The sequence below is a fragment of the Diadema antillarum genome, unplaced genomic scaffold (assembly GCF_040938485.1).
Source record: "Diadema antillarum isolate AM-2024a unplaced genomic scaffold, OU_Dant_1.0 scf00000008, whole genome shotgun sequence".
NCBI lineage: Eukaryota > Metazoa > Echinodermata > Echinoidea > Diadematoida > Diadematidae > Diadema > Diadema antillarum.
The window spans coordinates 2,427,655-2,499,743 of NW_027270897.1; the positions used below are offsets into that span (position 1 = coordinate 2,427,655).

At 36.9% G+C, this 72,089-nt stretch overlaps 2 protein-coding genes across 6 annotated transcripts in view; both read left to right on the forward strand.

The window, feature by feature from the left end:
* Window positions 1–11,660: 11,660 nt before the first annotated feature.
* On the forward strand, window positions 11,661–36,051 carry LOC139717929 (uncharacterized). Of its 2 annotated transcripts, XM_071629417.1 has the most exons (11): window positions 11,661–11,875; window positions 12,833–13,154; window positions 15,795–16,013; window positions 22,296–22,373; window positions 23,902–24,183; window positions 26,070–26,291; window positions 27,923–27,988; window positions 28,174–28,239; window positions 29,547–29,658; window positions 31,811–31,961; window positions 34,628–36,051. In XM_071629417.1, exons 2-11 carry the CDS (start codon window positions 13,133–13,135, stop codon window positions 35,441–35,443), a joined length of 2,034 nt encoding a protein of 677 aa, XP_071485518.1. In that variant the 5' UTR covers window positions 11,661–11,875; window positions 12,833–13,132; the 3' UTR covers window positions 35,444–36,051. The 2 variants fall into 2 exon arrangements, with proteins under 2 accessions (XP_071485518.1, XP_071485524.1); XM_071629423.1 differs by lacking the exon at window positions 27,923–27,988.
* A 15,919-nt stretch (window positions 36,052–51,970) lies between these two features.
* LOC139718835 (uncharacterized) overlaps window positions 51,971–72,089 on the forward strand; it is a 25,263-nt gene continuing 5,144 nt past the window's right edge. For 2 of the 4 annotated variants that reach the window (XM_071630302.1, XM_071630310.1), the window contains exons 1-8: window positions 51,971–52,190; window positions 53,148–53,469; window positions 56,144–56,362; window positions 62,985–63,062; window positions 64,588–64,869; window positions 66,725–66,946; window positions 68,683–68,748; window positions 68,935–69,000. In XM_071630302.1, coding sequence (XP_071486403.1) covers window positions 53,448–53,469; window positions 56,144–56,362; window positions 62,985–63,062; window positions 64,588–64,869; window positions 66,725–66,946; window positions 68,683–68,748; window positions 68,935–69,000 — 955 coding nt within the window. In that variant the 5' untranslated portion in view covers window positions 51,971–52,190; window positions 53,148–53,447. The remainder of the gene's footprint in view (window positions 52,191–53,147; window positions 53,470–56,143; window positions 56,363–62,984; window positions 63,063–64,587; window positions 64,870–66,724; window positions 66,947–68,682; window positions 68,749–68,934; window positions 69,001–72,089) is intronic. The other 2 variants (XM_071630315.1, XM_071630316.1) reach the window with 2 other exon arrangements.

A 72,089-nucleotide genomic window follows, 5' to 3' on the forward strand; every position in this document is an offset into this window, starting at 1 on the left:
GTTTTGTTTTGTTTTTGTTTTTAGCTGTCGAGTAGGCTACGACCGATGACCGATGGGGTACTTCTGATGTTACGGCAATCGGTCTCTTGCAGCTGAAGTTTTCACGTTGAGTTAAAATCAGCGGCGACCAACCAGTTGTGACCGTGCATCACAAAACCAACAAAAAGTCGCCAGACATGGATTTCTATTTAAGGGCAGATTCCGAAAGAGCAGACTCTAAGCTTTACAATGATGTGTAGCTCAACTGAATTGGACTCTCCTAACCTATCTTAATTTTGAAAAGAAAGCACACACTCACACACTCAGGAAAAGTGTGTTTCGAGAAAAGAGGCTCTGAAGTACAGGGTGAATCTGTCTACTCAGGCGCTTAATCTTTGCCAAACTGTACTATATAGCTATGCGATGAATTGGACAAAACATAGGATGTAGGCCACTGGAGCAACAACAATGAAGGGATTATCACATTAAGTTGAAATTTAGCATGCTCTATTAAGTCCTCCTGTACATGATCAATGCAAACTTTCAAAGCAGTACCAGGAGCACTATCTCTTCAAAAGTTATCAGACTTAAAAGTGAAGAGTATGCAAAGGATTATCAAGAAATGAGAAGGGGCCTCTAAGGTATACCATACTACTTTACAAAAAAGGGTTGAAGAAAATCTGCTCAAAATGCATTTTCCCATTGATTTTATGACCCTAAACTTAAAGGGGAAGGCTAGTAACTGATCAGTGGGAATCAGTGGAAATGCTGGGAGATGATTGTTCCGATCCTTATGGGATTCATTCAAGAGTACATTATATATCCATTGTTGTGTGAACATTATTTGCTTCAGAATGGTCTCATATTCAAGTAATGTGCAGTTTAATGTTTCCAGGTTAGCATGCCTGGTCAGTGACGGGGCATTAAGCTGCACATTACTTGAATATGAGACCGTTCTGAAGCAAATGATTTTCACACAATGATAGATATATAATGTACTCTTAAATGAATCCCACAAGAATTGGAACAATCATCCCCCAGCATTCGCACTGATTCCCACTGATCTGTTACTAGCCTTCCCCTTTAATGTAAAAGAAGGGTAGCTCTTTCAGGAAATATGAAAACCTGAATATTGACTTAGTTGTCCCGTTTCACCTGTTTTTGTGTCCTCACTTCGGGGTGCGACATTTTTTTTTTTTTGTTTTTTTGTGGTGCACGGTTACAGTTTTCACTTGCTGCCCCGAAAAATAGACCGGTGCCTATAAGCGGCAATTGCTCGGGCAACTACCTCATTAAGCGGAACAGAAATAGTAAAGATAGAACTGACAAAAGCACAGAGGAAAACCAAGTGACCAGATCAGAAAGAACAACAAAGTCAAACTAGAAGACGAAGAGGGACGGATAGAGTCAAGGAAACCCCCAATCTTCTCACCATGAAAGAAGAAACATGTAGCTGCAGCTTCTATCACGCAGAAGAGGACTCGGCTACCAATAAGTGGGACTGGGAGACAGGGACAACACTTAGGGAGGATGAGCTGAAAGTGCATGAATGACTACTTGTTTATTTTGTCTTTGAAGAGAGAAACAAAGGTGTTCACTTTAAATAATTAAACATTTTTTTGAGAAATATGAATTTTAAAAAAAAAGTTTACTCTCTCTCTCTCTCTCTTTGGTATATGTTCGCCATTAATCTCAAGTTTATGTAGACACGTCATGAAGAGTATATCAATGTAGTTGGCGCTTTTTGCTCATGAATTACAACATGGCTTTCTGGCAGTTCCTCCTTTTGGTCAGACCTGGACTCAGTAGACATTGTAAGTACCTTGCTGTCATTAAAGTAACAGTTTTCTGTAAAAGCAGGAAAAATATATTTATATATACTTTTATAACATTAATTATGTTAGAAGACTTTTATGATAATGACCTTCTGAATAACTTTTCCTTTGTACTTTCATCATCACGGTGATAATGCGGCAGAAGTGAACAATTCAAGTTGTGATATCAAGAATTGAATTTGTGATATCACAAATTCCGGGAAGTGTAACGCATGAACCTAATTTGTTATGTCAAGAAATCGAATTTGTGATACAATTATTTAATATCGTGATATCACAAATTTAAGTTTTTGATATGAAGAATTCAATTTCCACGTCTTTAAAATGAATTTGTGATATCAGAAATTCGATTTCTTGATTATATATATATATATATATATATATATATATATATATATGTTGATAAGGTAGTCCACGTGTTGGCAAGATAAAAAGATTAGTAACAAAACTGCAACAAAGTTCATGCTGTATTCACCAACGGTTTATTTCTTCACACAAATTTTCGAGCGTCTCGCCGCCCTTTCTCAAGTGTTGATACTATCTCTCTCTCTCTTTCTCTCTCTCTCTCTCTCTCTCTCTCTCTCTATATATATATATATATATATATAGAGAGAGAGAGAGAGAGCTATATAAGTTTTGCGTAATACGCAAATGGAAATTCGTGATGCTCTTATTTCATTAAGGTTTCTCATTGTAAACCATAATGCATACATGATATAGTTATCTACACATAAGATAAAAATAAACTCAAAAGTAGAAAATGTACTACACATAAAAAAACAATGAGATATAGCAATTTTACATAACATGAATACATAAACACCCCGTCTATACATCAACTATTCAACTGAAGGAAAATTGTAGAAATTACTTCACTCCATCAACTAAAAAAACAACAACACCGTAATTACATCATCCTAACCCATACATGTTTCCATTCTTAACCCAGAACTGAGTGTTTGAGAGTGTTTTGTTTGAAGAAAACATAAACCTATACATGCAATGAAGCTTTAGCAATGATCTACACTCAGCAAAAAAAAAGAAAAAAAAGAGGGCAGAAAGTAAACACTTTCTAAAGAAATATTTCTCATATAATATTTGGCTAAAAGTGAATGTATTTCTAGATAATTTGATTGGCTTTCGAGCTGGTACTTCAACAACAACAACAACAACAAAACCCTTAAAGGGATAGTACAGTATTGGTGGAGACGAGAATTTGGCTTTTAACTTTTTTGCGAGATACCAAGAAAACGCTTGTGTTATAGTACAGAGCATACCATTTTAAGAGGAATTCAAAGTTTATTTGATGAAAATCAGGCTTGGAATGACTGAAACATCCAAAAACAAAGTACAACAAAGCGGTCGTGATAAAGTGTGGGTCCCACACTTTATTAGAATCGCTCTTTTTTTTGGATATCTCAGCCATTTCAAAACCAACTTTCATCAAATAAACGTTGAATTCCTCATAGAATTACATGCTCTTTCATGTTTCATAAGAGGTTTCTCATTATCTCACCCAAAAATGTTAGAAACCTGAAATTAGGTCTCAACCAAAACTATACGATCCCTTTAAGCATGAGTGAACACCTTTGTTTTTCTATCCAAGGGCACAAAAGTAAAAGTCACAAAACTGAGAATCTGTCATCCACGCGTAGGTGCTCTTCCATGTAACGATAAGAACAACCAACAAATTTCACACAAAAAAGGAACATAAATTAAGTTGCTGAAATAAACATATATGATATCTTAAGAGGCCAAAATTTCAATTCAAATGAAATAAGAGAAGAAGCATTAATTAACCAAAAATGGTAGAAATTTTAGTTCTTTTTTTATTCAAATTTGGAAATTGTAAATAAATTTTGGTTTTTGACTTTATTTTGTATTTTCCTGAATTACTAATTTAAAAGAATAAAATAAAACATATTTTCATGTAATCATGTTTATGCATATTAATCATTGTCATTTGAAGTTTGACGTGTCAGAAAATTCTTATTTCCCCCCTTTAGTTACCAATTTTGTTTTTTTAGAGGTTATAGACAGATTAAGAGAATGCAAACTTATTTTTTTGCTATTTCACTATTTCATTCATGTCTCTCATTGTGTGAAACATGTTGTCATTGTTATCGTGAAGGGCAATTGCCCTGAAAGACAACAACTTTTACTTTTGTGCTTTGGAGGACAAAAACGATTGTGTTCACTCATGTTTCATTTTGTATTAACCTTCTAGCTTGATAGCAAATTTAATTATCTATAATACGGTATATAATGCATTGTTTTTTATCAAAGTCTTTCATAAAAAATGTGAACTTGAAAAAGTGTTTAGTTTTTTTAAAAGGTATTTCAATTTTGGGCAAAAAGCAAAATGCTAGCTTTGCATCAAATTTATCTCTTAAATCGAAATTGCACGTAGCTCTACTCTATATTACACCTTATAATGTAGATGAATGTCAATGATTAGAACCAAATCAAATGAAAAGCAATAAAACTAGCAATATCTAAACACGCTAAGCCAAAAATGCTCTTGAGTTTAAAATTGTCCGGTATCTTTGAAATCACTTTCCAAGGATGATCTGGATATCTCAATTAAGGGTGATGGTGTATACACACAGATACAATAACGATGACAGATAAATTAATGACAGTGATAATTTCAACAGAATTACCTATCGAATGCTGATTGAACCTGATGTGAGCTTTTTTTTTTTGGCGTAATGTGTCACCAACTAAAGTCTTGGGATATTTAATTTACCTCAGGACATTGAAGGTTCAGTATATTTTGGATAATAGTAGGAATGACATCACGATAACTTTATGATAACTATAAACTGATGACCAGTTAGTCGTCAGAACGTGTAAACCATCATTATTGGAAAGACGTTTGTTCTCAAGAAGACTGTTGTTACAACTAGGTTAGCAAGACTTGTGTGTCAAAATGCTTATAGGGATTGTACATTCCTAGGATGAAGGTAAGGGGCAGAAAAAAAAAAGTGACGCAACAGAGTGAAGACATTTCTTGGATATTAATGATATTGTTATCCAATTTTTACCGAAGTGTCTATATCTATTCTTTTCTATTGGTGTGTGTGTGTATGTGTGTGTGTGTGTGTGTCTGTGTCTGTGTTGGTAAAACAAGGGAAAGAGTCGCCTTAATGATGAAATTTTGTGCGATGACAGAGAGATACATCTTGGGACAAGAGATTAGAAGGCACTGAAATTGAGGTGTAGTATTTTCTTCTTCTTTTTTTTCTAAAAAAATGGTAAATTGAAAAAAATCATATAAGGGATTTCATACTATCATGGGGGTCAGCCAGAAAATGTATTGAAAACTTCAAGGAAGAAATCAAATGCACATGATTATGTCCCTATATTAAGACAAAATAAACGCTAATCAAGATCAGTCACATTTCAATCATACACTAATAATGCATCTATGCTTTATAATGATATCGCATGCCATAACCTGGGCTCTCTTAGCGCGGTAATGGGTTTGTGGGAAATTTTATACATTGTTTGAATGTATAAGTACCAATCTATAAATCAAAACCCGTCGTTCGATACAAAGGCCATAAGGGTGTTTATATTGCATAATCAAAACCGAGAGCCTTCCAGTGCCTTTAGAAATGATTATCAGCTCACTCGTATGAAAAGAAATATTCGTCGTTAATGTGTGAAACTTTTGCACTCGAAAATCTAAATCATTAAATTCTTCGAAACTCGGTCATTAACCATCACGGATGTGAAAGTCAGAAAAATGGCAAAATGAAATATTGAGTGCTTTCATTGACACTTCATCCATAAGTATCTTGCCAGTGAATGTAAATTAATTATATTCGTTATCACAGATCTCCCTGCAATGCCTACTTGGGAGCCTGGGGAATGTTTTGAGACATGACAATAAAATATTGAGAGAATAGCACGTACATTCACGCAGGGTGTGGCCGAGTATACTAAATCATCCTGCGAGCTCGATACCCACGAGTAATATAGCCCACGAAAAAAAAACAGTCTATGAGTCATACAGTTTACGAGTCACAAAGACCACGAGTCATACAGCCCTCGAGCTCGACACTATAGGCATAATATAATAACTACAAGCTACATCATTAATGATCATCGTTATAGTCCGTCTGTTAGAATTTGAACCCTTGGGCTCTTGTCTTTCCAATGACTCTAAAACAGAAGGTGAACGGACAAGACATACACGGTGAGAAATGAAGGATGTGTAATACAAGAAGTAATAACGATTCATCATTTATTCTATTCTGCTGAAGTGATATTGACTATAAGTAGCTCGATCCTGCACTCTTCGACTGAGTAATTTTTTTTTCGTCTTCTTCTCACTTCCCCTTTAATGGAGTGTGGCTTCTTCATGTCTTAAAAAATAGAAATAATACTGCATTCTAATTTGTTCTGGGAAGTCAATAAAACACGAAACATAGTGCGAACAAGAATGAGTCATCAACGGATATAATCGGGATATGAAATACAGCACCTCGTGGATGACAAATATCAGTCTGAAATAAAGTATCTCAACGACAGAATGCTTAAATATGGAATAAAGAATGAATTCACATCTAACAGGAAGTTAAACATGCTGAATCTTTAAGGCACTCTGGCACTCTCTTATTAAACATGTTTTATCTCTGACTCATTTGATAAACAAAGCCTCGGGGTATATAAGGATGTGTATTATACATATTCTTAAAGAAATTCAAATTAAGTGGCAAGTGATTTGATGAATGGCAATAATGGTGTGATATTGCATACAACAGTTCATAATTATATTATTACTTCTTCCCCCCTTTTGTTGTAAGTTTTTGAAACAATGCATCAATATTCAATTCTTAGCTTAATGCTTGCTATATAATTGCTGATGCTTTGAATTAAGATAGGGAAACACAAGTCGAGGGAATGACATGCATTCACCTTGGTTCATGCCCTTTAGTTTTTAACACCAACTTCTTCCTCATCCAATTTTCTTGACTCTTGCAGTGAACCTCATCTCCAGAGTCTCTTTTCCTTTTAAAGTATCATTCTTTCGTATTAGATCTTCAAGCTTGTATTATGTGAGGCTTGATCATGCAGTTTTGATGAATAATATGTCATTTTAAAGCTAAGATATCCTTCTTCAGAATGATTCATGGGGTTCCATGATATATCATATTCAGCTTTCCACTATCTTTAAACTAAAAGAAGTGGTTAGAGGAATATGACAAATTCAGCAGACATTATAAGATCCGTCCTCTTGACGTCATGCGGCAAATTGGTAACAATCTTTTTTAAAAATGAAAACACGGCATCTAAAGAAGAATTAACACATCAGACACTTGTCAGAAAGAAATGACTTTTACAATGTTGTCCTGTTAGATTGTTTTATCCTATTCCATCCGGGGATAAAATGCGCTTGATGAGGCAGAAAGGTCTTTTTTTTCCAAACATCCGTGTATACAATGTTAAAACAGCAGCGACAGCTGCAATAACAGCAACAACAACAACAACACAACAAAGAGCAAATCATTTACATCATGAGGTTTTCCAATATCTGAATTTTTATAGGAGTAATTTCTAAAGAAATTTGTTGAAACTTTTATCAATGTTATGATATTATTAGTCTATTATCTCAAATACTATTTGTGTCATGTCAAAACTAGTTTTTTTCGCAAATGAATTGCGGTATTAAATTGTATGATTTGAAAACAAAAACATGTCAGGTGCTGTGAGGACGGTAACCTGCATTCCTGTGTCATTTCTATGCAGGCAAGAGACCATAGAGGCTTGTAACATTGACAATGTCCTACCACGTGATAGCCAAACCAGCACATCATCGCCTACTCACTCCACAACAGTAGGTCACCCTGGGAATTCTGAAAACTTCTTCCACTCACCAATCTACCAAGAAACTCTCTCACAGTCCGCCCAATCTTGGCAACCCATTCTTGAACAGTACTTGTCCCAACTATACTGGAATATCGAAGGATAAGAAAAATCCAGCCTTTCCGCTCTGAACTATTAAAACAAACAATTGTCTTGGGTATTTCTCTATTCTTGCATATCAATGGAAACGTAGAAGGTAGATGGAAATGACTATCTCAGTTTATTCTTTTTTTACAAATATTGGAAAAAAAATCTGTGTGGCATCAAAAACGAATTGCTTTTCCCCCGAAAGAAAGAAAAACAATTTTGTACAATGAAAGTTGATTTTCAGCACCCCATAAAGTCTGAACAGTTCAGTAATGCAAGAGAACTGTGAACTGGAACCCTAAAGATATTGAAAAGTCATTGAATTGATTTTGTGTAAACTAGTGAAAATAATGAAAATGTAATGATAGCGTAGTCTCTAACATGACTAAATAGAAAAAAAAGTACGGTATATGCTTTTGATAAAGGTAAATACAATTAGGAGAAAGGGAACCACTAATGACCGTGTTAAAGTTCAATATGAAGATAAAATAGCCTTAATGACGAATAAGTTGAATGGTCAATTATTTACTTTTAGGAGAAAGAAACAGTGACAGAAAGAGAGAGAGAGAGAGAGAGGGAGAGAGAGAAAGATAAAGAGGGAGGGAGAGAGTAGAAATAAAGCATGTGAGAGAACGAAGGGGAGAGAAGCGCCATTACACTGACAAGCAACGATCTGAATATACATCACTAGTGTTGCTTGTGTGCATAATGTAAACTATCATGGTGGTAGCATGAGCCCATGTGCTTGATACCCCTTGTCACGAGTTATCTACTTCATCAGTACCTAAAAAGTTAAATTGAAACTGCCGCTTGCTTGTTCATTTCACTTTATTTTTTCATTAGCAACGCAGCAACGTAAGCGTGAATGTACGAGCTACTACAGTGAGAAAAATAACCCCAACGAAACTAAAAACCGAAATATAAAACACATGTGCACACAAACAGGCCCGAGATAAATTTGAAAATAAAGATATGACATATCATATTGAGATGACAATGTGTTTATGACAAAAATGACAAGCAAAACTCAACAAATTCGGTATCCGGCATGCACTTTATCTACCCATTCCATCACTGTCAGCATACAGTATCATAGTCGTTATTCCGTACGTCCAGACACTTTTTTTTTTTGGAAAAAGAATCAAACATTTATAGCATTCAAAAGAGAAGGTCTGTATTTTTTAATATATTTTGATTTCGTGTCGCTTGTATGAAGTTTCCCATTAAAATCGTTATCAAACTGAGAGAGATAATAATATGGACATCATAAGAATAATAGAACAATAATGGATTTTAATTCATTCCTTTAATAGTAGATTGGAAAATGCGAGAATGTGCGGGAGAATATTGTGCATGATGACAGTGAGTATGCTATTACAGAATCTCAGAAATCTCAGAAATTCATGCTGGAATTTGGTCTTTGTTGTGCACATTGTGTTATGAAAAATAGTGCATTGATGTTGTTTGGTAAAAATATACAATATTAAAGCAGTGGATAATTTTCGTCCACATGATCACCATCATCATCTTTGACGTTGTTGATTTAGTTAGTTTCACAACACATCCTTACACAGAGTATTCTGCTCAGCTGTTTGCTGATTTCTTATGGGTCAGGATAGCCAAAAATGGCTTCTCTTCAACCAATCAGGATACAGGATAGATGAAAATGTCATATAACCCCTTTTAAAAGAAAGAAGAACTTGAATTCCATGTCAATCACTAATAAGGTTCCTGAAACCTCTTGGAGTTGGACTGCAGTCAGTTGATGCACATGGTATTTGATAAAAGTATCAAATGATTAAACAATGGATTTAGGCATTTTTTGATAGTAAACTCTTAACATTAAAAAAATATATATGTATATATATATGTATATATATGTATATATATATATATATATATATATATATATATATATACACATATAGATATGGATTTCAAGAGTAGCTGCAGGAAAGATTTCATTTGACAGTATATTGTTGTTAATGTAGTGTATTATGAAAATCAAGAATATGATATATATGTATGTATCATACAATTTTAGAGACTTAGATAAAAAAAGGCGGGTTCCTGGAAGTGAGCTTTCTAGAGTTGATATTTCACATTCGATGTTTGTCTTTTATATTGTCAATATGGACATGAATCGCAGAATCAGCAAAGATGAAACAGGCCAATTTTCCAGCAGACAGTTTCATTTGAATCAATTTATAGCTTATCTTATTTCTCCTATAATGTAACCTGATGATCATGTCAACCTCCTTATTTTGTTGTTTGTTTTAATCAAGTCAAGTCAAATAATTTTGTATCCATACAAAGTTATATAGGGTAACTTACATAACGCTTACATGATTAAGGAAAGTAAAGTCACACAAATTGCAGGCATAGTAACTTCATTGTTATATTTCCATAAATGAACAAGTAAGCAGCTGAAGATAGTTTCTAACTGTCTGTGGAATGTAGATTCCACAGGAAAGGTATAGATTGCAAATTCTGTGCATTACTCTAGATATCAAGATATCTCGGACATCCAAAGGTCTGTCAAAATTTTTGACACATTGCCACACACAAAATTACACAATCAAGAGTCTATACTTTCGATAAAAATGGTGATATAATTCATCAAAAGTGTCGTGCTGTTCTCAGGAGTAATGATACAATGAACCACTTTTTTTTTTTAAAGCGCATGCCTACAATCCATTTTACAGGCGCGGTGAGAGGGAAAAGGGCAGAAGAAACTTTACGATTCAATTAGTCACAATGAAAAAGTGTTTTCAGGGGTCGTGTACTTTTTGTTGAGACATAACTTCAGGTTTTTCTCATTTTTTTGCCCGAAATGATTGGAAAGATATGAAAGAGCATGCAATTTCAAGTGGATGCTAACGTTTATTTCATGAAAATTCGTTATGAAATGGCTGAAATACCCCAAAAGAGCAATCCTAATAAAAGGTGGAACCCACTTTTTAATACAAGAGCTTTGTTTTACCTTGTTTTGGAATATTTCAGCCATTCCAAAACCGACTTCTATTAAATAAACTTTGAAGTCCTCTTAGAATGGTGTAGGTAGTTTCTTGTTATCTCACAAAAAGTGAAAAGCCCAATCCTCATCTCCACCAATACTATACATCTCTTTAAATGCTGCTTTAAACTAATCAATCTACAGTTTATTGGTTTAGGTTGGATTGAGATTTAAGATGTCTGGAATACTGAAATGATATTGGGAAAACAACTTCTGTACATAAAAGGAAGGGCCAGGATTCATTTCACAAGGGAACACGATTGATAAAATCTTAAACCGGAGCCGGTATCTTATCTGAAATCTAATCGTACAATGGGATGTACATGGTTGCCCTTCTTTGCTCTTATTACAAAACCTTGCGGAAGCATTTCTTATCCTTTGTATTGATTTGTATCTGATTAACAGAAAGTCTACACAAAACAGCATCAAGGCAAGAAGTCTGCTGTCTCAAATGATGATGTGGTGAAATACTTCCCCGTCACTTCAGGACATGCATCAGCTTTCAGCTTCCTTTAACGGCCATGCGAATGGATGTTATGAAAACAAACAAAACCAACACAGCGATTTATCATATCCACGGGTAATCTGTACCCACGGATCGGAGAAAGTTGTCATTCTCAAGTGGTTATTAATGGTCCTATGACAAAGCTTTCTTGAAACCCTTGACAATGCAGCGAGATATTACAATGCAATTCTACTAGGACACACGTTCAGATTGACTTGACGGATTGACTCATTGGTCCCAGCTGGGAGTGACCAGAACATAATATGGTGCGCACTTTCAATGCGCGCAAGTATACTCTCTCGTAAACCTATTTAACATGGGCATAGTCAGCAATAGTGAGCTTGCTCATTTCTGTACAGCTTACCAAGTAGCTATTTTTTTTTTCCTGTAGAAGCCCTAGCTTGAATAGAATTTTGTGTCGTGGCTTTGCCAATTATAAGTCAGTGTTCGACCAATTTCTGACTAACATTTGGGTTTTCACGATGGAGAAACGGATAACTTTTTTAGCCTGGTTGTGTGTTGGTGTCGTTCTTCCCAATTCACTCCCCACACTTTCTACCAAGGAAGCTCACAAGACTTGTAAGTACTTTTTTTTCTTTTTTCTTTTGTCTACTACTCCATTATATTGTCAGGTAGTTTTTCTTTTGTAAAGGAGTGAGCAGAATTCAAAGATAATATCATTTGATTTTATTTACAAAAATTTAGACCGTCATTGTAAAAGCAAAGAAAGAAACAAAGAAACAAACAATTACGAATTTCAAATTTGATATTCCCAGGCCACTTCCGCCCTACAGCAATTCAACTTAGAAAAAAAAAAAGAGAACCCTACACTTTTGATGTTATGGGTCTTGCAGACAGGCGTGCTCTGATTCATTTGCGCGTTAGACAAAAGTCCCTTAAGCGTTATGTCAGCAACCCTATGGGGTTAAATTCAGTTGCAATAAGCCCAAACTCGGTAGGATCATTTCATTTATAAAGATGTCAAACGTGTCAAATATCAAAGCTACGTCTACTTTGTAAGTCTCCTTACGGTATTTTAAAACACTTTTTTGTAATACAGTAGGGATAGGAAGCTGAGGAAAAACTACTTATCAAAAAAATTGAGCATTTTTTTATGTCTATTATCCTCTTTGTTCCCAACGTTTCTTTTCCGCACGTTTTCGTATAACATAAGACATTAGAGTTGACTGATATGTTGGTCGTCTGCATGTTACCTGGACGTAGAAGAATTAATCCATTTAGATAACGTGCTACTGAGATATTAAGAGTCCTTATGCTCCATTATTAGACAATGGCTTTACTGCAAAGTATTTAGAAAGAAACTAGTGTGAGAAAATTGTGATTTTTATTTCTGTCATGTTGACAGGGTAGCGACATTTCCAAGGATCGAATATCATTTAATGTCCCTTGCTGTTTTTTATTCATTCAAACATAACTCGCTTAATAATAATAATGATAATGATAATAATAATAATAATAATAATAATAATAATAATAGTTATAAATACACTTCTTCGTGTCTCAAATTCCTTCCAGACTTCTTTCTTAACTGTTCGGGGACGCCACTACAGCCAGAGATACTGTGTGATGTAGATTGCCTCACCAACGACGATAGCTGGGTTTTCCAGGCACCTCGTGGACATCGAATACGGTCTGAAATTATGTTTGTCAACCACACAGTGATTGGATTTGAAGTTCTGGACGAAGTAGCGAACAAATCGTTTCTGAGTGTGATCATAAAATCCAAATCCATCCATGGCAAATCCCTCACATTATCCCTGACCCATCAAGTAGAGCTACGGATAACATATATATGTCGACCCAGTGAAGTTCAAAATGAGCGTGAAATGTTACGAGGGTAAGTGGTTATGCCTTCAGTATTACCATGGATAAGCCGTACCAACTTTCTTTCTTTCGTGACAGTATGCATGAAGATTTGACAACAAAATTTTCAAAGGACAATTTAGATAATGAAATCGTAAGATCCAATTGTTTATTTTACCTTATGAAGATTAGAGATTCTTAAAGTATGCCTTGCTTTTTTAGATAAAGACTTGAAAAAGACCCAAATAGATATAGTTAAAAAAAAGATAAAAAAGTCCATAACGTTATATCATTATAGACTTACCCGATACACAGTTACGTTGTCTTGAATTAAGAGTACTGCATCAATGTCATCTTTACGTTTGTGATTTTTGACCAACATTGTCATCGAATTTCGGCGGAAAATCTAGCCTGTAGAATTGCTGTTTTTAAAAACAAAGGAGAAATTTGGAAGGTAAGTGTATTAACAGGTGGGCTTTCATCTTCGTTAAAAGTTCGTGGAACAGTCAGAAGGTTTCATTATTCTTCATAGCGACATTACAAAAATTAATGGTCACATTAATATAGACTTATGTTATTTCTATTTCTCACAGTTTCCTAAATTGTCATTACATTCCAGGTCGATTTTTTGTATAAATGTATTAACACAAAGAAAGAGTAATATTCAAAATTTGCACTAAAAGTAGAAAAGCGATCAACAGCCTTTGAATATAATATTTTGCATGATTCACTAAACTGCTAACCGTTGACAAGTCTTACCATTTGAATGCTGAGAAAAAACATATATGGACAGTTTTTTTTCCATATTGAAGTGAAAGTGAAAGTTAAGCGAAAATTAAGTTCACCTGTTCATGCAAAACTAGCAAAAAGTTGCAAGATATGTTTTTTTTTTTTTTTTAGTTTAGAGCAGATCCTGAAAGAACAGACCCTAATCTTTGAAGTGATGTAAAACTCAACTCAAATAGACTCTCCTAACTTATCTAAATATTGGAAAGAAAACACACACTTGGGAAAAGTGTTAACTGAGAAAAGAGGCTCTGAAGTACAGGGTCTATTCAAGCGCTTAATCTCTACCAAGCCGTGCTAGCTGTGTGATGAAATCGAGAAAAAAAAAAAACTAGGATATAAACCTCCGGAACGACAGCAATGAAGTGATTATCAGATTAAGCTGAAATTAAGCATGATTTATTAACACATTCTGTCTAGGATTAATGTCAACTTTAATGCAGCAGTATAATCTTTTTTTCAGGTTTTTACAGTTGAAAGCGAAGAGCATTTATAGGGTTTTTAAAAAAAGAAAAAAAAGACTCTATTAAGAGACACCTAATTACACTATTCTACCAACAACAAAAAATGTTCGAGAAAAACTGGTCAAAACATAATTTCCTAGTCGTTCTTTTTTATATATTAAGCTTTAGCATACTGAAGAAGAAGTTTTGCTCTTTCAGAAAATATGAAAAACTCAAGCATGTCAAAATAAGCTGGGTTGACCCATTCAGTCCTCACACAAAATCAGTGCTTGCAACATTTTGTTGGTTTTAGATGCACGGTCACAAATGCACACACACACACACACACACACACACACACACACAAACACACACATGCACACACAATATCATTCTGCCGGCTTTTTTTGGTAACCCCCAGGCAGAAAATCTGTCATGCTGTCAGAAACATTTGGTTTCCAGTCAAATTCATGAAATTCACGTAAAGGCAATGAAGAAAAAAATATTTTGTTAAGAACTGATATTTATGTATATGTATGGCTTCATCAACGTATGTATATTAATATACATGTACATGTATGCTCATGTACAATGTTAATACAGAAACCAATAAATGAATAAATCGAATCAAATTCTTTTCCTCGAAATGTTTTCATTGCAACTGATTGAAAATTGCCCTACAACGACGTAAATAAGCACTGAATTGATCAGTGTTTTAGTGTAGCCGTGATTAAAGAAAAAAAAAATTGGCGTATAAACTCGAGCAGGATTCGAACCTATGACCTCCTGATCTCCGGAGAGGTGTCATCTCCACTAGACCACCTAGACCCCCGAGTGTTGGTTCTAATCCTTCTTATCATGGCTATTTCTTAAACACTGATCAATGCAGTGCTTATTTACGTCGATGTAGGGCAACTTGTCAATCAGTGGCAATTTGGTTTGCAATTGATTCTCTAATGCAATACAATGCACAAACCTAAAAAAAAAAATAAACAAAAAATAAAATAAAAGTCCCGCGGCCTGATGTTGGAGTTATTCCAATAACGTGCCTTTGAGAACAGAGCATAAGCTTGAGGTATTAAAGTATGAAGAGCCCTTAAAACACTCTAAATGTCACCCATGCTTATTCCAAAGAAGCCGGCTTTTATTCACTGTCCTTCTCTTGATTTATAAAGTGAACTGTGTATAAAACTACAAATCAATCAGTGGTTTGACGCCTTTATAAATGCATTGTAGAGTGTTGTAACTAAGTGTGTCAAGTCTAAAGCTAATGTGGCAGTTAAAAACCTGTTAAAGGGTGACGGGATTGAGGTGGAAAATTGTTTTGACTATTAAAAAGCTTATTCGTCAAATCACACATGAACATAGGGAAATAATACATAAATCACATATATGTAAAACTATATTATTTGCCACAATAGCTAATTGGTTTCTTCCTCATCAAGAAAATTCATCAGTGAAACTGGTTAATGGACGTTCGCCGCATGACGGGTTTGTGGTCTTTGAAACAAACACATTATATGTGTGCCCTGAGGGATTTGATGATAGAGCCGCTGATTTGGTTTGCGGAAGTCTCGGCTTTCCAACCGTGGAGGAATACTTGAATCAGACATTGCCCGGCACTGTGACAATAAACGGGTTTATTCAGTTACGATGTGGTGAAGGTGAGTACATATAAACATTATTGACTTACATGTATGACCCAGACTTTGCTACGACCGACATGTTGTGCTTTATTTGTTTTGTTTCATTAAAGTTTTTTTTTGTCATTAGTTTGCAGTGAAAAAAAAATGGCAGCCCTCCTTCGGATCGGTCCTCAGAGCTAGCTAGCTCTAGAATGCAGATTTATGGAATTAAAGATTTTTTTTTTAACTAACCATTTACCAAGCAGTTCACGAGTACAATTAAACAGACAAGAAGAAACACCTTCATTTCTATTATGATCTTTGCAGAGTGTTGGCGTGTTTGTGCCAGGACACTATAAATTGAAGCAGATACTGCAGTTCTTTATCATTCTTGCATTTTGCTTTTGTCCATACAAAGCAATCCATTCCCAAAAAGTCCAAATCCCCAACTTGCGTAATACATAATGGACATCGATGTTTGAAGCATTATCGTGCAATTAAAGAATTCCGTTGTATTTCATGTATTTCTGTGACGCCCCGAATTCACTTCAGCTAACTTGCGTCGATTCAAATTTGATGTATCCCACTCTCGTAAGAAATATCCGTCGAATATTGCTAGTAATACATGTGATTCCTCATATTATCAAACTGTAATACCGTTAAAACACTGACAGTTTTACAAATGAAAAACAAATATCACAATTTGAATCCTTAACTCAATGGATTCTTTCTTTACGATTTTTGTTCATTATTTAAAGCGGGGTTCCCACTATCACGATTAGCGCCACGATTGATATCGTGGTCTTAATCGTGAAGTGATCGTGGTGATCTTATCAGATCGTATTAGATTGTATCATATCTTGAGGTCAATCATGGCCACCGCGTTAATCGTAGACAAGTTTTGAACCGTCCAAAAATGTTCTACGATTAACACGATTGATTTTTGATCGTGATCATCGCATCAGATGGTCTTGGATCGTATCAAAACGCAGCAAGTCTTATCTAATCGTGCTTCTTAATCGTGTTGATCGGGATCGACTTTTTACTCTTTTACTCGCAAATCGTATATATTTTGTATTCCGCGAGGTTGAATAAGGGAGGGGTGGCACAATTAAATGTAAAAAAAAGCAACACCACTGAAACATCCACCAGAAGCATAATGTTCCAAATACTCCACAAAGTAACTTTTGTGACTTTTGAAAAGTGACCAATATCGTGGATGTAAGGTCACTTGTGTAAAGACCACTGTCATTATTTTTCATATAGAAGTTAGTCAATAAGTGTAGCAATACCCCTGCGAATAATTTTGCTGAAGACTTTTTTTTTTGTTAAAAAGTGACATTATTTTAGGGGAGTTTCATTTCTGTTGTGTGTGTATGTCGGTTTTCTTATACATTGTTGAATAAAACAATAAATCAAGCCAAACAAACCAAACTTTCAATACCACATGAGATAACGACATTTTGAAATAAAAATGCCTATGATACATACTATGCGAATATGAAATCAAACACACAAGCAATTGCAATCAGTTCGGCCAACTTTCTTATATTGAGCGTATAACACATAAAATGCTAGCATTCAAAAAGAGCCTATCCTCTTTTTTTAAGTTAGCATCAATTTCATCATATTTTCTTCATGTATTTCAAAGAAAGGTGAAAACATTTGTCTTGATCCTCTTTTCCTTAGAAGATGGGGCAATGATCTGATCTTGTGTATTCGTTTGTTTGTTCGTGTGTTTGCTTTTTTTTTGGGGGGGGGGATGAGCACGTTAATTCAATATTCTAATAATTTCTTTAGGTTAAATTAGAGGAGGGGTTGTGGCTGGCCTAGGTGATGCTTTCTATCTGATGATAATGTAATCGTCATTCGCAATACTGCAAAGGTCACGTTCTCATCATTCTCAACCTGTCAACCCTTGCCATCAGCAATGGTTGTGGATAGTAAACTTAATCACTCTGCAGAAGTAGAGGAAACAATGAAATCCATCGTCAGCCGGACTATAATATTCCCATTCGGGTCCAATCGCACCTTAAATGGGGGTCGCTTTTGATCCCGATCGTGAAAAATATCGTATCTTATCTCAACAGCCCGCATTGGTTCGCGGTATTCGTATTGGAATGTATCAGAACGTAGCTGCACGCACCAAATCGGGGATCCCGATCGTAATGATAGTGGTAGATTGGAACAAATCATGGACTCAATCGGGACAATCCTATCGGATCGTATTTGAACTGAAGACCAGATTGTGACAGATCGTATTGCTTGAAGTAGACCAATCGTGACCATATCGCATCCAAGCGAAGCAACACGTATTGGCTCGCATAACCTTGTATCCAAACGTGAAATTTCAGACGAGTTCAACGAAACTTCTACGATCAGTTAAGAATGTCCAATCGTGGCGTTCGCAATAGATCGTACGATAGTGGGAACCCCGCTTTAAGATAAACTACTCTAACTATATTTAATTAAAACTGTAGTCACAACGACTGAAAATGATCTGTCTCCATCAATGCTCCATCTTGGTTAGGTGTTCATTCATCTTTGCTTATGTAAATAATATGGTTAGTTTGGCCCCATAATAACATTTCGTACCTTTCGGGATTGATGCAAATATCCTATTTTTTCTTTTCAGAGAAATTCGGATATTCCTATACGAATATATCAAATTCTGAACTATTCAAAAGCAATAAACAACTGAAGTGTAGAAAATAAACATTTGATATTTCGAGAACTAGTTACATGCAGTTCAGTTCTTCATATTCTTATTGTGATGAACAGAACATTCGTGTACATGGCATGTCGGTAATTGCACCAATGTCAACCAAATTTCGTAGGACTAATTTCAAATTTTGCAGTACTTATATAAGAAATACAACTGGGCGTGTCAGCTCTATCATACATCTTTTTCCCACTGCATTTTATTCAGTATTGCAAAATCTACATTTTGAAAGCACAATCCTGGGAGATGGATGATTATTATGCTGTAGTATCACTTGAACTTGTATTTTTGTTTTCTTTCTTTTTTGTAGTTTTGTTATGTTCTGTTTAGCTTTCACAACAGCGTATGTTGCGACATGGATTGTCGCCCCTACACGGATTGTCGCCTCCTGCTCGGGGCGACAATCCGTGACGGGCGTTGGCGGCACGGATTGTCGCCCCCTACACGGATTGTCGCCCGCCCTCGAAGCACATTTTGCTGGGTAATATCGTTCTGGACATAATCATTGAAATACTAACACATAACTTACATGGCTACATCCATGCAAACATGCCATGTAAAAAGTCATGGTGAGGTTTCAAGGAAGTGTGTATGTGCGCGTGCACATGATAATTTAGTGTCCGTTTGTGCGTGTGCGTGTGTGTGTGTGTGTGTGTGTGTGTGTGTGTGTGTGATGGAAGAATGTGTTTATTATGTCAGTTTTTTGCGTATGTGTTTTTTAGCTGCGCGTGGGGAGGGATACCTAGTAAGCTGTTGCTGGCATAAACATTGATATTGATTTTATCAGCAGCTTTGAATTTGATGAGTTTGTTTGGCAGATTTGTATATGAATTCGGAGTGGAGCTTGCGTGCGGGCGGATGCTGCTTTTCTGCATACGGTCCATTATGTCTTATTTATCAACATTGGGAAATCGTTTCATCAGGAAGGATGTGGTATCGGTTCGGGTGTGCGTCGGTATGTGGGAAGGGGGTTACATTTCGTTATTGCAAAAGTTTGTTATTCTGAAGGCTCATTCGTCCGAAGGCTCTTTCGTCCGAAGGGTCATTATTCCGAAGGTTCGTTATTCCGATTTTCATTTTTGGATCAACGAACCACTAGGTATAGGGAATTGTGTGTTTCGGATGAATGAAGCCTCGGAAAAAACGAAACTTCGGAATAACGAGCCTTCGTGTGTGTGTGTGTGTGTGTGTGTGTGTGTATGTATGTATGTATGTATGTATGTATTTGGGTCGGTGAATGTGGGTGTGGGATGATTTAGGTTTTGTTTAATCAGGGGTTGGTGGGTTGGGGATTGGATTTGAAGAAGGATAGTTATAAATGGTATGACGGATGTTGGTAGGATTTAATATTTAGGATAGATGTAGGCCCTAGATTTGTTTCGGTTTGGGAGGGGAGGGGGTGGTGGGGTTTTTTATGACTAATTTCATTCTAGATTTGTGTAATATATTTGTGTGTGTTGTTTTTTTTATGTATATGCCCTTGTAAGTAAGAAGGTGTTACATGATCCAAACCAATATATTCCAGGAATATAGGTTTGGTAGGACCCTATACATGTCAAAACTTTCTCGTGAAGAAATTATTATTAGGGTTGGTCTATAATCGAGTTATCTATGTTGAAGTGAGATTATTTGTGGTATAAATTGACAAATGGATTTGCTTTTATTTCGAATTGCCATTTGTAACTTTTTTTGTTCATGTTGCACCCAAAATGGGTCGATTTATGAATGATTTGAATGAAATCAATAAATATCAAGGAAAAAAGTGTTGAGTTGGTTTGTTTGCATTATGAGGTTTGTTTGAGTGTTTGTTGGTGTTTGTTTGTATTACGTATGTATTAGCGTTGTGCAATGGCAGTTCGTTTGTGCTAAAATCAAGTAACGATTGACAATTTTTTTACGGCGTGTGGAAATTATTCGCTCATGCATAAAGCATGCCAAACCTATTCTGGGACAAAGAATAGTGGTATGGACGTTCTAGTTTATAAGACTGATGGAAGAAAATGACTGCAGGGAAAAATGAACAAAGACAAATAACATTTGGGGAGGGTACCTCCCTCGTATGTATTTTCTCTCGGTCTCTCTCTCGCCTAGCCCGCCTCACCGCTGATATTTGGTTGACACACCCATACTATTTTTAGATCAACGCTGGTGTGAATTCTTTAGACACGTGCTCATACACTCTGAAGGCGTTTGTATTGCCACAGTAGCGCCACTATATTCCACATACACACGTAAGCATACAGGCACACATATACACACAAACAAACCACTACCACTATGTAACCACCACACATGCACAATTTCTACATATTGTATTATTATACTCCAAACACACACACAAACACACACGCACACACACACAACAAATCATACACATCACATATCATGCAGCTCACAATACACGCACGCACACACACACACACACACACACACACACATACGCATAACTTACCAGTCATACCCATCCCACCAAAGCTTAACACCGGAGGAACCACCCCGAGCCCGGGGCGACAATCCGTGACGGGGCGACAATCCGTGTCGCAACAAATTTTTTGCCAACACGGATTGTCGCCTTCGAGGTCAAAAACTGGGAACTGCACAAGCGTCACGGATTGTCGCCAGGCGACAATCCGTGACGGGGGCGACAATCCATGTAGGGGCGACAATCCGTGTCGCAACAAGCGTACATTCATTTGCAGGTTGTACGAAAAGCAAAACAAATGTAAACAAACAAAGATTTAATTCTTAAAAGTGAAATGTGTGAAATTTTCCATATTTCTTGTCCATATTCGTCTCACAGCTTGAGCGAGGATATGACGCAGTGAATTCACAAGCAAATGTTGACATAATTACAGTGTATTTCATTGAAATCGGACATTATCGAGAGCTGCACAATAAATCCTCTCCCAAGTATATAAAACTGTCCTAAATGTCCATAGACACAATCACTCTTTCTCTCTCTCTCTCTCTCTCTCACTTCGGCAATGAAATAAGTCTCCGTAAAGTATGTTGATTAATCTTCAATGTTCTTGTTGTAGCTAAATCGAAAGGGCTTAAAGGAAACCAAAACCCAAAGAGAAATATGGATTGAGTAAAAGCAGCAACACTAGTAGAACACATCAGTGAAAGTTTGAGGAAAATCGTAAAATCGTTGCAAAAGTTACGAATTTTTAAAGTTTTGGTGTTGAAACCGCTGGATGAGGAGACTACTAGAGGTTATGGCGTCATGTGGACAACAATTCAAAGAAAATATAAATGGAATTCCACAAAAATTAATCTTTCATGAAAATTACACTTTTCATCAAAGTGATATTGACATAATATGTTAAGGCTATAATGGAAATTATTCCTCCTGCTTTCGTATATAACGGTACTCTTTCATTATGCTGGTCTCCTCATCCAGTGGTACCAACACCAAAGCTTTACAAATTCATAACTTCTGCATCAGTTGTCCGATTTTCCTCAAACTTTTACCGATGTGTTCTACTAACATGACTAATTTTGCTGTATTCACTCAATCCACATTAATTTTCTCTTTGGGTTTTTTTGCTCCCTGAATGAAACATAATTTTGTATTACTATTCGATATCAATTGATAGCTGACAAGTTCCTCGAGCAGTGCTCATTGACAACCATCGGATGTCCCTCGAACCAAGTTGTTAGACTGAAATGCCGAGGTGAGAATTTGCATGAACACTATGGTTTATATCGGGAGAGTTTGGAGTTTTATGACACGGCTTATCTAGCGACGTGTCTAGATCAATGTCTGGAAGCACAATTATTATTAGCATATTATAATGCCTCTTTCGGGTTTGATAGATATTTCCATTCTCAAGTTCGGATTCTTTGGTTCTCATAAAAGAGGTATTTGGAAGTGTTTATTGAAACCTTACGAATTACATACAGTCAAAGATAAATTTGATACTTTAGAATTATCATGAAGAATGAATATTGTTTGCATTACAGTATGACTCTAGCTGTAATTTTGGGCACAATTTAAATGTAGCTTTCAAGCCATTAACACGATGTAGTGGATCCCCTTTTGCTCCGCTCAGTAAAGTGTGTGAGGGGGTCAATATCCTGAATACCAAAATTTAGTAAAGGCAGAGGGTTTGGAAGCCAGACGAAAATTGCCGCGCATTTGGCCCAGTTTGCGTTTACACTAGGACCCCGTTTACAGCGCGAGGCTCGGCCGCGGCTCACGCTCTGGAGGTGGTCTCGGCCGTGGCCGAGCCGCGGCCGAGACCACCTCCAGAGCGTCCAGCGTCCAGCGTCCAGCGTCCACCTCCAGAGCCCGGCCTTTTCCTTGTGTAAACGCAAACTGGTCCAAATGCGCGACCAATTTTAGTCTGACTTCCAAACCCTCTGCGCGTACTATTTCGTTATTGAGGATATTAACCCCATCAACGTCGAAAACTAGTAAAGTTTAAGGTGGCATTGTCCTGCAAAGGATTTTTCCCTCGGCAAAGGCCTTTGCCAGAACGGCGACTTCTTCGTCACGGCATCCAGTTGGCAAAGGGTCTGAAAACCAGACTTTACGAAATTGCATTTGTTTACAAGCAGAGCGCCACTACGACAAAATAATGAAAGGTTTGAATTAAAAGCGTGGCCGAGCCCGGCAGTGTAAACGAACAAAATTACGGGGCTCGGCCGCGGCTTGGCCCAGCCCCGCACTGTAAACGGGGTCTGAGAAAAGGCCGGGCTCCACCACTTCCAGAGCGTGGCCAAATGCGCGGCCAATTTTGGCCTCGCATTTGGCCTTTTGCGCGTTTACACTGAAATGAAGGTGGGCTCGGCCGCGGCTCGGCCGCGACCCTCGCACTGTAAACGGGGTCATAGTCTTCATTCACAATGCGTAATGAACGTGTATGAGCGATATTATTAATAAAAAGAAAAGCTTAGCTTGATTTCCTTCCTGCCTTTATATCATACACATGCTTTTCCTGTGACTCAGACCCACATAATACTCAGAGGTCCAACTGATCGGTTTCCGGTAAGCCCTGGAATATACATTCCGTCCGTTTAGGTGACGTGGCAAATTTGGTGTTTCCCTACATAACTACTCCTTTTAATGTTTGAAAACATTCATAATCATAATAGTTCATTCCTGGTAGTGTATCATCTCGCTTGTATGTTGTACAGCGCTGTATCATCTCGCTTGTATGTTGTATCATCTCGCTTGTATGTTGTATCATATCCATATAGAACCTGCGTTTATTGGTTGCTACAAAGGTGCCGGACAAACACTCCAGTCTCTCTTTTCACTCAATGATGAAGTTCACGTTCTTTCTGAAGACGAATGCATGTCTACCTGTCAACGAGTGTCCGGAGGCAAAGACGTTGCTGTCGTACATCGAAGGTCGTGTGTTTGTTTGCAATTAGAGGAATTTGAAAACTTTATTACTGGCGGAAGATATTCCCACCACTGGACCTGTCTCAGCCAGACACAACTTGATTCCGACCAAGTGTTCTTTACAGCATTTAATCGTGAGTTAAAAACTGTGACTTAGCAAGAAAATCCCGGCATGACTGTTCTCAGAACAAATTCCATGACCGTTTTAAAAGGCAAAGATGAGTGGACAGAAGGATCAAAATGATAACTCTGGTATCGGTTCTATGACCTTCAGAGCTATTATTCGCAATTGCCGTTAATGCTATAGATAAGAAATGCTATACAAGGGACAAATTTGTGACTTTATAAATACCAGTGAAGCAATCACATCTTCTCACTAACAACGCGGCAAATACTCTTATGACACGTCAATAATAATCAATATGAATAAAATCAATAATCAATAATAGGCATGAATAATTGAGGGTGTTGTTCGTTATTCCGAAGGTTCGCTATTCCGAAGGTTCGTTATTCCGAAGGGTCGTTAATCCGAAACACGCAAATTCCCTTTACTTACAGGTTCGTTAATCCGAAAATGAAAAAGGGTTCGTTGATCCGAAAATTTGTGGCGTTATTCCAAAGGCTCGTTATTCCAAAGATTGGTTAGTCCGAAAATGAAATTCGGAACAATAAACCTTCGGAATAACGAATCTTAGGAATAAAGAGCTTTCGAAATAACGAACCTTCGGAATAACGAGCTGTAACCATAATTGATAGTGACTGCAGAAACTTCTAGCATAATCATTCACGGGTTTGTTTGTGTTTTTCTCAGAAGTAAAATGTTTACCCAAATAATCGTCGAAATCAGAGATGAGCAGATGAAGAGTTTGTTCGCAAAAATCGATAAGTCCATGTTTGCCAAATGGAGATATTTGCGATTAAAGGTCAAGAAAAATGAAGAGAATAATAAGAACATTGTCGATTCTTTTGAACGTAAGTTCAAAAATGTACCTTTATATGTAGTGACAAATACATCATTTAACCTTAACTAGGCCGGGCTATTTCGGTAGTTGATAGAGCCGGGGAGGGGGTGGGGGGGGGGGTGGGGCCTCCCAGGCCCCCCTCCAGATCTCGGCCGTCGACAGCGTGATCGTGACGAAAATTGGCACACACGTTGCCTATGATGTAATTTAAAATGCCTTGAAGTTAATTTTTCAAAAAATTATCATTTATGCTAAACTATGCTAATTAATGCATAATGATGCATGAAATCAGACTGTTTGGTATAAATCGCAAAATAACGCTCAAAACAGGCACATTTTTTGTGTAGATATTCTTTCTGGTGTCCTTAGCAAATGTAGTAAAAAGATTGTGATATCAGAAAGTATTTTACTGTTTTTTGAATTTCTTATGTATATCTTTGTTTTTTCGACTTTATGTTTTTCACTGCTTTTCGATGAACAAGAAAATATGTTATTTATTGATTTTAATCAATAAAACTCCCAAATAATCATGCTTTTATGAAATTTACCTGTAAGCACAGTTTGCATTGAAATTTTACACGAATTCACGTTTTTGAGCAATTTTTGGTCTGACATGCATGTACATATTTATGCGTAACTTCGGAACCGCGCGCCCGGGCGTCGCAAATTCGGTGTCAAAAGATGTAAGAGACTCGAAAGAAAAAAGTCATGAAACGTCGCGGCGATAGCTTTTTGCGATTGCGATACATCACGCGGAACGTCGAGGGGGGGGGGGGGGGTCGGAGGCCCCCCCCCGGACTAGTTAGGGTTAAAAGGTATTATTAATTTTTGAACTTTATGACAGAGACGGTACTTCAAAATCTTCAGAAATGGACTTATTGGTTTTTGCGAACAAACTCTTCAGATATCGTTGAACGATACCAACAGGGCAAACCAGACAACTCGTGAAAGATTACCAGTGAGTTATTTTGCAACTCTTCATCTTGGTATTTTCCCTTAAACATAATTAATGGGGTTTACGTGAAGATCATTCCTTTTGTTTCTTCTTCTTCCTACAGTGTCAGTCGGGTTCTGTAACCATCCAGGCAATGTGTCAAATGGTCAATGGAACTCCAACACCACTAACTTTGGCTCCGTAATAACTCTTAGCTGTGGCGAAGATTACGTCATCAATGGTGGCAAGGCATTGCAGTGTGTATCTCTACCTGGAAAGTCTACCTACTTTCCTGTTTGGAACGATACAGTCCCATCTTGCCGGCCAGTCAAAAATGAAATTCACGGTGGGTTGTACAAACCTAAGAGCATGCCGTGATTATATGAAGAGTTTGTTCGCAAAACCGGTAAGTCCATATTTGCCAAATGGAGATATTTGCGATTAAAGGTCAAGAAAAATACAGAGAATAATAAGAAATGCTTGCTTCTTTTGACCATAACTTTAAAAATGTACCTTAATATGTGACCCTGCACCTCAAAACAAACAAAAAGTCGCCAGACATGAATTTTTAATTAAGACCATATTCTGAAAGAGCAAACTTTAAGCTTTAAAATGATGTATAACTCAAAGCAAATGGACTCTCCTAACCATCTAGATATTGGAAAGAAAGAGCAGACTCAGGAAAAGTATGAACTGAGAAAAGAGGCTCTAAAGTACAATGTCTATTCAAGCGCTTAATCTTTACCAAACCGTGCTGAATGTGCGATGAATGGGACAAAAACAGGAAGTAAACCACCAGAGTAACAACAATGAAGAGATTATCAGATTAAATTGAAATAAAGCATGCCTCATTAACACATTCTGTCCATAACTAATGCCAACTTTCAAATCAGTAGCCCTATCCTTTCAAAAGTTATTAGAGTTGAAAGGGAAGAGTGTGGACAAGGTTTTTCAGAAATGAAAAAGGGATTCTAAAGACACACCTAATCACACTATTCTACCAAAAATGTTCGAGATAAAGTGCTTAAGAAACACACTTTCCTGCCCGTTTTATGATACCAAATTTTAGCATATTGTAAAAGAAGACCCGCTCTTTCAGAAAATATGAAAAAGTCAAGTTCGGCTAGGTTGACCCATTTACTTATTTTCAGTCCTCACGCAAAATCAGTGTGTGCGACTTTATGTTCGTTTTGAGGTGCACGGTCACATATGTAGTGACCAATATATCATTTAAAAGGTATTATTTTGTACTTTATGACAGAGACCGTCCTTCAAAATCTTCAAAAATGGACATCGGTTTTTGCGAACAAACTCTTCATATTTTTCGTATAAACATGTCCATTCATAAAACTCCACCTTCTAAAGTCATTCCCCCTTAATGCAATTTAGCACAAGTGTCTCTGTGGATGTATCAGATTGTGAATGATTACACACCAAACAGAATATTTCGTCGCTCTCACCAGTCTCCGGTTCTTGAAAGAGGAACTTTCTTAACGTATCCTGACGAATTCGAAAGTGAAATAATGTTGGATCTTGAAAATTATGCACGGTGCAGCAGCATCAAATTATGGTAAACCTCCCCAACCAGAAAAAGGTTCTAGAAAATCCGATCTCAGCGAACGTTGGCTAAGGCACAACCAAGACAGCAAGAGGAAACTTGGTTCTAGTTCCGACGCTTTCTTTTTTGTCGAACAGGACAATATCATATTTTGTTGATTAAAGTAGCTCTTAATTCCCATGAATACAGACAAAAAAAAAAAATTGAAAAAGGACGAGCGTTTAGTATGCGGGTGATAATATTTGACCCTGCAGCAAACACCGACAAAAAGTCACCAGACATGGATTTTATTACAGGGCAAATGCTGATACTAACACTAATAGAAACATCTATGTGGCTTTTCCGTCAAACATAATATTATTCATTGACTTCTTTTTTTTTTTACAAACATGATTTTTAATTTGTATATTCGTTTACAGAAAATACACTTCAAGATGTTATACCCAGCACCAGCACTAGACAGAGTATAGACTACAGTAATAGCGGTGAGTAGCGATAAGTTTAAAACCAGCCAAAGTGTATATGACACTCTGTGTGCCTGAAAAGGATGATAAGTGATAATGAAACATCTGCAGTAATAACAATGAAAGCAATGATGATAACTTGCATATTGATGTAGATGGGATCTAGTATTTATGCTGCCATATTCTCATTCTTTTGTTTTTATAAGCTGTGGACGGGCATGCTTCTCAATGGGCAACGACCATGAGAGAAACAACCGCCGTGTCTCCTTCAGGTGATTAAAACATCTGGTGTTACCATGCTTATGCTTGTGTTTCTACATATAATTCAATTATGATGCTATAATCTTAAATTGATGCAAAGAGTAGCAAATCCCTCTTGCTGTCTTGTTTGTGAAAAAGTTAAGAGTGAGCCATTTTCCTTTCAATTTGTAGCCCTTTTCGCATAGGTGAGGTTCGCGGAAATTGGACTTTCTTTCCCTTATTATGGTTGGTGAGGTACATGCAGCAAGCATCATTTTAAAGAACCAGCATATATATATATATATATATATATATATATACATATATATATATATATATATATACAACATTCAGCGTGAACAGCTGATCATTCTTCTCTCCCCCCAAAAAGGTTGTAGAAAAACTGCTCAAAACACACTTTTCCATTCAAACTTGAAAGTAACACAGAAGAAGGAAAGCTCTTTCAGTAAATAATCTGACAAACTCGAGATGGACTCGGTTGACCCATTTCACCTTTTTTGAGTCCTCATGTAAAATCACGAGGTGCGACTTTTTGTTCTTTTTGTGATTCACGGTCATATATATATATATATACAACATTCAGCATTTCCAGTGATGATTGAATAACATCGGAGTGATGATGCGAACCTTTACCCGCTCTTATTAATGAAAGTTCGTGATTTGAGATTACATGTTATTAATGACCACATTAGTATTAAGAAGAAGCAGACACTGAAGCAAGAAAAAGTGACAGAGAAAGTGATAGCATATTAGTTTTAGGTCACACTGTCCACTGTGCATGAATATATATGCGCTTTTCTTAAACAGGGGCTAAAAAGCAATATTGATTGATTTCATCAGACTCTCGTGGAGACGTAACTATCATTATCAAAGATCCCGTTGATGTTCATGAAACTACATTTTCTAAAAACAAACAAACAAACACACACACAAATCCATAAGGGTTAATAGCGTGCCATTGCAACCAAAACCGCCCTGCCGTTTCGCAAAAGGTTTGTGAGGTTACAGAGGCAACCATGTGCAATACTTAACTTAAGCTAATTTTCTTAATTTTCTCATGTTTTTCTCTCTTAAAAACAAATAGTAGCTCTTTAACAGCAAAATTAAATCATACAATGATTCGTATATAATGACATGCATGCTTCAGGAATCAAGCATGCCAGGTTATGAAATCAAATCTTTATCAAAATATGATTAACAGCAGCAGCTATCTGTCTGTAGTCATTGTCAAAGAGAAAATCCTTGCGAGATGTTATTGCTCAGTCATTTATTCACTTCCAAGGTAACAAGGGGATAACTAAACTGTTTTGTCCTTCAGCCTCTGGATTTGCTCGGAAAAAGGTTATTACGTACATCCTGGGATCCCTTTTCGGTTTTGTTATTGGCATGCTTGTCATACTCTCGGCTTCGTGCAAACATCAGCAGAAAAGGTGACTTTTGTGTTAATTGTGGGGAAGTGGGTGGTGAATTTATTTGATGGTCATCAAAATATAATAGATGATTCAAAGTCAGTAATGTGTGTACAGTGCTAGGAAGTATATATGGATGCTTTATTGCTATTGCATATAAATATCCATTTGTTGTTCAGAAAGTGTGACGGGTCATCAAAAAAAAAAACAGGTCGCTGAGAGAAGCATTTCTGATTTTCTAATTGTTTTCCGCTAGAATCGGAGAGTTTCAAGGAATAGATTTCTCAGTATTCGCAGAAATTCACCATTAAAACGATTACAACAGCGACCAATTTTGAAAAGAACGTGTTAAGATGTTTATGTTTTTATATTCAGGGCCTATTTATCTACTTATTGTTTGGCTCTGAAGCCGGTGTAAGATGTCACGAAATCTCAATAAATAAATAAAAGTGTCCGATAGAGGAGAAAACACCTGTGCTAGTATTACTTGTTTCAGTCCATGAAGGCATTCTTCTGGTGATGTGTTGTAACATAATTATTATCGTTATAATTATTTTCTTGGTCAATTTATTCTTAAATCTAGTAATGTTTATTTTCAAATTTAGTAATAATTCATAACCTCCAATTTTTTACTGGGACGTTTGCCTTTAACCAGGACTATATTCACTCAATCCACATTTACTTTTGTAGGACCAAAATTTTGGAATAACCTTAGCAATTGTTTAAAAACGGCCCCAAGTTTTAATTGCTTTAAAGTTAAGTTGAAGAATTTCTTTTTAGACAATTAAAAGAATTCATTCGAACGTCATCATTAAATATATATTGACTTTCACTTTATGCGTATGCCTTAGCGGTTCCGTTCACTCATCACTTTTCGTCTTCTCAATTGACATTGTTTTTTCTTCCTATTTTCCAACCATGTTATCAGTTCTTCTTCATCTTTCTGTCTTACTTTTCCTGTTCTATTTTCTGCATGACAGCGACTTAGTTTGTGGATTTGTCTGGGTGTTTGTCTAGGGCTAGTTAGGTTTTTATCTGTAGTTTGTGTAATTTTTTTTTTAAATTTAGTCTCATGTGTTAAGTAGAAGATCAATGATATAAGATGTTACTATAATGTTTTTTTTTTTTTTTTTGGGGGGGGGTGCACCTTTCAAGCTTTGCTTCTTCAGCATTCATCCCCATCTCCTGCATTTTCGTAACTTCAGAATGTTTTTTTTTGGGGGGGGGGGGGTGCTTTTTTTTCTTTTTCACCTTATCATTTGTATATCTATAAATTTCACTTGTCATATTTTGCAATATTCACATATATATGTATCTATATTTCATGTGGAAGGAAAAATGTATTTACAAGTTCTGTTGGAGATGGAAAAAATATATGAAATGAAATGAAATAATGATTGTGATCAAAGTTATCTATAGAGAAGAAGAATGATCAGACCTCTGCTACAAAAAGTTACACTAACTTGGCCTATTTTACGTACTACAACTGTCAGTCTGATAAATTCTTGGTGGTATTTCATTTCTATGATGATAACAATATAACAATAATGATTGTAAATTTATATTGTGCAGTTTCTATGAAGAATATCATACTAAACTGGGCACGACAAAAAATAGATTAATGAAAAAGTAACACAAACTAATTCTTAAATGAAAAACCTACAATACAATGAAATTGTGACTTTAAGGACTTATAATTGCATAATCATTCAAATTAAAAAAAAAATCTGTTGACATGCTGAGATGTATTGAAACATGACTATGGAAAACTTTCCTGAAACATGTGTTTTACGAAGATTTTTGAAACTGTCGACTGATGATGTATCTCTGATGTGAAGATAGAGAGGAGGTTATTCCAGAGTCTTGGTGCAGCACCAACATAGTACGGTCTGCTGATGTGATTTTCCTCTTGCACCGTGCATGACTGAGCAGCGTGCTGGGGTAATTTGACCTACGAAGCCTGTGTTAGAAAATGTTAGAGTTGCAGGAATTGTGTATCACACCAAGTTTATTAAGAGCAATGGTAAAATGAAAATACGATTTTGTTTTCAACAATGTATTCAATTGCAATATTATTTTACAGTAACATCCCCTCCAGTTTAAATGTATGAATTCATTAACATGTTCTAAGAAATATGGTTTCCATTCTTTATTTATGGAATGTTATTCGTAGGCGTCGACAAGCTTCGAAGCGTTCGAAAGACCACTCCAGTGAAGAGCTGTCACAGCTGGATACGCCAAACACTTTGACTCATAGTGAAGACACAGGAGATCATGGAGGAGCTTCATCTCATCCAGAGAATGCGTATGAGAACTGTGGAGCGGTAATGACATACAAATTACATCTTTTAGGTTACGGTTTTGATGTTAGGATTGAGAATTTCACAGTACGTGTGTGTCTGTGTCTTCTATGGGGTTGAGCTCAGGCTTGAAAAGAAATATAAAAAGATAATAATGATAATAATAATAATAATAATAATAATAATAATAATAATAATAATAAGGTCTTATTTACCCAGGGTAGCCTCTTCAGTGTTGCCACTGCTCTACCAGAGGGCCCTGATGAAACCCTCCTCAACTTTGTTTTTCTTCGGAATTTCACAGCTCAGAGTGACGGTTGTGAATGGAATTTGACCTTACAAGAGATAGTATGGAGTAACGTTTGTGGATGGTGAGTTGGCTCCATCAGTAGCGCGTCTGCCTCACGATCCAAAGGACCCGGGTTCGAACCCGAGTCTGGGCTGAGCAGTGTTGTGTGTAAACATATACCGTCCCCTCTCGCAAGAGGCAAAACACTCTGTCCCTCGGATATGACATTTAAAATGGAGGTCCCGTGTATGAGAGAGTCACAACTCATGCACGTAGAAGATCCCGCTTCATTCATTCATCGCAGAGAGCAGGGTGTTTAACCCGGTGAAGTAGTCCCACCTCACATGCAACTGGACCCCATGGATGACCAGCTTAGCGTAGCTGAAAATGGACTATCCAGCCATCTTCTCAGATGAAAATGAAAAACAAAAAAACAAGTAACCTGAAAAAAAAAACTGAAAGTATTTTTTTTCTCAATGTTAGCAAAAAAATAAATAAATAAATAAACAAAAAGGTCGCATGAGCTTAATATTACCCTATAGGCAAGTATAGTCGATAGTCGTATAATGCGTTTCTGGTCGGCTTTTGGTTTACCGGTAATAGTGTTTCCTTACAAGGGTGCACGTCTTTGATTTAAATTTTGTCCTTATCATTGAATGAGAGCAGCAGTGGCTTTTAGCAGTTTTCGTGGATCACAGGACTTCTGTTACAAATAAAAATGTGTATGAACTTTTTTTAGGCCTGGTCACACTGCTCAAAAGTCGAAACAACGCATGAATCACTAAAGAAATTCGAGCCTTACGAGATACATGCGCGATTTACGCATTTTCATGAGTTTGTCTGATGTGGAACCTTCGTACGTCCGCCGATGTGCGCCGGCTTACGCGATTACGCTTTACGCGATTACGCTTTACGCGATTCCAGGTTTTCAGCAGCTCAAAACTTGGCTTCGGGTAAAAGTTTACGCAGTATTGCGCTGTTTTATGTAATTTTTGCGTAGTTTACGTAGTTCTTTGGAATACGCGAAAAATGCCCGAAATATGCGTGGAATAACAGTGATCGATCGCGAAAACGTTGCCGCTATCGCGTTGATGCGCGAATCATGCGCGATTCATACGCAATACGCAGTTCATATACTAATGATGCACGGGATAGAGTGTGTTAGTGAAGGTGCGGCGCGCTCGAGAGTATTGACAATGGTGCGACATGTACGAGGCGCAGCCGAGTGCATGTTTGCAACCGTTGTCAATACTCGAGAGTGAGCCGCACCTTCACTAACGCCACGAAATAATCATGTGCATCATTAGTTTTATAAAATGGGTCGAAAACTAACAGCATTATTCACGCACCTTTGTGGGTCAATACCAGTCAGCTACATGTAGCACTCGCTCAAAAGTCAAGATGTCCGAAGATGTTCGTCCCAAAAATTTACGCACGTCGCACTCGGAAATCCCGCACACTATAAGTACTGTACGTACGTATAAGAGTATACGTACGCCACGTACTGTTATGCACAAGAAAGGCCGCCGGCTGTTGTGGCAGCCCGCGGCCCGAACTAGAAGTTGTTTACAGGATTGACAGCGCGTATAGTAGCGCGTGACGCACTTGTAACAACTGATTGAGTGCGCACTGCTAGTGTAAAACATTGTGACGTACGTCAGGCCAGGGAGGTGGAAGAGAGACTCTTCTTAGTGCTTACCTGAAGAAAATAATGCACGCACACGTGACTCATTTCAGCGCTTCCAATTGGCTACATTCTTGAACCCATTTTATAATTAGTGATAATGCACAGATTATGCTCGGTTTTCCGTGGACCTCAGTCGTCGCGCACAACCACAAATTCGCCCTATTTGGGGCCTTTGCGTGCGTATGCGCTGGAAGTGCGTGGTTTGTTCGTGATTTTTCGCGCAATTCATCGGGGATTTTCATCGCGTAAATCAGCGAAAATTCACGACGGACAAGTACGCAAAACCAAATTTCTTGCGTGATTCATGCGTTTATGCGACTTTTGGGCAGTGTGACCGGGCCTTTAGAAACTACGGATAGCAGTGCCTTTGATCACTGCGTTGGCATAGCCATGCGTAAAATATTGCTACTAAAAGCCCGTAGGGTTACGTTTATCTGTCAGTATATTAAGTGTGATTCATATTAGTTTTAAATGCTAACTTAGTCCACACACAATCGTCGACATTAGTAGACTCAGTGTACTATAGAATTGACCCTATTTTCCAGAGTCTCGATCTTTTCTGTAAACTACTTTTTCTATGAGTTTGATGATGTGAGAACGTGGAAGCTTAAGTAGTAATATATCGTTCTAAATCAGAAAATGCTAATATTTTCACGATATTGAATGTGATAGACGTGTCTCATGGTGACTTTATGCGTGTTTTATTATTGATAGGGTCACATGTCAGCGAACCTGTCTCTTGAAACTACAGTGAACAACAGGGGAGGTATTGAAAGCTCAGCTGAAACAGGATCATGTCCTTCTTATGACGTCATACACCAGGAGAGTGAACACTTTTTTGAGTGCATAAATACTGGAGCCGATAACACGAAAGCACTATACATGGAAATGTCTGGGGCAGGGACGAAGGGGAAGAAGAAGGTTGTAATTCTTCAATCCAGGCATATCAGTGAAGAGGAAGAAGATGTTGATGAAGACGGCTATCTGCTTTCCAATGTTAGTCTGCACGGAGGTACAAGATTTCAACCTGCAGCAAGTCAAGATTCGAAAGAGCGTTGTGGCAGTGACACAGTGTTACCCTGTGGTAACAAAGGCGGCACAACATTATCTAATCAGCCCACACGAGCTCCAGGTGACACTAGTCAATCTGAGAACGTGCAATCGTCAATCTACCATGAAATTCCCTCAGCTTCCGACCAATCCGCAGCTATTTCAGAACCGCAATACTCTCCTACTTACTTGAATATCGAAGGAAATTACAAATTAGTTCCTTATGCGATGACCCTGAACGACCCTTTATATTCGATATCTATCTATCCTAGCACCTCACGAGAGGAGCATGAGGTGGATGAACATGGCTATCTTGTTTTAGAAGCAGATACTGATGGAAACATCAGTGATTGTTTAGAGAGCCAAAACAGCTTGTTGCCCACAAAAATGGTTTTGTACAAAAGCAAAATTTCCCCAAGAACAGAAGATCACTTCAATTCAACAGTGTATGAGAGTATTCCTGATGAACAAAAACTCTAAAGACGCTTCTATACTTACCTGGATGATACCTGATGTCGCAATAAGGACGAAAATACGATGCGTGATGTTCGTCTTTCCTAATCTTAGTTATGCCGAAACACACATTATTGTTATACCCCAGATGTTTGTTATTCCAAAAAGGAAATAGGGTTCATTAATCCGTACTTTTGTGGAGTAATTCAGAAGGTCGTTAATCTAAAAAATGTTATGAAGTTTGATGTTTCGAAGGTTCGTTAGTCAAAAAATAAAATAGGGGTGTATACTAACGAACCTATTAACTTATATTTTTGTTAAAATCATCTGTGAATGATTCATCACGGGTACAAGGGAATCATAGTGATAGGACTTTAGAATGATCTCGCAGTGTAAGTTAAAAGTATGACTTATAGGAAAGAGAATGCGTAAGTGCCTTCATCTTTTTATGACAGTTACCCCAAACACAAAACTATAGTCTCTGATTTATGAGCCTATAATTACATCCATCCAGTATTAATCGAAAAGTATGGAAACGAATGTCCATAATTATAAAGAGCAACTCCAAAGAAGATTCCACTTTCGCCGTTAATAAATTGGATTGTAATACAGAGTTAAATATTTTCCAAATATACAGAAACACGAAATAATTGAAGCTGTGATGGTTATCAAAATGTGGTGATGAAAACTATAGATGAAGATGTATTGTAAATGATTTAAATCTCATTAACTCACTTTTTTTTTTAAATTTTCAATCAGCTTTTTAAATGTTTTGTATTTGTTTGAAATGTTAGTATATTTGTGTGCTGTAAACGTGCATTGTACATTTCTTTGTACTTACCTGCCTGTTGGCAGATAGTAACCTAGGAATGGCGAAGTACACGCTTTGATTTATGAATGAATAAAGCATGTTACATTTAAACACATGTCATCTTGTCAGTCACATATGTCACTCCGTATTGTTGTTTTTTGAAAAAAATCATGGCATTCCAATATCATAAGTACAGAATCTAACGCTTCATTCCATTTTTTTTCCATTTTTAAAAATTTTATTCCATTTCAGCACGGCACAAGCTTCATCGATGGCTGTTCTTTTCCCTGTCCATGCACACACACACACACACACACACACATACACATACAAACTAAAATACAAATGCAATGATATAATTTTACAAAGCAATGTAAATGAGCAAACATAATCACAGGCTATGGTCGCAACCCAGAGGGGTGACCTACTGATTTGTAGCCTGCTCGGTCGTCGCTAACATATTGGCACCGCCCAGAAGGTTTTGTTTTGTTTTGTTTTGTTTTGTTTTGTTTTGTTTTGTTTTTGTTTTTAGCTGTCGAGTAGGCTACGACCGATGACCGATGGGGTACTTCTGATGTTACGGCAATCGGTCTCTTGCAGCTGAAGTTTTCACGTTGAGTTAAAATCAGCGGCGACCAACCAGTTGTGACCCTGCATCACAAAACCAACAAAAAGTCGCCAGACATGGATTTCTATTTAAGGGCAGATTCCGAAAGAGCAGACTCTAAGCTTTACAATGATGTGTAGCTCAACTGAATTGGACTCTCCTAACCTATCTTAATTTTGAAAAGAAAGCACACACTCAGGAAAAGTGTGTTTCGAGAAAAGAGGCTCTGAAGTACAGGGTGAATCTGTCTACTTAAGCGCTTAATCTTTGCCAAACTGTACTATATAGCTATGCGATGAATTGGACAAAACATAGGATGTAGGCCACTGGAGCAACAACAATGAAGGGATTATCACATTAAGTTGAAATTTAGCATGCTCTATTAAGTCCTCCTGTACATGATCAATGCAAACTTTCAAAGCAGTACCAGGAGCACTATCTCTTCAAAAGTTATCAGACTTAAAAGTGAAGAGTATGCAAAGGATTATCAAAAAATGAGAAGGGGCCTCTAAGGTATACCATACTACTTTACAAAAAAGGGTTGTAGAAAATCTGCTCAAAATGCATTTTCCCATTGATTTTATGACCCTAAACTTAAAGGGGAAAGCTAGTAACTGATCAGTGGGAATCAGTGGAAATGCTGGGAGATGATTGTTCCGATCCTTATGGGATTCATTCAAGAGTACATTATATATCCATTGTTGTGTGAACATTATTTGCTTCAGAATGGTCTCATATTCAAGTAATGTGCAGTTTAATGTTTCCAGGTTAGCATGCCTGGTCAGTGACGGGGCATTAAGCTGCACATTACTTGAATATGAGACCGTTCTGAAGCAAATGATTTTCACACAATGATAGATATATAATGTACTCTTAAATGAATCCCACAAGAATTGGAACAATCATCCCCCAGCATTCGCACTGATTCCCACTGATCTGTTACTAGCCTTCCCCTTTAATGTAAAAGAAGGGTAGCTCTTTCAGGAAATATGAAAACCTGAATATTGACTTAGTTGTCCCGTTTCACCTGTTTTTGTGTCCTCACTTCGGGGTGCGACATTTTTTTTTTTTTTTTTTTGTGGTGCACGGTTACAGTTTTCACTTGCTGCTCCGAAAAACGACCGGTGCCTATAAGCGGCAATTGCTCGGGCAACTACCTCATTAAGCGGAACAGAAATAATAAAGATAGAACTGATAAAGCACAGAGGAAAACCAAGTGACCAGATCAGAAAGAACAACAAAGTCAAACTAGAAGACGAAGAGGGACGGATAGAGTCAAGGAAACCCCCCATCTTCTCACCATGAAAGAAGAAACATGTAGCTGCAGCTTCTATCACGCAGAAGAGGACTCGGCTACCAATAAGTGGGACTGGGAGACAGGGACAACACTTAGGGAGGATGAGCTGAAAGTGCATGAATGACTACTTGTTTATTTTGTCTTTGAAGAGAGAAACAAAGGTGTTCACTTTGAATAATTAAACATTTTTTGAGAAATATGAATTTTAAAAAAAGTTTACTCTCTCTCTCTCTCTCTTTGGTATATGTTCGCCATTAATTTCAAGTTTATGTAGACACGTCATGAAGAGTATATCAATGTAGTTGGCGCTTTTTGCTCATGAATTACAACATGGCTTTCTGGCAGTTCCTCCTTTTGGTCACACCTGGACTCAGTAGACATTGTAAGTACCTTGCTGTCATTAAAGTAACAGTTTTCTGCAAAAGCAGGAAAAATATATTTATATATACTTTTATAACATTAATTCTGTTAGAAGACTTTTATGATAATGACCTTCTGAATAACTTTTCCTTTGTACTTTCATCATCACGGTGATAATGCGGCAGAAGTGAACAATTCAAGTTGTGATATCAAGAATTGAATTTGTGATATCACAAATTCCGGGAAGTGTAACGCATGAACCTAATTTGTTATGTCAAGAAATCGAATTTGTGATACAATTATTTAATATCGTGATATCACAAATTTTAGTTTTTGATATGAAGAATTCAATTTCCACGTCTTTAAAATGAATTTGTGATATCAGAAATTCGATTTCTTGATTATATATATATATATATATATATATATATATATATATATATATATGTGTGTGTGTGTGTGTTGATAAGGTAGTCCACGTGTTGGCAAGATAAAAAGATTAGTAACAAAACTGCAACAAAGTTCATGCTGTATTCACCAACGGTTTATTTCTTCACACAAATTTTCGAGCGTCTCGCCGCCCTTTCTCAAGTGTTGATGCTATATATATATATATATATATATATATATATATATATAGAGAGAGAGAGAGAGAGAGAGAGAGAGAGAGAGCTATATAAGTTTTGCGTAATACGCAAATGGAAATTCGTGATGCTCTTATTTCATTAAGGTTTCTCATTGTAGACCATAATGCATACATGATATAGTTATCTACACATAAGATAAAAATAAACTCAAAAGTAGAAAATGTACTACACATAAAAAACAATGAGATATAACAATTTTACATAACATGAATACATAAACACCCCGTCTATACATCAACTTTTCAACTGAAGGAAAATTGTAGAAATTACTTCACTCCATCAACTAAAAAAACAACAACACCGTAATTACATCATCCTAACCCATACATGTTTCCATTCTTAACCCAGAACTGAGTGTTTGAGAGTGTTTTGTTTGAAGAAAACATAAACCTATACATGCAATGAAGCTTTAGCAATGATCTACACTCAGCAAAAAAAAAAGAAAAAAAAGAGGGCAGAAAGTAAACACTTTCTAAAGAAATATTTCTCATATAATATTTGGCTAAAAGTGAATGTATTTCTAGATAATTTGATTGGCTTTCGAGCTGGTACTTCAACAACAACAACAACAACAAAACCCTTAAAGGGATAGTACAGTATTGGTGGAGACGAGAATTTGGCTTTTAACTTTTTTGCGAGATACCAAGAAAACGCTTGTGTTATAGTACAGAGCATACCATTTTAAGAGGAATTCAAAGTTTATTTGATGAAAATCAGGCTTGGAATGACTGAAACATCCAAAAACAAAGTACAACAAAGCGGTCGTGATAAAGTGCGGGTCCCACACTTTATTAGAATCGCTCTTTTTTTGGATATCTCAGCCATTTCAAAACCAACTTTCATCAAATAAACGTTGAATTCCTCATAGAATTACATGCTCTTTCATGTTTCATAAGAGGTTTCTCATTATCTCACCCAAAAATGTTAGAAACCTGAAATTAGGTCTCAACCAAAACTATACGATCCCTTTAAGCATGAGTGAACACCTTTGTTTTTCTATCCAAGGGCACAAAAGTAAAAGTCACAAAACTGAGAATCTGTCATCCACGCGTAAGTGCTCTTCCATGTAACGATAAGAACAACCAACAAATTTCACACAAAAAAGGAACATAAATTAAGTTGCTGAAATAAACATATATGATATCTTAAGAGGCCAAAATTTCAATTCAAATGAAATAAGAGAAGAAGCATTAATTAACCAAAAATGGTAGAAATTTTAGTTCTTTTTTTATTCAAATTTGGAAATTGTAAATAAATTTTGGTTTTTGACTTAATTTTGTATTTTCCTGAATTACTAATTTAAAAGAATAAAATAAAAAATATTTTCATGTAATCATGTTTATGCATATTAGTCATTGTCATTTGAAGTTTGACGTGTCAGAAAATTCTTATTTCCCCCCTTTAGTTACCAATTTTGTTTTTTTAGAGGTTATAGACAGATTAAGAGAATGCAAACTTATTTTTTTGCTATTTCACTATTTCATTCATGTCTCTCATTGTGTGAAACATGTTGTCATTATTATCGTGAAGGGCAATTGCCCTGAAAGACAACAACTTTTACTTTTGCGCTTTGGAGGACAAAAACGATTGTGTTCACTCATGTTTCATTTTGTATTAACCTTCTAGCTTGATAGCAAATTTAATTATCTATAATACGGTATATAATGCATTGTTTTTTATCAAAGTCTTTCATAAAAAATGTGAACTTGAAAAAGTGTTTAGTTTTTTTTTAAAAGGTATTTCATTTTGGGCAAAAAGCAAAATGCTAGCTTTGCATCAAATTTATCTCTTAAATCGAAATTGCACGTAGCTCTACTCTATATTACACCTTATAATGTAGATGAATGTCAATGATTAGAACCAAATCAAATGAAAAGCAATAAAACTAGCAATATCTAAACACGCTAAGCCAAAAATGCTCTTGAGTTTAAAATTGTCCGGTATCTTTGAAATCACTTTCCAAGGATGATCTGGATATCTCAATTAAGGGTGATGGTGTATACACACAGATACAATAACGATGACAGATAAATTAATGACAGTGATAATTTCAACAGAATTACCTATCGAATTCTGATTGAACCTGATGTGAGCTTTTTTTTTGGCGTAATGTGTCACCAACTAAAGTCTTGGGATATTTAATTTACCTCAGGACATTGAAGGTTCAGTATATTTTGGATAATAGTAGGAATGACATCACGATAACTTTATGATAACTATAAACTGATGACCAGTTAGTCGTCAGAACGTGTAAACCATCATTATTGGAAAGACGTTTGTTCTCAAGAAGACTGTTGTTACAACTAGGTTAGCAAGACTTGTGTGTCAAAATGCTTATAGGGATTGTACATTCCTAGGATGAAGGTAAGGGGCAGAAAAAAAAGTGACGCAACAGAGTGAAGACATTTCTTGGATATTAATGATATTGTTATCCAATTTTTACCGAAGTGTCTATATCTATTCTTTTCTATTGATGTGTGTGTGTATGCGTGTGTGTGTGTGTCTGTGTCTGTGTTGGTAAAACAAGGGAAAGAGTCGCCTTAATGATGAAATTTTGTGCGATGACAGAGAGATACATCTTGGGACAAGAGATTAGAAGGCACTGAAATTGAGGTGTAGTATTTTCTTCTTCTTTTTTTCTAAAAAAATGGTAAATTAAAAAAATCATATAAGGGATTTCATACTATCATGGGGGTCAGCCAGAAAATGCATTGAAAACTTCAAGGAAGAAATCAAATGCACATGATTATGTCCCTATATTAAGACAAAATAGACGCTAATCAAGATCAGTCACATTTCAATCATACACTAATAATGCATCTATGCTTTATAATGATATCGCATGCCATAACCTGGGCTCTCTTAGCGCGGTAATGGGTTTGTGGGAAATTTTATACATTGTTTGAATGTATAAGTACCAATCTATAAATCAAAACCCGTCGTTCGATACAAAGGCCATAAGGGTGTTTATATTGCATAATCAAAACCGAGAGCCTTCCAGTGCCTTTAGAAATGATTATCAGCTCACTCGTATGAAAAGAAATATTCGTCGTTAATGTGTGAAACTTTTGCACTCGAAAATCTAAATCATTAAATTCTTCGAAACTCGGTCATTAACCATCACGGATGTGAAAGTCAGAAAAATGGCAAAATGAAATATTGAGTGCTTTCATTGACACTTCATCCATAAGTATCTTGCCAGTGAATGTAAATTAATTATATTCGTTATCACAGATCTCCCTGCAATGCCTACTTGGGAGCCTGGGGAATGTTTTGAGACATGACAATGAAATATTGAGAGAATAGCACGTACATTCACGCAGGGTGTGGCCGAGTATACTAAATCATCCTGCGAGCTCGATACCCACGAGTAATATAGCCCACGAAAAAAAAACAGTCTATGAGTCATACAGTTTACGAGTCAGAAAGACCACGAGTCATACAGCCCTCGAGCTCGTATGGCAAGCCGTTTTTACATTTAAAGTTAATTTGTGATATCACAAATTCCATTTTGTGATATCAAAAAATCAAATTTTTGATATCAAGAATTAAATTTGTGATATCACAAATTCCCGTAAGTGTAGCACATGAACTTAATTTGTGATATCAAGATATCGAATTTGTGATATCACAAAATCCATTTTTGATATCACAAATTCAATTTGTGATATCAGAAATTCGAATTTGTGATATCTAAAATTCAATTTGAGATATCACTAAATGAATGTGTGATATCAGAAATTCGAATTTTTGATATCAAAAATAGGTTTCACGTGAAAAACCAATGGTAATTCGTGATATCACGAAATGATTTTTTGATATCACAATTTCGAATTTGTGATATCACGAAATAAATTTGTGATATCACTAATTTCAATTTGTGATATCAAGAATTCTTATTTGTGATATCACAAATGCGAATTTCTGATATCACAAATTCCATTTTGTGATATCACGAATTAAATTATTGATATCACAAAATTGAATTTGTGATATCAGTAATTCACAGGGAATTCGAGCGTTAGTTTTGCGCTGAAATTCAACTGTGAATTCGAGCGTTAGTTGAGCGCAGAAATACACGGGGAATTCGAGCGTTAGTTCAGTGCAGTAAATCCCTGTGAATTCGAGCGTTAGTTGAGCGCAGAAATACAAAGTGAATTCGAGCGTTAGTTTTGCGCTGAAATTCAACTGTGAATTCGAGCGTTAGTTGAGCGCAGAAATACACAGGGATTTCGAGCGTTAGTTCAGTGCAGTAAATCCCTGTGAATTCGAGCGTTAGTTGAGCGCAGAAATACAAAGTGAATTCGAACATTAGTTTTGCGCTGAAATTCAACTGTGAATTCGAGCGTTAGTTTAGCGCAGAAATACAAAGTGAATTTGAGCGTTAGTTGAGCGCTGAAATACACAGGGAGTTCGAGCGTCAATTTAGTGCAGAAAATCGCTGTGAATTCGAGCATTAGTTTAGCGCAGAAATACAAAGGGAATTCGAGCGTTAGTTTTGCCCTGGAATTCAACTGTGAATTCGAGCGGTTTTGTTTGTTGTTGTTTTTAGCGCAGAAATACACAGGGAGTTGGAACATTACTTTTGAGCTGATATTCAGATGGAAGGTATACTACTGCTAACTTTTTTTAGAACAATGTTCAAAATGCCAATAACTATATATGAGAGATTTACACATCCATCATTCCCTAAATGATCGTCAAGGTATATTCGATGAATTATCGATACAAATCAATTGTTTTGCAACATGTTATCATGAATTCAATGATACTATGCTCACTTAGGGCTTACATTTAATTCATCGTTTTGGTCCTCAAATTGTCACCTATTACTACATTATTGTTAATTATGATACATTTTTCATGTGGTAATCCCCTTTACAGTAGACTCTTCCACCAAATCGATGATATTTATGTGTGGTTGTATGTGTATGTGTGTTATAAAAGCATATACCATGTGTTTGTATTGCGGAGGACCGACCGAGGTCAATCACCCCTCTGGTCTGTGTATGTCAGCAGCGGAGAATAAGAGAGAGAGAGAGAGACTGTGAGTCATGCGGGTGCGAGAGGGAGTCGTAAACTTGCCAATTTAATGTCCACCACTGCATGGTGTCGGCTGGTGGTCACATAACGCAACGTGTTTCTCCTACAGACATTTTCTCACTCCTCAAAATCAGTCCTCCAGAACAAAGGGGTGTATCCATTAAGTCCAATTGTGTTGGGTGTACAGTTTGCCTGCCCCAGTATGTTTACGATTTTGTAAAATAATTTTAAGTGTAATCATATAGGCAAGTTGATTCAAGAACCAAAACCGGGGAGAACAAAACTGGAACGCACAAGCCCAAAAGTCTTCAGACCAGATCAAGAAGAGTGAAGATATCCAGATCTTATGAGGAGTTTATGCAGCAGTATGCATGGCAAACAAACAGTTAGAATTTGTAGTAAGAAAAAAAGCAGTGGTACGAAGGACTTCATTTTTGTTAATCTGCGCAATGAGAAATCTCTCTTATTAACTCGCAGGAGTAACAGGGGGAGGTCGAGAGAGAGTATCTTTCACATGACAGAGTAAAGAGAAACTAATGCTCGAATTCCCTGTGTATTTCTGCTCTCAACTAACGCTCGAATCCACAGCTGAATTTCTGCGCAAAACGAATGCTCGAATTCCGTATGTATTTCTGCGCTCAACTAACGCTCAAATTCCCGTTGGTTTTCTGCACTGAACTAAAGCTCGAATTCTCTGTGTATTTTTGCGCTCAACAAACGCTAGAATTTACGGTTGAATTTCAGCGCAAAACTAATGCTCGAAATCAAATTATTTCTTTGCGAAAGATATGTGCTGAAATTCCATGTAAATTAATGATATCACAAATTGGAATTAGTGATATCACAAAATGTATTTCTTGATATCAAGAATGTCAATTCGTGATATCTCGAATTTGAATTCGCAAACAAAAGTTGTAAGTCAACCAGTCTCTGCCAAATCAGTGGCGAGAAATGGAGGAAAAAAGAATATAATAATGACTTTGAAGTAATTGACAACAAATAAATAATGGCATTTTAGAAATGTTGCTAAACGATTTATTTTCATCGATTCTTTTAAAAACAATTCCTATTCCACTTTAAATGAAGACGAGTTGCCAAAACTCTTCATTTAGGTTTTTTTGTAACTATCGTTATATACTATGTAAAGATAACACCTGAAATTCCATAGGAATATCTGCGCTAAACTAATGCTCGAATTCGCAGTGTATTTCTGCGCTCAACTAACGCTCGAATTCATTGTTGAATTTCAGCGCAAAACTAAAGCTCGAATTTCCTGTGTATTTCTGCGCTCAAATAACGCTCGAATCCACAGTTGGATTTCAGCGCAAAACTAATGCTCGAATTCCCTGTGTATTTCTGCGCTCAACTAACGCTCGAATTCACAGTTGAATTTCAGCGCAAAACTAATGCTCGAATTCCCTGTGTATTTCTGCGCTCAACTAACGCTCGAATTCACAACTGAATTTCAGCGCAAAACTAATGCTCGAATTCCCTGTGTATTTCTGCTCTCAACTAACGCTCGAATCCACAGCTGAATTTCTGCGCAAAACGAATGCTCGAATTCCGTATGTATTTCTGCGCTCAACTAACGCTCAAATTCCCGTTGGTTTTCTGCACTGAACTAAAGCTCGAATTCTCTGTGTATTTTTGCGCTCAACAAACGCTAGAATTTACGGTTGAATTTCAGCGCAAAACTAATGCTCGAAATCAAATTATTTCTTTGCGAAAGATATGTGCTGAAATTCCATGTAAATTAATGATATCACAAATTGGAATTAGTGATATCACAAAATGTATTTCTTGATATCAAGAATGTCAATTCGTGATATCTCGAATTGAATTCGTGATATCACGAATTGAATTTGTGATATCACTAATTCGATTTCGTGATATCAAACATTGGTTTTACGTGATAAACCAATGGGTATTTGTGATATCAAAAATTGAATTTGTGATATCAGAAATTCGAATTTTTAATATCACGAAAGGGAATTCGTGAAATCAGAAAATCTTTTAAAAAAGTAATATGGCTTGCCATAAGCTCGACACTATAGGCATAATATAATAACTACAAGCTACATCATTAATGATCATCGTTATAGTCCGTCTGTTAGAATTTGAACCCTTGGGCTCTTGTCTTTCCAATGACTCTAAAACAGAAGGTGAACGGACAAGACATACACGGTGAGAAATGAAGGATGTGTAATACAAGAAGTAATAAGGATTCATCATTTATTCTATTCTGCTGAAGTGATATTGACTATAAGTAGCTCGATCCTACACTCTTCGACTGAGTAATTTTTTTTTCGTCTTCTTCTCACTTCCCCTTTCATGGAGTGTGGCTTCTTCATGTCTTAAAAAAATAGAAATAATACTGCACTCTAATTTGTTCTGGGAAGTCAATAAAACACGAAACATAGTGCGAACAAGAATGAGTCATCAACGGATATAATCGGGATATGAAATACAGCACCTCGTGGATGACAAATATCAGTCTGAAATAAAGTATCTCAACGACAGAATGCTTAAATATGGAATAAAGAATGAATTCACATCTAACAGGAAGTTAAACATGCTGAATCTTTAAGGCACTCTGGCACTCTCTTATTAAACATGTTTTATCTCTGACTCATTTGATAAACAAAGCCTCGGGGTATATAAGGATGTGTATTATACATATTCTTAAAGAAATTCAAATTAAGTGGCAAGTGATTTGATGAATAGCAATAATGGTGTGATATTGCATACAACAGTTCATAATTATATACTTCTTCCCCCCTTTTGTTGTAAGTTTTTGAAACAATGCTTTGAATTAAGATAGGGAAACATAAGTCGAGGGAATGACATGCATTCACCTTGGTTCATGCCCTTTAGTTTTTAACACCAACTTCTTCCTCATCCAATTTTCTTGACTCTTGCAGTGAACCTCATCTCCAGAGTCTCTTTTCCTTTTAAAGTATCATTCTTTCGTATTAGATCTTTAAGCTTGTATTATGTGAGTTTTGATCATGCAGTTTTGATGAATAATATGTCATTTTAAAGCTAAGATATCCTTCTTCAGAATGATTCATGGGGTTCCATGATATATCATATTCAGCTTTCCACTATCTTTAAACTAAAAGAAGTGGTTAGAGGAATATGACAAATTCAGCAGACATTATAAGATCCGTCCTCTTGACGTCATGCGGCAAATTGGTAACAATCTTTTTTAAAAATGAAAACACGGCATCTAAACAAGAATTAACACATCAGACACTTGTCAGAAAGAAATGACTTTTACAATGTTGTCCTGTTAGATTGTTTTATCCTATTCCATCCGGGGATAAAATGCGCTTGATGAGGTAGAAAGGTCTTTTTTTTCAAACATCCGTGTATACAATGTTAAAACAGCAGCGACAGCTGCAATAACAGCAACAACAACAACAACACAACAAAGAGCAAATCATTTACACCATGAGGTTTTCCAATATCTGAATTTTTATAGGAGTAATTTCTAAAGAAATTTGTTGAAACTTTTATCAATGTTATGATATTATTAGTCTATTATCTCAAATACTATTTGTGTCATGTCAAAACTAGTTTTTTTCGCAAATGAATTGCGGTATTAAATTGTATGATTTGAAAACAAAAACATGTCAGGTGCTGTGAGGACGGTAACCTGCATTCCTGTGTCATTTCTATGCAGGCAAGAGACCATAGAGGCTTGTAACATTGACAATGTCCTACCACGTGATAGCCAAACCAGCACATCATCGCCTACTCACTCCACAACAGTAGGTCACCCTGGGAATTCTGAAAACTTCTTCCACTCACCAATCTACCAAGAAACTCTCTCACAGTCCGCCCAATCTTGGCAACCCATTCTTGAACAGTACTTGTCCCAACTATACTGGAATATCGAAGGATAAGAAAAATCCAGCCTTTCCGCTCTGAACTAAAACAAACAATTGTCTTGGGTATTTCTCTATTCTTGCATATCAACGGAAACGTAGAAGGTAGATGGAAATGACTATCTCAGTTTATTCTTTTTTTACAAATATTGGAAAAAAAAATATGTGTGGCATCAAAAACGAATTGCTTTTCCCCCAAAAGAAAGAAAAACAATTTTGTACAATGAAAGTTGATTTTCAGCACCCCATAAAGTCTGAACAGTTCAGTAATGCAAGAGAACTGTGAACTGGAACCCTAAAGATATTGAAAAGTCATTGAATTGATTTTGTGTAAACTAGTGAAAATAATGAAAATGTAATGATAGCGTAGTCTCTAACATGACTAAATAGAAAAAAAAAAGTACGGTATATGCTTTTGATAAAGGTAAATACAATTAGGAGAGAGGGAACCACTAATGACCGTGTTAAAGTTCAATATGAAGATAAAATAGCCTTAATGACGAATAATTTGAATGGTCAATTATTTACTTTTAGGAGAAAGAACCAGTGACAGAAAGAGAGAGAGAGAGAGAGAGGGAGAGAGAGAAAGATAAAGAGGGAGGGAGAGAGTAGAAATAAAGCATGTGAGAGAACGAAGGGGAGAGAAGCGCCATTACACTGACAAGCAACGATCTGAATATACATCACTAGTGTTGCTTGTGTGCATAATGTAAACTATCATGGTGGTAGCATGAGCCCATGTGCTTGATACCCCTTGTCACGAGTTATCTACTTCATCAGTACCTAAAAAGTTAAATTGAAACTGCCGCTTGCTTGTTCATTTCACTTTATTTTTTCATTAGCAACGCAGCAACGTAAGCGTGAATGTACGAGCTACTACAGTGAGAAAAATAACCCCAACGAAACTAAAAACCGAAATATAAAACACATGTGCACACAAACAGGCCCGAGATAAATTTGAAAATAAAGATATGACATATCATATTGAGATGACAATGTGTTTATGACAAAAATTACAAGCAAGACTCAACAAATTCGGTATCCGGCATGCACTTTATCTACCCATTCCATCACTGTCAGCATACAGTATCATAGTCGTTATTCCGTACGTCCAGACACATTTTTTTTTTTTTTTTGGGGGGGGGGGGGGAAAGAATCAAACATTTATAGCATTCAAAAGAGAAGGTCTGTATTTTTTAATATATTTTGATTTCGTGTCGCTTGTATGAAGTTTCCCATTAAAATCGTTATCAAACTGAGAGAGATAATAATATGGATATCATAAGAATAATAGAACAATAATGGATTTTAATTCATTCCTTTAATAGTAGATTGGAAAATGCGAGAATGTGCGGGAGAATATTGTGCATGATGACAGTGAGTATGCTATTACAGAATCTCAGAAATCTCAGAAATTCATGCTGGAATTTGGTCTTTGTTGTGCACATTGTGTTATGAAAAATAGTGCATTGATGTTGTTTGGTAAAAATATACAATATTAAAGCAGTGGATAATTTTCGTCCACATGATCACCATCATCATCTTTGACGTTGTTGATTTAGTTAGTTTCACAACACATCCTTACACAGAGTATTCTGCTCAGCTGTGTGCTGATTTCTTATGGGTCAGGATAGCCAAAAATGGCTTCTCTTCAACCAATCAGGATACAGGATAGATGAAAATGTCATATAACCCCTTTTAAAAGAAAGAAGAACTTGAATTCCATATCAATCACTAATAAGGTTCCTGAAACCTCTTGGAGTTGGACTGCAGTCAGTTGATGCACATGGTATTTGATAAAAGTATCAAATGATTAAACAATGGATTTAGGCATTTTTTGATAGTAAACTCTTAACATTAAAAAAATATATATATATATATGTATATATATGTATATATATATATATATATATATATATATATATATATATATATACATATATAGATATGGATTTCAAGAGTAGCTGCAGGAAAGATTTCATTTGACAGTATATTGTTGTTAATGTAGTGTATTATGAAAATCAAGAATATGATATATATGTATGTATCATACAATTTTAGAGACTTAGATAAAAAAAAGGCGGGTTCCTGGAAGTGAGCTTTCTAGAGTTGATATTTCACATTCGATGTTTGTCTTTTATATTGTCAATATGGACATGAATCGCAGAATCAGCAAAGATGAAACAGGCCAATTTTCCAGCAGACAGTTTCATTTGAATCAATTTTTATAGCTTATCTTATTTCTCCTATAATGTAACCTGATGATCATGTCAACCTCCTTATTTTGTTGTTTGTTTTAATCAAGTCAAGTCAAATAATTTTGTATCCATACAAAGTTATATAGGGTAACTTACATAACGCTTACATGATTAAGGAAAGTAAAGTCACACAAATTGCAGGCATAGTAACTTCATTGTTATATTTCCATAAATGAACAAGTAAGCAGCTGAAGATAGTTTCTAACTGTCTGTGGAACGTAGATTCCACAGGAAAGGTATAGATTGCAAATTCTGTGCATTACTCTAGATATCAAGATATCTCGGACATCCAAAGGTCTGTCAAAATTTTTGACACATTGCCACACACAAAATTACACAATCAAGAGTCTATACTTTCGATAAAAAATGGTGATATAATTCATCAAAAGTGTCGTGCTGTTCTCAGGAGTAATGATACAATGAACCACTTTTTTTTTTAAAGCGCATGCCTACAATCCATTTTACAGGCGCGGTGAGAGGGAAAAGGGCAGAAGAAACTTTACGATTCAATTAGTCACAATGAAAAAGTGTTTTCAGGGGTCGTGTATTTTTTGTTGAGACATAACTTCAGGTTTTTCTCATTTTTTGCCCGAAATGATTGGAAAGATATGAAAGAGCATGCAATTTCAAGTGGATGCTAACGTTTATTTCATGAAAATTCGTTATGAAATGGCTGAAATACCCCAAAAGAGCAATCCTAATAAAAGGTGGAACCCACTTTTTGATACAAGAGCTTTGTTTTACCTTGTTTTGGAATATTTCAGCCATTCCAAAACCGACTTCTATTAAATAAACTTTGAAGTCCTCTTAGAATGGTGTAGGTAGTTTCTTGTTATCTCACAAAAAAGTGAAAAGCCCAATCCTCATCTCCACCAATACTATACATCTCTTTAAATGCTGCTTTAAACTAATCAATCTACAGTTTATTGGTTTAGGTTGGATTGAGATTTAAGATGTCTGGAATACTGAAATGATATTGGGAAAACAACTTCTGTACATAAAAGGAAGGGCCAGGATTCATTTCACAAGGGAACACGATTGATAAAATCTTAAACCGGAGCCGGTATCTTATCTGAAATCTAATCGTACAATGGGATGTACATGGTTGCCCTTCTTTGCTCTTATTACAAAACCTTGCGGAAGCATTTCTTATCCTTTGTATTGATTTGTATCTGATTAACAGAAAGTCTACACAAAACAGCATCAAGGCAAGAAGTCTGCTGTCTCAAATGATGATGTGGTGAAATACTTCCCCGTCACTTCAGGACATGCATCAGCTTTCAGCTTCCTTTAACGGCCATGCGAATGGATGTTATGAAAACAAACAAAACCAACACAGCGATTTATCATATCCACGGGTAATCTGTACCCACGGATCGGAGAAAGTTGTCATTCTCAAGTGGTTATTAATGGTCCTATGACAAAGCTTTCTTGAAACCCTTGACAATGCAGCGAGATATTACAATGCAATTCTACTAGGACACACGTTCAGATTGACTTGACGGATTGACTCATTGGTCCCAGCTGGGAGTGACCAGAACATAATATGGTGCGCACTTTCAATGCGCGCAAGTATACTCTCTCGTAAACCTATTTAACATGGGCATAGTCAGCAATAGTGAGCTTGCTCATTTCTGTACAGCTTACCAAGTAGCTATTTTTTTTTCCTGTAGAAGCCCTAGCTTGAATAGAATTTTGTGTCGTGGCTTTGCCAATTATAAGTCAGTGTTCGACCAATTTCTGACTAACATTTGGGTTTTCACGATGGAGAAACGGATAACTTTTTTAGCCTGGTTGTGTGTTGGTGTCGTTCTTCCCAATTCACTCCCCACACTTTCTACCAAGGAAGCTCACAAGACTTGTAAGTACTTTTTTTTTCTTTTTTCTTTTGTCTACTACTCCATTATATTGTCAGGTACTTTTTCTTTTGTAAAGGAGTGAGCAGAATTCAAAGATAATATCATTTGATTTTATTTACAAAAATTTAGACCGTCATTGTAAAAGCAAAGAAAGAAACAAAGAAACAAACAATTACGAATTTCAAATTTGATATTCCCAGGCCACTTCCGCCCTACAGCAATTCAACTTAGAAAAAAAAAGAACCCTACACTTTTGATGTTATGGGTCTTGCAGACAGGCGTGCTCTGATTCATTTGCGCGTTAGACAAAAGTCCCTTAAGCGTTATGTCAGCAACCCTATGGGGTTAAATTCAGTTGCAATAAGCCCAAACTCGGTAGGATCATTTCATTTATAAAGATGTCAAACGTGTCAAATATCAAAGCTACGTCTACTTTGTAAGTCTCCTTACGGTATTTTAAAACACTTTTTTGTAATACAGTAGGGATAGGAAGCTGAGGAAAAACTACTTATCAAAAAAATTGAGCATTTTTTTATGTCTATTATCCTCTTTGTTCCCAACGTTTCTTTTCCGCACGTTTTCGTATAACATAAGACATTAGAGTTGACTGATATGTTGGTCGTCTGCATGTTACCTGGACGTAGAAGAATTAATCCATTTAGATAACGTGCTACTGAGATATTAAGAGTCCTTATGCTCCATTATTAGACAATGGCTTTACTGCAAAGTATTTAGAAAGAAACTAGTGTGAGAAAATTGTGATTTTTATTTCTGTCATGTTGACAGGGTAGCGACATTTCCAAGGATCGAATATCATTTAATGTCCCTTGCTGTTTTTTATTCATTCAAACATAACTCGCTTAATGATAATAATAATGATAATGATAATAATAATAATAATAATAATAATAATAATAATAGTTATAAATACACTTCTTCGTGTCTCAAATTCCTTCCAGACTTCTTTCTTAACTGTTCGGGGACGCCACTACAGCCAGAGATACTGTGTGATGTAGATTGCCTCACCAACGACGATAGCTGGGTTTTCCAGGCACCTCGTGGACATCGAATACGGTCTGAAATTATGTTTGTCAACCACACAGTGATTGGATTTGAAGTTCTGGACGAAGTAGCGAACAAATCGTTTCTGAGTGTGATCATAAAATCCAAATCCATCCATGGCAAATCCCTCACATTATCCCTGACCCATCAAGTAGAGCTACGGATAACATATATATGTCGACCCAGTGAAGTTCAAAATGAGCGTGAAATGTTACGAGGGTAAGTGGTTATGCCTTCAGTATTACCATGGATAAGCCGTACCAACTTTCTTTCTTTCGTGACAGTATGCATGAAGATTTGACAACAAAATTTTCAAAGGACAATTTAGATAATGAAATCGTAAGATCCAATTTTTTATTTTACCTTATGAAGATTAGAGATTCTTAAAGTATGCCTTGCTTTTTTAGATAAAGACTTGAAAAAGACCCAAATAGATATAGTTAAAAAAAAGATAAAAATAAAGGTAAAGTCCATAACGTTATATCATTATAGACTTACCCGATACACAGTTACGTTGTCTTGAATTAAGAGTACTGCATCAATGTCATCTTTACGTTTGTGATTTTTGACCAACATTGTCATCGAATTTCGGCGGAAAATCTAGCCTGTAGAATTGCTGTTTTTAAAAACAAAGGAGAAATTTGGAAGGTAAGTGTATTAACAGGTGGGCTTTCATCTTCGTTAAAAGTTCGTGGAACAGTCAGAAGGTTTCATTATTCTTCATAGCGACATTACAAAAATTAATGGTCACATTAATATAGACTTATGTTATTTCTATTTCTCACAGTCTCCTAAATTGTCATTACATTCCAGGTCGATTTTTTGTATAAATGTATTAACACAAAGAAAAAGTAATATTCAAAATTTGCACTAAAAGTAGAAAAGCGATCAACAGCCTTTGAATATAATATTTTGCAAGATTCACTAAACTGCTAACCGTTGACAAGTCTTACCATTTGAATGCTGAGAAAAAACATATATGGACAGTTTTTTTTCCATATTGAAGTGAAAGTGAAAGTTAAGCGAAAATTAAGTTCACCTGTTCATGCAAAACGTGACCATGTATCTCAAAACTAGCAAAAAGTTGCAAGATATGTTTTTTTTTTTTTTTTAGTTTAGAGCAGATCCTGAAAGAACAGACTCTAATCTTTGAAGTGATGTAAAACTCAACTCAAATAGACTCTCCTAACTTATCTAAATATTGGAAAGAAAACACACACTTGGGAAAAGTGTTAACTGAGAAAAGAGGCTCTGAAGTACAGGGTCTATTCAAGCGCTTAATCTCTACCAAGCCGTGCTAGCTGTGTGATGAAATCGAGAAAAAAAAAAAACTAGGATATAAACCTCCGGAACGACAGCAATGAAGTGATTATCAGATTAAGCTGAAATTAAGCATGATTTATTAACACATTCTGTCTAGGATTAATGCCAACTTTAATGCAGCAGTATAATCTTTTTTTCAGGTTTTTACAGTTGAAAGCGAAGAGCATTTATAGGGTTTTTAAAAAAAGAAAAAAAAAAGGACTCTATTAAGAGACACCTAATTACACTATTCTACCAACAACAAAAAAAATGTTCGAGAAAAACTGGTCAAAACATAATTTCCTAGTCGTTCTTTTTTATATATTAAGCTTTAGCATACTGAAGAAGAAGTTTTGCTCTTTCAGAAAATATGAAAAACTCAAGCATGTCAAAATAAGCTGGGTTGACCCATTCAGTCCTCACACAAAATCAGTGCTTGCAACATTTTGTTGGTTTTATGATGCACGGTCACAAATGCACACACACACACACACACACACACACACACACACAAACACACACATGCACACACAATATCATTCTGCCGGCTTTTTTTTGGTAACCCCCAGGCAGAAAATCTGTCATGCTGTCAGAAACATTTGGTTTCCAGTCAAATTCATGAAATTCACGTAAAGGCAATGAAGAAAAAAATATTTTGTTAAGAACTGATATTTATGTATATGTATGGCTTCATCAACGTATGTATATTAATATACATGTACATGTATGCTCATGTACAATGTTAATACAGAAACCAATAAATGAATAAATCGAATCAAATTCTTTTCCTCGAAATGTTTTCATTGCAACTGATTGAAAATTGCCCTACAACGACGTAAATAAGCACTGAATTGATCAGTGTTTTAGTGTAGCCGTGATTAAAGAAAAAAAAATTGGCGTATAAACTCGAGCAGGATTCGAACCTATGACCTCCTGATCTCCGGAGAGGTGTCATCTCCACTAGACCACCTAGACCCCCGAGTGTTGGTTCTAATCCTTCTTATCATGGCTATTTCTTAAACACTGATCAATGCAGTGCTTATTTACGTCGATGTAGGGCAACTTGTCAATCAGTGGCAATTTGGTTTGCAATTGATTCTCTAATGCAATACAATGCACAAACCTAAAAAAAAAATAAACAAAAAATAAAATAAAAGTCCCGCGGCCTGATGTTGGAGTTATTCCAATAACGTGCCTTTGAGAACAGAGCATAAGCTTGAGGTATTAAAGTATGAAGAGCCCTTAAAACACTCTAAATGTCACCCATGCTTATTCCAAAGAAGCCGGCTTTTATTCACTTTCCTTCTCTTGATTTATAAAGTGAACTGTGTATAAAACTACAAATCAATCAGTGGTTTGACGCCTTTATAAATGCATTGTAGAGTGTTGTAACTAAGTGTGTCAAGTCTAAAGCTAATGTGGCAGTTAAAAACCTGTTAAAGGGTGACGGGATTGAGGTGGAAAATTGTTTTGACTATTAAAAAGCTTATTCGTCAAATCACACATGAACATAGGGAAATAATACATAAATCACATATATGTAAAACTATATTATTTGCCATAATAGCTAATTGGTTTCTTCCTCATCAAGAAAATTCATCAGTGAAACTGGTTAATGGACGTTCGCCGCATGACGGGTTTGTGGTCTTTGAAACAAACACATTATATGTGTGCCCTGAGGGATTTGATGATAGAGCTGCTGATTCGGTTTGCGGAAGTCTCGGCTTTCCAACCGTGGAGGAATACTTGAATCAGACATTGCCCGGCACTGTGACAATAAACGGGTTTATTCAGTTACGATGTGGTGAAGGTGAGTACATAATCATAAACATTATTGACTTACATGTATGACCCAGACTTTGCTACGACCGACATGTTGTGCTTTATTTGTTTTGTTTCATTAAAGTTTTTTTTTGTCATTAGTTTGCAGTGAAAAAAAAATGGCAGCCCTCCTTCGGATCGGTCCTCAGAGCTAGCTAGCTCTAGAATGCAGATTTATGGAATTAAAGATTTTTTTTTTAAACTAACCATTTTCCAAGCAGTTCACGAGTACAATTAAACAGACAAGAAGAAACACCTTCATTTCTATTATGATCTTTGCAGAGTGTTGGCGTGTTTGTGCCAGGACACTATAAATTGAAGCAGATACTGCAGTTCTTTATCATTCTTGCATTTTGCTTTTGTCCAAACAAAGCAATCCATTCCCAACTAGAGAGGGGCCGTCAAAGGCGGCAGACCCACGCCTAAGTACAAAGTCGGGGTAAACATAATGTGCATTCGGTCATCTACCAGAATTCGGCCACTTAATTGCCAGTGTGCTTTATCACCAGCCAGTGAGTTCTACCAAAGATCGTACACTGAAGTGTACGATCTTTGGTTCTACAGTCACATCACACGCAAATCACATCATTACACATACGGTATTAACACTCATTCACGTACAGGAAAGTCCTTAAGTCTCCTCCAAAAATCCATCGAAAATCCCAAATTCCACCGTCAAAAGTGCAGAATCGGAACTTTTCCAAGCGCGCGCGAATTAAGTCCAGTTTTAAGAGTATTGTCTACGCGACGGGTCGCGGAAAAAGCGCTAAAAATCGAGAAATACGCCGTTTTCTTGCGGGATATTTTGATTATAGCAAGCCGAGAGTGTGATGATATCAAAGGTCGTATGAGTGTACGATCTTTGATGGTATCCACAAAAGCAAAAAAGAAAAACAAAATTTACGTACCCCCTAGGCAATTACCCCTATGATTAGTGTCTACGGGAATTATTCAATGCAAGGGTTGAATGCAAATGTCTACTGCACCAGTATTCGGCCACCAACGAGCGCCGCAACGTCCCCGGTGCAATTTTGCACCAACAGTGTAGAGCGCGATGCATTTTCAGCGGCCTTGCACACGCATTGACATTGAGCACGCATATCGTGCAGTGTGACTGCGACCGAGCAAAATGCTCCTCCAACGAAAAAAACAATCAATGTTAATTTGAAAAATCATCAAATATCAAAGGTCGTATGAGTGTACAATCTTTGATGGTATCAACAAAAGCAAAAAAGAAAAACAAAATTTACGTACCCCCTAGGCAATTACCCCTATGATTAGTGTCTACGGGAATTATTCAATGCAAGGGTTGAATGCAAATGTCTACTGCACCAGTATTCGGCCACCAACGAGCGCCGCAACGTCCCCGGTGCAATTTTGCACCAACAGTGTAGAGCGCGATGCATTTTCAGCGGCCTTGCACACGCATTGACATTGAGCACGCATATCGTGCAGTGTGACTGCGACCGAGCAAAATGCTCCTCCAACGAAAAAAACAATCAATGTTAATTTGAAAAATCATCAAATATCAAAGGTCGTATGAGTGTACGATCTTTGATGGTATCCACAAAAGCAAAAAAGAAAAACAAAATTTACGTACCCCCTAGGCAATTACCCCTATGATTAGTGTCTACGGGAATTATTCAATGCAAGGGTTGAATGCAAATGTCTACTGCACCAGTATTCGGCCACCAACGAGCGCCGCAACGTCCCCGGTGCAATTTTGCACCAACAGTGTAGAGCGCGATGCATTTTCAGCGGCCTTGCACACGCATTGACATTGAGCACGCATATCGTGCATTGTGACTGCGACCGAGCAAAATGCTCCTCCAACGAAAAAAACAATCAATGTTAATTTGAAAAATCATCAAAATACGGGCCAGTTTGTGATGACGGAGAACGAACTTTCATAAATCTAGAAGGACATAGTCCCTCAAATAGGCCTAAACGTAAATTTCGGAATTCTTACGAACATTTGAGCAGCGAAGTCGGATCGTTGGGGAGTTTATGTTTTCGTATGGTAGCGGAAAATCGCAAAGTGAGAAACGGGAAATTTTCGGAATGGTCACTATACCATGGGGTCAAAACTTCAAGGTCACACAGAATTTGCAAGGGTCAACCGATTATCACCAAAATCTAATCGATTCTTTCCTGTCATTATCCAAACATTCCCTGAACATTTCGTGCAAATCCGTTTACCCGTTCTCTTGTTATCTTGTACACAAACAAACAAACAAACAAACAAACAAACAAACATACAAACAAACAAACAAACAAACAAACAAAAAACAAACAAACAAAACAAACAAACAAACAAACAAACAAACAAACAAACATACGGAACCCTTTACATAACCCCCTGCCGATTTTCATCGGCGTGGGTAAAAAGTCCAAATCCCCAAGTTGCGTAATATATAATGGACATCGATGTTTGAAGCATTATCGTGCAATTAAAGAATTCCGTTGTATTTCATGTATTTCTGTGACGCCCCGAATTCACTTCAGCTAACTTGCGTCGATTCAAATTTGATGTATCCCACTCTCGTAAGAAATATCCGTCGAATATTGCTAGTAATACATGTGATTCCTCATATTATCAAACTGTAATACCGTTAAAACACTGACGTTTTTACAAATGAAAAACAAATATCACAATTTGAATCCTTAACTCAATGGATTCTTTCTTTACGATTTTTGTTCATTATTTAAAGTGGGGTTCCCACTGTCACGATTAGCGCCACGATTGATATCGTGGTCTTAATCGTGAAGTGATCGTGGTGATCTTATCAGATCGTATTAGATTGTATCATATCTTGAGGTCAATCATGGCCACTGCGTTAATCGTAGACAATTTTTGAACCGTCCAACATTTTTCTACGATTAACACAATTGATTTTTGATCGTGATCATCGCATCAGATTGTCTTGGATCGTATCAAAACGCAGCAAGTCTTATCTAATCGTGCTTCTTAATCGTGTTGATCGGGATCGACTTTTTACTCTTTTACTCGCAAATCGTATATATGTGACAGTGCACCTCAAAACAAACAAAAAGTCGCCAGACATGAATTTTTAGTTAAGACCATATTCTAAAAGAACAGACTTTAAGCTTTAAAATGATGTATAACTCAAATCAAATGGACTCTCCTAACCTATCTAAACATTGGAGAGAAAGCACAACCTCAGAAAAAGTGTGAACTGAGAAAAGAGGCTCTCAAGTACAGTGTCTATTCAAGCGCTTAATCTTTACCAAACCGTGCTGGCTGTGCGATGAATGGGACAAAAAAACATGAAGTAAACCACTGGAGTAACAACAATGAAGGGATTATCAGATTAAACTGAAATTAAGCATGCCTCATTAACACATTCTGTCCATAATTAATGCCAACTTTCAAAGCAGTAGCACTATCCTTTCAAAAGTCATTAGAGTTGAAAGTGAAGAGTGTGGACAAGGTTTTTCAGAAATGAAAAAGGGATTCTGAAGACACACCTAATGACACTATTCTATCAAAAATGTTCGAGATAAACTGCTAAAAAACACACTTCCTGCCCGTTTTATGACACCAAATTTTAGCATAATGTAAAAGACGACCTGCTCTTTCAGAAAATATGAAAAAGTCAAGTTCGGCTAGGTTGACCCATTTCACTTGTTTTCAGTCCTCACGCAAAATCAGTGTGTGCGACTTTATGTTCGTTTTGAGGTGCACGGTCACATATTTTGTATTCCGCGAGGTTGAATAAGGGAGGGGTGGCACAATTAAATGTAAAAAAAGCAACACCACTGAAACATCCACCAGAAGCATAATGTTCCAAATACCCCACAAAGTAACTTTTGTGACTTTTGAAAAGTGACCATTATCGTGGATGTAAGGTCACTTGTGTAAAGACCACTGTCATTATTTTTCATATAGAAGTTAGTCAATAAATGTAGCAATACCCCTGCGAATAATTTTGCTGAAGACTTTTTTTTTTTTAAAAAGTGACATTATTTTAGGGGAGTTTCATTTCTGTTGTGTGTGTATGTCGGTTTTCTTATACATTGTTGAATAAAACAATAAATCAAGCCAAACAAACCAAACTTTCAATACCACATGAGATAACGACATTTTGAAATAAAAATGCCTATGATACATACTATGCGAATATGAAATCAAACACACAAGCAATTGCAATCAGTTCGGCCAACTTTCTTATATTGAGCGTATAACACATAAAATGCTAGCATTCAAAAAGAGCCTATCCTCTTTTTTTAGCATCAATTTCATCATATTTTCTTCATGTATTTCAAAGAAAGGTGAAAACATTTGTCTTGATCCTCTTTTCCTTAGAAGATGGGGCAATGATCTGATCTTGTGTATTCGTTTGTTTGTTCGTGTGTTTGCTTTTTTTTGGGGGGGGATGAGCACGTTAATTCAATATTCTAATAATTTCTTTAGGTTAAATTAGAGGAGGGGTTGTGGCTGGCCTAGGTGATGCTTTCTATCTGATGATAATGTAATCGTCATTCGCAGTACTGCAAAGGTCACGTTCTCATCATTCTCAACCTGTCAACCCTTGCCATCAGCAATGGTTGTGGATAGTAAACTTAATCACTCTGCAGAAGTAGAGGAAACAATGAAATCCATCGTCAGCCGGACTATAATATTCCCATTCGGGTCCAATCGCACCTTAAATGGGGGTCACTTTTGATCCCGATCGTGAAAAATATCGTATCTTATCTCAACAGCCCGCATTGGTTCGCGGTATTCGTATTGGAATGTATCAGAACGTAGCTGCACGCACCAAATCGGGGATCCCGATCGTAATGATAGTGGTAGATTGGAACAAATCATGGACTCAATCGGGACAATCCTATCGGATCGTATTTGAACTGAAGACCAGATTGTGACAGATCGTATTGCTTGAAGTAGACCAATCGTGACCATATCGCATCCAAGCGAAGCAACACGTATTGGCTCGCATAACCTTGTATCCAAACGTGAAATTTCAGACGAGTTCAACGAAACTTCTACGATCAGTTACGAATGTCCAATCGTGGCGTTCGCAATAGATCGTACGATAGTGGGAACCCCGCTTTAAGATAAACTACTCTAACTATATTTAATTAAAACTGTAGTCACAACGACTGAAAATGATCTGTCTCCATCAATGCTCCATCTTGGTAAGGTGTTCATTCATCTTTGCTTATGTAAATAATATGGTTAGTTTGGCCCCATAATAACATTTCGTACCTTTCGGGATTGATGCAAATATCCTATTTTTTCTTTTCAGAGAAATTCGGATATTCCTATACGAATACATCAAATTCTGAACTATTCAAAAGCAATAAAGAACTGAAGTGTAGAAAATAAACATTTGATATTTCGAGAACTAGTTACATGCAGTTCAGTTCTTCATATTCTTATTGTGATGAACAGAACATTCGTGTACATGGCATGTCGGTAATTGCACCAATGTCAACCAAATTTCGTAGGACTAATTTCAAATTTTGCAATACTTATATAAGAAATACAACTGCGCGTGTCAGCTCTATCATACATCTTTTTCCCACTGCATTTTATCCAGTATTGCAAAATCTACATTTTGAAAGCACAATCCTGGGAGATGGATGATTATTATGCTGTAGTATCACTTGAACTTGTATTTTTGTTTTCTTTCTTTTTTGTAGTTTTGTTATGTTCTGTTTAGTCTTCACAACAGCGTACATTCATTTGCAGGTTGTACGAAAAGCAAAACAAATGTAAACAAACAAAGATTTAATTCTTACATGAAAAGTGTGAAATTGTCCATATTTCTTGTCCATATTCGTCTCACAGCTTGAGCGAGGATATGACGCAGTGAATTCACAAGCAAATGTTGACATAATTACAGTGTATTTCATTGAAATCGGACATTATCGAGAGCTGCACAATATATCCTCTCCCAAGTATATAAAAACTGTCCTAAATGTCCATAGACACAATCTCTCTCTCTCTCTCTCTCTCTCACTTCGGTAATGAAATAAGTCTCCGTAAAGTATGTTGATTAATCTTCAATGTTCTTGTTGTAGCTAAATCGAAGGGCTTAAAGGAAACCAAAACCCAAAGAGAAATATGGATTGAGTAAAAGCAGCAACACTAGTAGAACACATCAGCGAAAGTTTGAGGAAAATCGTAAAATCGTTGCAAAAGTTACGAATTTTTTTGGTGTTGGTGGTTTTGGTGTTGAAACCGCTGGATGAGGAGACTACTAGAGGTCATGACGTCATGTGGACAACAATTCAAAGAAAATATAAATGGAATTCCACAAAAATTAATCTTTCATGAAAATTACACTTTTCATCAAAGTGATATTGACATAATATGTTAAGGCTATAATGGAAATTATTCCTCCTACTTTCGTATATAACGGTACTCTTTCATTATGCTGGTCTCCTCATCCAGTGGTACCAACACCAAAGCTTTACAAATTCATAACTTCTGCATCAGTTGTCCGATTTTCCTCAAACTTTTACCGATGTGTTCTACTAACATGACTAATTTTGCTGTGTTCACTCAATCCACATTTCTCTTTGGGTTTTTTGCTCCCTGAATGAAACATAATTTTGTATTACTATTCGATATCAATTGATAGCTAACAAGTTCCTCGAGGAGTGCTCATTGACAACCATCGGATGTCCCTCGAACCAAGTTGTTAGACTGAAATGCCGAGGTGAGAATTTGCATGAACACTATGGTTTATATCGGGAGAGTTTGGAGTTTTATGACACGGCTTATCTAGCGACGTGTCTAGATCAATGTCTGGAAGCACAATTATTATTAGCATATTATAATGCCTCTTTCGGGTTAAATAGATATTTCCATTCTCAAGTTCGGATTCTTTGGTTCTCAGAAAAGAGGTATTTGGAAGTGTTTATTGAAACCTTACGAATTACATACAGTCAAAGATAAATTTGATACTTTAGAATTATCATGAAGAATGAATATTGTTTGCATTACAGTATGACTCTAGCTGTAATTTTGGGCACAATTTAAATGTAGCTTTCAAGCCATTAACATGATGTAGTGGATCCCCTTTTGCTCCGCTCAGTAAAGTGTGTGAGGGGGTCAATATCCTGAATACCGAAATTTAGTAAAGGCAGAGGGTTTGGAAGCCAGACGAAAATTGCCGCGCATTTGGCCCAGTTTGCGTTTACACTGGGACCCCGTTTACAGTGCGAGGCTCGGCCGCGGCTCACGCTCTGGAGGTGGTCTCGGCCGCGGCCGAGCCGCGGCCGAGACCACCTCCAGAGCGTCCAGCGTCCAGCGTCCAGCGTCCACCTCCAGAGCCCGGCCTTTTCCCAGTGTAAACGCAAACTGGTCCAAATGCGCGACCAATCTTAGTCTGGCTTCCAAACCCTCTGCCCGTACTATTTCGTTATTGAGGATATTAACCCCATCAACGTCGAAAACTAGTAAAGTTTAAGGTGGCATTGTCCTGCAAAGGATTTTTCCCTCGGCAAAGGCCTTTGCCTGAACGGCGACTTCTTCGTCACGGAATCCAGTTGGCAAAGGGTCTGAAAACCAGACTTTACGAAATTGCGTTTGTTTACAAGCAGAGCGCCACTACGACAAAATAATGAAAGGTTTGAATTAAAAGCGTGGCCGAGCCCGGCAGTGTAAACGGACAAAATTGCGGGGCTCGGCCCCGCAATTGAGGCTGGGCTCGGCCGCGGCTCGGCCCAGCCCCGCACTGTCAACGGGGTCTGAGAAAAGGCCGGGCTCCACCACTTCCAGAGCGTGGCCAAATGCGCGGCCAATTTTGGCCTCGCATTTGGCCTTTTGCGCGTTTACACTGAAATGAAGGTGGGCTCGGCCGCGGCCGAGCCGCGGCCGACCCTCGCACTGTAAACGGGGTCATAGTCTTCATTCACAATGCGTAATGAACGTGTATGAGCGATATTATCAATAAAAAGAAAAGCTTAGCTTGATTTGCTTCCTGCCTTTATATCATACACATGCTTTTCCTGTGACTCAGACCCACATAATACTCAGAGGTACAACTGATCGGTTTCCGGTAAGCCCTGGAATATACATTCCGTCCGTTTACGTGACTTGGCAAATTTGGTGTTTCCCTACATAACTACTCCTTGTAATGTTTGAAAACATTCATAGTCATAATAGTTCATTCCTGGTAGTGTATCATCTCGCTTGTATGTTGTATCATCTCGCTTGTATGTTGTATCATGTCCATGTAGAACCTGCGTTTATTGGTTGCTACAAAGGTGCCGGACAAACACTCCAGTCTCTCTTTTCACTCAATGATGAAGTTCACGTTCATTCTGAAGACGAATGCATGTCTACCTGTCAACGAGTGTCCGGAGGCCAAGACGTTGCTGTCGTACATCGAAGGTCGTGTGTTTGTTTGCAATTAGAGGAATTTGAAAACTTTATTACTGGCGGAAGATATTCCCACCACTGGACCTGTCTCAGCCAGACACAACTTGATTCCGACCAAGTGTTCTTTACAGCATTTAATCGTGAGTTAAAAACTGTGACTTAGCAAGAAAATCCCGGCATGACTGTTCTCAGAACAAATTCCATGACTGTTTTAAAAGGCAAAGATGAGTGGACAGAAGGATCAAAATGATAACTCTGGTATCGGTTCTATGACTTTCAGAGCTATTATTCGCAATTGCCGTGAATGCTATAGATAAGAAATGCTATACAAGGGACACATTTGTGACTTTATAAATACCAATGAAGCAATCACATCTTCTCACTAACAACGCGGCAAATACTCTTATAACACGTCAATAACAATCAATATGAATAAAATCAATAATCAATAATAGGCACGAATAATTGAGGGTGTTGTTGGTTATTCCGAAGGTTCGCTATTTTGAAGGTTCGTTATTCCGAAGGGTCGTTAATCCGAAACACGCAAATTCCCTATACTTACAGGTTCGTTAATCCGAAAATGAAAAAGGGTTCGTTGATCCGAAAATTTGTGGCGTTATTCCGAAGGTTCGTTATTCCGAAGATTGGTTAATCCGAAAATGAAATTCGGAACAATGAACCTTCGGAATAACGAATCTTAGGAATAAAGAGCCTTCGAAATAACGAACCTTCGGAATAACGAGCTGTAACCATAATTGATAGTGACTGCAGAAACTTCTAGCATAATCATTCACGGGTTTGTTTGTTTGTTTTTTTTCTCAGAAGTAAAACGTTTACCCAAATAATTGTCGAAATCAGAGATGAGCAGGTGAAGAGTTTGTTCGCAAAAATCGATAAGTCCATACTTGCCAAATGGAGATATTTGCGATTAAAGGTCAAGAAAAATGAAGAGAATAATAAGAACATTTTCGCTTCTTTTGACCGTAACTTCAAAAATGTACCTTTACATGTAGTGACCAATACATCATTTAACCTTAACTAGGCCGGGCTATTTCGGTAGTTGATGGAGCCGGGGAGGGGGTGAGGGGCCTCCCAGGCCCCCCGCCAGATCTCGGCCGTCGACCGCGCGATCGTGACGAAAATTGGCACACACGTTGCCTATGATGTAATTTAAAATGCCTTGAAGTTAATTTTTCAAAAAATTATCATTTATGCTAAACTATGCTAATTAATGCATAATGATGCATGAAATCAGACTATTTGGTATAAATCGCAAAATAAAGCTCAAAACAGGCAAATTTTTTGTGTGCAGATATTCTTTCTAGTGTCCTTAGCAAATGTAGTAAAAAAGATTGTGATATCAGAAAGTATTTTACTGTTTTTTGAATTTCTTATGTATATCTTTGTTTTTTCGACTTTATGTTTTTCACTGTTTTTCGATGAAATTTGTCCGTGATATCGCTCCGAACAAGAAAATATTTTATTCATTGATTTTAATCAATAAAACCCCCAAATGATCATGCTTTTATGAAATTTGCCTGTAAGCACAGTTTGCATTGAAATTTTACACGAATTCACGTTTTTGAGCAATTTTTGGTCTGACATGCATGTACATATTTATGCGTAACTTCGGAACCGCGCGCCCGGGCGTCGCAAATTCGGTGTCAAAAGATGTGAGAGACTCGAAAGAAAAAAGTCATGAAACGTCGCGGCGCCCCCCCCCCCCCCCCCCGGCCTAGTTAGGGTTAAAAGGTATTATTAATTTTTGAACTTTATGACATAGACCGTACTTCAAAATCTTCAGAAATGGACTTATCGTTTTTTGCGAACAAACTCTTCAGATATCGTTGAACGATACCAACAGGGCAAACCAGACAACTCGTGAAAGATTACAAGTGAGTTATTTTGCAACTCCTCATCTTGGTATTTTCCCTTAAACATAATTCATGGGGTTTACGTGAAGATCAGCCGTTTTGTTTCTTCTTCTTCCTGCAGTGTCAGTCGGGTTCTGTAACCATCCAGGCAATGTGTCAAATGGTCAATGGAACTCCAACACCACTAACTTTGGCTCCGTAATAACTCTTAGTTGCGGCGAAGGTTATGTCATCAATGGTAACAAGACATTGCAGTGTGTATCTCTATCTGGAAAGTCGACCTACTTTCCTGTTTGGAACGATACAGTCCCATCTTGCCGGGCAATCAAAAACGAAATTCACGGTGGGTTGTAAAATCCTAAGAGCATGCCGTGAATATCTTTCTTTAATACCAACATGTATATTCATAAAACTCCACCTTTTAAAGTCATTCTCCCTCAATGCAATTTAGCACACGTATCTCTGTGGATGTATCTGAATGTAAATGATTGAATAAACAGAGTATTTCGTCGCTTTCATCAGTTTCATATTCTTGAAAGAGAAACTTTCTGAACGTATCCTGACGAATGCCATAGTAAATTAATGTTGGATCTTGAAGATGATACATGATGTATCAAATTATGGTATACCTCTCGAACCAGAAAAAAGTGATAGAAAACCCTATCTCCGCGAACGTTGCGTCAAGTTTGAGTTACAATACAAGGGCTAACTTTTCACTTCATACAACCACGACAGCAAGAGGAAACTCGATTCTAATCCCTACGCTTTTTTTTTTTTTGTCGAGCAGGACAATTGCATATCCTATTGGTTAAAGCAAGGAGGTTTTATACATGGAGTTCGTACTGGCTGTAATCATTCAAACAGTTGTCAGATTTCTATTCATGTACAAAAGAAATCCACAGGTGCACTTATGCTTTTGATGATCGATATTCCAAGCCGCCGTCTTGCTGAGCAATATGAAGATTCATTTTGAACGTTATCATAATGTCGACCATAATTATCTTGCTTATTTATTTATTAAATGAAATACAATTTGACTTAATAATAAAGCATGTAAAACAAAAGTCAATTCCGTTCAGAAATTTGCGCAAAAGTGTAAATCAGAGCTGTATTATGTAAACATGTTTAAAACTGTACCATCCTGGAAAACTAGTTTTATCACTTTTTGACTTAATTTCCCCAAATGAAACTAACAGGTACTAATCTTCAAGTATAATTCTTTATTGATAGATATATCAGATTAGTGGCCGCGTATGCCCAGTCGAGCAATTTTCATCTTCATTTCAGCATTTTCTTCTATTTCTGTTCACGTATCCTCGTGTCTATACCACCTTGCTTTTATAAGAAGGCTTAGCGAAAAGTAATTACCATCACAAAGACATATCTTCCTTTGAAAGTGGCTGGTGATTAGGCAATAGGCGTTTTCACATCAGCCCGATGTTTCGAAATAGCGCGCTATTTTCTGACTTGGGAAATTAACCCGATCTCGAAATAGCACGCTATTTGATAATGTGAACACAAATTAGCGCGCTAATTGATCGAAAAAATTTCTCGAGTCCGACTCGGGAAATTTCCGAAATAGCAGGATAATTAATGCGAACTAGCGCGCTATTTGATAATGTTCGGGCTGATGTGCATAGGAAATGAAATAGCGCGCTAATTTGCGATCGCGAAAAATATCTCGAGCTTGCATTTTTATCGGGCTGATGTGAAAACGCCTCTGATGGAGACACGAGTCAATTGTCTTCGTATCGGCGCGGCTGATCCTGTTTGGCACATGCTTCAAATATTTTTGAGCGGCGGCTGCGAACATAGATCAAAGGGGATAACTCTGTTGTCACTCCATCTCTTCAACCTCCTTGGTTAAAGGAAGCTCTTAATTCCCATGAAAAAGATAGAGGATACAGAAAAAAATATGAAGAAGGACGGGTGAAAGTATTTGACCCTGCATCACAAACCAACAAAACGTCGCAAGACAACACATCTATGTGACTTTTCCGTCAAACAAAATGCTATTCATTGACAGATCTTTTTTTCTTACAAACATAATTCGTATTTTGTTTGTTTGTTTGTTTACAGAAAATACACTTCAAGATGTTACACCCAGCACCAGCACTAGAAATAGTATAGACTACAGTAATAGCGGTGAGTAGTAATACGTTTAAAACCAGCCAAAATGTACACTGCACTCTGTGTTCCTGAATAGGATGCTAAGTGATAATGAAGCATCTGCAGTAAAAATAATGAAAACAATGATGATAACTTGAATATTGATGTAGGTGGGATCTTAGTACTTATACTGTCATATTTTCATTCTTTTATTTTCATAAGCTGCGGACAGCTATGCTTCTCAATGGCCAACTACAATGAAAGAAACAACCGTCGTGTCTCCTTCAGGTGATTAAATCTGGTGTCACCATGCATATGGTTGTCTTTTCTACATAGAATACAATTATGTTGCAACAGTCCTAGAGTGATACAAAGAGTGACAAATCACTCTTGTTGTCGTGTTTATGAAAAGTTAAGAGTGAGCCACGTATCTTTCACTTTGTGGCCTTTTTCGCATCGGTAGTGTTTGCGGAAATTGACTTTCTTTCCCTTTTAATGGTGAGGTATGCCATATTTCAAAGCAGCACGCACCATTTTAAAGAACCGACATTAATTTGTTTGCATTGCATTTAGCAGGCAATGATGTCAATGTTTCTGATTAAAAATCTCTAAGTTTAGAACATGTAAAGTCATCTCGTATGTTCTCAAGAGCATTTGTGACCATGCCTCACAATACGAACTAGAAGTCGCACCCCCTGATTTTACGTGAGGATTTAAAAAAGGTGAAATTGGTCAACCAAGTCAATCTCGACTTTTTCATCTTTTCTAAAAGAACTGTTCTTTATCCACATTTTTCCTAAGTTTTGGATGAAAAAATGAATGGGAAAGTGTGCTTGCAGCGGTATTTCTACAACTTTATTTCTAGGGCAGAATGATCAGGTACGCTATAGAGGCCCCTTTACAATCCTTTAAAATTCTTTACACACTATTCACTTTCTACTCTAATAACTTTTGAAAGGTTGATGATACTGCTTTGAACGTTTGCATTAATGATGGACAGAAAGTGCTAATAAAGTATGCTCAAAAATCAACTTATTATTTTTTTTTTGCCCCATTCATCGCACAGCTAGCACGATTTGGTAAGGAGTAATCGTTTGAATAGATCCTATACTTCAGAGGGCTTGTGCCGAAAGGGTGGGTTGGGTGGTGGCGCGTCGCGTTAATGGGAACACCACCCTTCGTCCAAAGCCCCCCCCCCCCCCCGGTTTTGCCGAAAGGGTGCGTTGGGAGCGTTGGATTGCGTCGCGTTGACTGGAACCCCACCCTTCGTCCAAAGCCCCCCCCCCCCCTCCCCGGTTTGGCCGAAAGGGTGCGTTGGTACTTTTTCTCTTTTTCTCATGTAACCCTATAAAGCCCAAGCTATTTTGATGTTATTGTTTGATGTTTCATCGTCTCATTTGGCACATGGGTAGAGCAACTCATAGTCTACATGACCGCATACTTGATTTTATTCATGGTGAGACATAGAGGGCGCTATTTACCAAAATATAAAGAAATAAATAGGAAATATGCTAAAAACATGATTTTTCTGTATAATTTCTTTATCCCCAGTATGTCTTATCATAGACCAATGTTTTTCATATTTGCCACAAATGATCAGCAAGTCAAAGCTCATTATTTTTTATGGTTGAAATTTCTCAAGGTCACTACATGGCGGCGCTATTCATAACAAAATTAAGAAATACATTATGAGACCTGTGATGTATTGTTAGGGATAGGTACATGCATAGTTATCATATTTCATATTCCAATAATATCGGAATTTTACGTTTGCAGATTGATAATGTGATAAACAAATGATATTAGAGGTATAACTTGGGTGGAGGAATCAAAATGACACAAAATAAAATGGCAATCTATGGAAAATACTGTTATTTTCAAGTATCTCCATTATAGCTACTGTTTTATGGCATTGTCACAGAAAAACAAAGGAAATAATAGGAAAAACATTTCAGGGCCATAATTACTTCACATTTTGCTCCTTCAGCAAATTTCAGCCAAGAAACGCCCATTTTATACATTACAATATGGTTAATTGGAATTGGAACAGAAAAATATGCAAAATCTGACTGACATGGTTGTCAGTTTTATTGTTGCCATGGCAACCAGCAATATCAAATATAGCTAAATTATATATCAAAATGTTCGGAATAAGATTCTTGGAAAAGTCACCAAATTTGTTAAAACTGGATTAAGGGTGAAGGAGTGGCGAATGAAAATCTGGTAGGGGGCACAATGTGCCCCCCCCCCCCTTGGGCTTTATAGGGTTAAAAGACGAGTTTTGAATTCATATTTAACCAACTGATATCAAACAACAAATAGCAATTAGACCAAACAGTAATTGGACGAAATGATGACAAGACCAACTGGTATATATTAGACCAACTGATATTAAACAGTCTATTAGACCAACTGGCTGTAGACCAAGTTGTAATAGAGTGTAAACCGATCCGGACGATAGCCTCTTTGAAATGGTTGTTTGAAGGTTAAATATAATTATATATGGCGACTTTCTGTTGGTTTTGCGATGCAGGGTCATATGTGACCCTGCATCACAAAACCAACAAAAGTCCTCAGACATGGATCACGGGGTCTATTCAAGCGCTGAATCTTTACCAATCCGTCCTACCTGTGTGATGAAAGGGACAAAATACGGGATGTAAACAACTGGAGCAACAACTATAGAGTAATCTATCGGATTTAGCTAAAATTGAGCATGTTCTACTAACACATTCTGTCAATGATTTATGCCAACTTTCAAAGCAGTAGCATTATCCTTCCAAAAACTATCAGACTTGAAAGTGAATAGTTTGCAAAGGATTTCAAGAAATGGAAGAGCCCTCTAAGACATACCTGATCATTCTGATCTCCCTAAAACAGGGTTGAAGAAAAACTGCTCAAAACACACTCTTTCAATCATGTTATGAGCCCAAACATAAGGATAATGTAGAAGAAGGATAGCTCTTTCAGAAAATATGAAAACCTCAAGACTGACTAGGTTGACCCATTTCGGCTTTTTTTTTTCCTCACGTAAAATGAAGGGGTGCGACTCTTTGTTCGTTTTTGATGCTCGGTCATATATATATATATATATATATGTGACCGTGCACCTCAAAACGAACATAAAGTCGCACACACTGATTTTGCGTGAGGACTGAAAATAAGTGAAATGGGTCAACCTAGGCGAACTTGACTTTTTCATATTTTCTGAAAGAGCGGGTCTTCTTTTACAGTATGCTAAAATTTGGTATCATAAATCGGGCAGGAAAGTATGTTTTTTAGCAGTTTATCTCGAACATTTTTGGTAGAATAGTGTGACTATATAGGTGTGTCTTTAGAATTCCTTTTTCATTTCTGAAAAACCTTGTCCACACTCT

Bases quoted from the DNA above. Each gene is read 5' to 3' on its own strand.
- LOC139717929 (XM_071629417.1), top strand. From the start codon at position 13,133: ATGAGCGTGAAATGTTACGAGG. The intron at 16,014-22,295 runs GTGAGTACATAT...ATCAATTGATAG, and splicing joins TCAGTTACGATGTGGTGAAG to CTGACAAGTTCCTCGAGCAG. The intron at 29,659-31,810 runs GTGACTTTTGTG...TGTTATTCGTAG, and splicing joins TGCAAACATCAGCAGAAAAG to GCGTCGACAAGCTTCGAAGC.